Source organism: Eriocheir sinensis, unplaced genomic scaffold (genome assembly GCF_024679095.1).
Source record: "Eriocheir sinensis breed Jianghai 21 unplaced genomic scaffold, ASM2467909v1 Scaffold509, whole genome shotgun sequence".
In the NCBI taxonomy this organism is placed as follows: Eukaryota; Metazoa; Arthropoda; class Malacostraca; order Decapoda; family Varunidae; genus Eriocheir; species Eriocheir sinensis.
Window position 1 is genome coordinate 252,958 of NW_026111842.1, and position 70,084 is coordinate 323,041.

The 70,084-nt window shown below is 42.9% G+C and overlaps 2 protein-coding genes across 2 annotated transcripts; both read left to right on the forward strand.

The window, feature by feature from the left end:
* The first annotated feature begins 43,328 nt into the window (after positions 1 to 43,328).
* Positions 43,329 to 44,074, forward strand: LOC126992845 (uncharacterized). The gene has a single exon (XM_050851671.1). The coding sequence runs from the start codon at positions 43,444 to 43,446 to the stop codon at positions 43,954 to 43,956; it is 513 nt and encodes a 170-aa protein (XP_050707628.1). The 5' UTR covers positions 43,329 to 43,443; the 3' UTR covers positions 43,957 to 44,074.
* Positions 44,075 to 49,874: 5,800 nt separating this feature from the next.
* On the forward strand, positions 49,875 to 53,405 carry LOC126992844 (carbohydrate sulfotransferase 11-like). Its single transcript, XM_050851670.1, has 3 exons — positions 49,875 to 50,002; positions 52,872 to 52,986; positions 53,196 to 53,405. Exons 1-3 carry the CDS (start codon positions 49,875 to 49,877, stop codon positions 53,403 to 53,405), a joined length of 453 nt encoding a protein of 150 aa, XP_050707627.1.
* The last annotated feature ends 16,679 nt before the right edge of the window (positions 53,406 to 70,084 follow it).

The following is a 70,084-nucleotide window of genomic DNA, read 5'->3' on the forward strand; positions in this document are numbered from 1 at the left end:
TGGCCAACCAAACAAACCACTCTCTGTCCCCCTCCCCCCCCCCCTTCAAAAAAACATTATTTTCGCAAGGTTTATGAGGCATTAGTCAAGAATATCAACTGCCATAACATTTTGTCAAAAAAAATCATACCTATGTGATTTTGTATATCATATAAAGCAGAAAAAAATTGCATGCTGTAATACAAACAAGATTACTCCTGGAAGCCACATTAATGATGCCAGACACGTGATGAGAGACACTTAGTGTGATGAAATTACATGCTGTATTTCACATTATGAAACCAAGCCAAGTGTCACTGCAGCATATTATTAGGTAAGGCAGACACCAAAAGCTTGTTACCTGAACAACATTAAATATAACAGGCAAAATCCACAATAAAGTATTGCATACTGTTGGGGAAGGGCAGATAACAAATGCTTCCAAGCATTACACCTGAAATAAACATATGGCAGATATTCAAAGCTTGTGAGCTGAACAATATCTGATTTTCATAACAGTGGCCAAAAACCAACAATGGTGTCATTACATCCTATCAGCGGATCTGGCAAGATTCCAAGCATTACAACTGGACCATCCAAGCCCCCCAAAACGAAAATAAAATAAACCGGCGCAAAATAAAAAATAAATAAAAAAAATGGCAGATATTCAAAGCTTGTGAGCCGAACAATATCTGATTTATAACAGGCAAAACCAACAATGGTGCATTACATGTGATATCTGGCAGGGGAGATTAATGATTCCTTGCATTACAACTGGATAGTGGCAGCCACCCAAAGCTTGTTAATTGAACAAGATCTGATTTATAACAGGCAAGACCAACAATGGTGCATTACTTGCAATATTTGGCAAAGGGTATGTAAAAAATTTCTTGGTGTAACAAGAGTAATACTAAATAATGGCAAATCCCACGAAGTATCTCTTCCTTTGACAAAGCCTGTGCTCTTTGCTGCAGGGCTGTCAGAGTCTGTTTGCTCCAGCCAACATGTACTGAAATACCCCTGAGTCATGAGTGAAGTGCTGAAACTGAAGGAAAGTGAAATACTGTGCTTAGAAATCTATTAGCATTTGGACTTTGATAGTATAAGGCCTGAGCAAACCTCCTCTCTTGTAACCCATATCTCCTACTAGGCATCTTGTAGCATGTTGAACCTGACCTTAGAAAAAATCCATCATTATTGGATCTAAAAAATTGCTGGCTCTGGGCAAAAACTGCCCAGGAGTTGTAACAGCCTGGGCTTTGAGCTGCCTTGCCTCCCGGCGCAGACGACAGACTGTTTTGTGCAGCAATTTTCACTTTTCATGTCTGAAAATACATGCAAAAATATTTAATCACAATTAATCAAAATTCCAAATAATAAAATATGTGCATGTAATTGCATTATTTTCAGTGCTATATGGACAGTGAATCTAAGCATTGACATCATGTCTGCACGCCAACTTCGATGGAAGGCTTCGCTTAGATTGCCTGACAAGAGTAATATTTTCAGGAGAGATGGGGGAGAGGATACAACTGGAGACTCTTGACAGATATAATGTCAAGATCTACAAGCACCCATTTACCATATATATCTTTGATGTTCAGTCCATACTAAAACATTTGTCAATGTGTTGCCACACTAAAAATCTAAAAATTCCTTGTTTCTGCAATGTTAGTCATACCTAAGCCCTGCTAAACCATCCAAGTGAATCAAGAATGAGTTCGGGGGGGGGGCAGCTTGAGCCAATACTAAATGGCGCCACTATAAAAAAAAATTGCCTGCATCATGACGGGCCTGGGCCGACCGCCAGGCCCCTGAAGAAAACCTACCGGCGCTATAGGCGGGTGGGGGAAAACAAAGAATCACATCAGAAGAATGGACAAAGGTTTGTTAGTGGCACTTCAAGGTTATGCTACCTCTTCAAAGATCGGCCAGTCATGGTTTAAAGTGGAACAGGATAAACAAGAAACAGGTAGGTATCTGTGGACACTACTGTTATTATCAATTGCCAGCCTATGGCAAAATTTGAACTTATGCTATCAAAAACATAAGACCCATGTGCTGATCACTCGACTAATCGTAACGGTACTACAGCCATAGAAACATATTAAAGAGTTTAAATATATCATTCAAAATGTCAACCATTTTACATATCTTTTTTTTTAAAGATATGTAGCCTACTGGTGTAACAGTTCAATATTGAACTCAATTTGTATGCAGAGATGTGAGGTATGCTATTAAGCTGTAATGTTTCCAACACATTAATTGTGATTAAAGCAACACGGAATAGTAACTAAAGAGGATAAATCATCACTGAGAACAAGAGGTTCCTTACTATATTGTAGTGAACTTGATGGCCGAGTCGAGTTTCCTCCAACCCCATCAAGTTCACACCCTGTTGAGAAGCAATTTTTTAATCAAAGTGAACAATGGATGCAAATGGTCACTAAAATTAGTTATTATACTTGGTGTCACAAATTCGGGCAAAGAATTTAGGGAAGGACTCCCAGACTTGGCGTCACTGATGAGGTAAATGATCTCGTGCACTCATTGGGCTATAATATATGCATTGTTATAATGTGTATTATTGTCTTGTTACTATATATTACCTACTGATAATGGAAATACATGTCAGGATTAATCATCAAATACAAGGAAAAAAGAATCATGTATGGAAATTGTGAACTTTTAGGTTCATGTAACAAACAAGGTTTATTATACACAAAAAGGTTGGATACTTCAGATGTAAAAGATTTTTGGATATAACATCACCCCCTTCCTCCATATTGGTTCTTTAAAGCAAGGGTTGACTACAGCTGATTATTATTTGCGGCAGGTTTCATGACACTTTTTTTTAGTGCAAAGCATCTGGAAATCAATGATCATTATAAGGAATACTTCTCATGAGTAGCTACTAAAATTTGACAACCTAGAAGGATGCACCATCAGACTGTAAAGGATTGACATATTATAAGACATAGCTACATTGGTGGATCCAAGGGGGGGCCAGCCCAGGCCCCCCCCCCCCCTGGTCCTGAGTGATACAGGAAAACTAGCTCAAAAGCGCACTGCGGCTAAACAGTGCTTTGGCACAAAGTCCAGGCCGTTATACCCATTGATTTAGGTCAGTCCACCAGTTTTTCAAGGCCAGGACTGCCGAGAACGGCTAATCGGTAATACTAATGCTCCTTCCACCCGCAAAAAGTCTGACGTCCCCCCCCCCAAACTCATTTCCTGGATCTGCACCCAAAGACATACCGTAACATGGTTCAGTGATCATGGACAAAAAAAAAATGTTAAGACAATCAATATTCAATCATTTCAGGATACATAAATCAGCATCCATATGAAGGAATTCTACAACTTAAAAGTGATATTGAGCAGGGCATGTGTCAAGTGACTTGCACAGTCTATTTTGTGAAGTCATAATTAGATTAATAACACAACAATCAACAAACACTAGACGAAGTATTCATACTAAAATCAGTACATGGAACTGGTGCACTGCAATGGGGAGCACATTCCTGCAGCTCGGCAAGAGGGTTGGATGCTGCCACGTACTTCAAGGGGTGGCTAAATGTCTTCACCCTTGGCCTCTCTCTTGGACTCTCCCCTTCAGCTGCCACATTCTCTTGGATGATATCGAACGTGTTCGGATCTGTTGGGATGTGGTTGTGTTAGATGTGGAATAACATACGACAGTGGAACATGGAAGGAAAGAGTATGTCCACACGGTAAAATAAAGAGATGAGGATTGCACTGCATTAGTTAAGTGATTACAAGAGGTAAATTGAAATTCTTTGGATACTGAAAGGATGTACGGGGACAACTGGGTGAGAAGGGAGAGAGATGCAGATTTTGATGTTATATAACTAGTTACACCAATGAAGACTTAGGGCATACACATTCAGAAAGACCACAATTTTGGCTGCTAGACGAAAAAGGACTAGATGTCAAAGTGCTAGGACATTGAAGGAATTAATTATAAGAAAAGCAATAATAATTACAGAGTATAAATATATTTCTGATATTTTTGTTTGTCTTAATACTAGCATTAGAATTTTCAAACACTAATAATATAGTAAATAAATATTGATAAATTAATGAAAATAAATACATTAATTGTACTAATACTACCACTAACAATATTAAAAGCACTGCACCTAATAGACTGAGCAATAAACTGAGTCTGAAATATAAACATAATTGAACTGTCTCTGTCTGAGTGTTATGTGAAGCCTGCTCCATGCACCGTGATAGGAATGGCATAGATGCATGCAGGTTGCTGAGATACTTACAGTCACCAGCCACTTGTAGATAGGCACCAAAATGTGTTGGAAGCATTGGAGTCCAACTTCTATTTATTTAATTATTATTTTCTTTAAACAAAGGAGACAGCTCAAGGGCAACAAAGCATACTAGAAAAAAAAGCCCCGCTACTCACCGCTCCCAAACAGACAAAAGTAGAGTCTTGATACACTCTTCTTGAAGGTCAAGTTATAGGCAGGAGAAAATGCAGATGAAGGAAGGCTGTTCCAGAGTTTATCAGTGTAAGGGATGAAAGAGTGAAGATGCTGGTTAACTTTTGCATAAGACGTTTGGCAAGATAGAACATGCAGTAATAGATTTAGGAGGGAAATGGGCAGGCATTGGTTTAGTAATAGGATGGTGGGGGAATGGAATAGACTCAGCAATGACATAGTGAGTAGAGGGACGATACCTTGTTTTAAAAGTAGACTGGATAGCTACGTGGACGAGGCCGACAGGTGGTAGTGGGGGGAATCTGGAGCTGCCGTGTGTAGGCCATTCGGCCTCTTGCAGTCTCCCTGTTCATGTGTTTAAATGAAGTGCAGCGGCCAGCGGGGCCGCGGGAGGAGGGGAGGCATGCAGTTAGCAAGTTCAGAACAGCAGTCAGAGTGAAAATGATTATAATTTCCACATTATCATTATATATATATATATATATATATATATATATATATATATATATATATATATATATATATATATATATATATATATATATCACTTACCCACGGCTGGCATCCTTCCGTAATAAACATAGCTTCATACCAGGCTACGTCCTCTTTTTCACCACAAAGGGACATGATTTGAGGCTCCGGCTGGTAAACATGGCGGCCGCGTCCGTGTTATGATTTTTGAACGAGGCAGCGTTGCAATCTGGATCTGGATCTGGACAATAATGCGCAGGGCACCTGTATGGTGCATAACACGCATATTTGCTGGCTGTTGGGGGGACGGGGGAGCCGAGTGTGCAGGGGAGGGAAGTGAATCAAGTGTAATTGTTAGTGTTGGTGTGTTGTGGTGATAAGTGAGTATGTATTTGTTTTTTGAATGAGTCTATTGTACCGCAGTCTAAAATCTGTTGAGGGAGGCTGTTCCAGTCACGTATGGTGCGTGGAAAGTATGAGTGCTTGTATGCGTCAGTGTTAGTGTGATATGTGTGGTATTTATGGATGTGTGTGTTACGAGTACGTTGACTGTTTGCCTTGTGTAGGTATGTTTGTGGGTCAATGTCAATGTAAGTGTTTGTGATCTTGTACATAAGTGTAAGTCTGTGTGATTGTCTGCGTATGTGAAGAGGGTCCATGTTTATCTGTTGTTTGATCCGTGTCGTGATTCCAGGCGTTCAAGTGTAATCGTTTGTAATGAACCTTACCGCCTTGGTGTTGATTTGTTCTAACCTATCAATGTTTCTGTGTGTGTAAGGATCCCACACCGTGGAGCAGTATTCCAGTGTTGGTCTCACAAGTGTTTCATAAGCTATGTGTTTAATGTCAGGTGTGCAGTTATGTAAATTTCTCCTCAGGAACCCCAGTGTTCTTTTGGCTGTGGCACTGATATGGTATATGGTCAATCGGAGCAGAGAAAGATATTGCTGCGAATAGCGATATAATAAACAGTATAAGTTAGACCGAGATAATTATATTCACCCACTCTTTCCCCCTACAAACCAATGATTCAATGTAAATCATTACTGATGGAAGTCAGCGTGCGTGCTAAAACAATGAGTTTGAAAGAAAAACATGATCACATTGTTTTTAAAGAACGGCAGTAGGGCTACAACCTTGGTTCATTCCAGTATGTATACAGAAAGGTTAAACACATAAAACACATCTAACCACTGGTAGCCTCCCACGAATGCAGAGAAGTAATATAATTACGGTACAATAATAGCATTACTCATGACATGCAGTCAGGCTATATCTACCTGGTATATATATATATATATATATATATATATATATATATATATATATATATATATATATATATATATATATATATATATATATATATATATATATATATATATATATTAATTTTTTTGTTAATTATGTCGTAGTTATTTAACTCATTCTTTATAAACGTTTTCGTTCGGAAATGTGAATTAAAAGTGGATTAAAAAAAGTGTTTTCTACATGCATGTAAAACAAGTATATACTCCTCTAATTGAAAACATTTGATTTACAGAAACCAACCGTCTTCACTTTCGATGAAAACAATCTGAGACTAACAGGATCAACAGGATATAGTGCTGATCTTTTGCGGATCATGCAGGAAAGGCTGAATTTTACGGAAGTGATATTACCCGTTGAAGGTTTTGGTTCAGTTATGAAAGACGGTTCATGGAATGGCATGGTCGGGGAGCTTAGTAGGCATGTAAGTATACTTAGATATTATTTCAATGTATATTGTTCATGAATAAAAATACACAAAATAAATATGAATATAAGGGTAGATTGATAGATAGAGGTCAATATGTACACACACACACACACACACACACACACACATATACATATATATATATATATAGATATATATATATATATATATATATATATATATATATATATATATATATATATATATATAAAACATCTCCTCCAACTTCACTTCTTCATCTTTACTTCCACTCCTCAGTCCTGACGGCAACACTATCGTCTCATCTATCTCTAAGGCTGAACTCTTCTCTCAAACTTTTTCTAAAAACTCCACTCTGGACGAGTCTGGGCATATTCCTCCTACTCATCCCCTTTCTGACTCCTTTATGCCTGTTATAAAGATTCTTCATAATGATGTTTTCTATGCCCTCTCTGGCCTCAATCCTCAGAAGGCTTATGGACCTGATGGAGTGCCTCCTATTGTCCTTAAAAACTGTGCCTCCGTGCTGTCACCCTGCCTGGTCAAACTCTTTCGCCTCTACCTGTCAACATCTACCTTTCCTTCTTGCTGGAAGTATGCCTTCATACAGCCTGTGCCTAAGAAGGGTGACCGCTCCAATCCCTCAAACTACCGTCCTATAGCTTTACTTTCTTGTCTATCTAAAGCTTTTGAATCAATCCTTAACCGGAAGATTCAAAAGCACCTTTCCACTTCTGACCTTCTATCTGATCGCCAGTATGGGTTCCGCAAGGGGCGTTCTACTGGTGATCTTCTAGCCTTCGTAACTGACTCTTGGTCATCCTCTCTTAGCCGTTTCGGTGAAATCTTTGCTATTGCGCTGGACATATCAAAAGCTTTTGATAGGGTCTGGCACAAATCTTTGCTTTCTAAACTAACCTCCTACGGTTTCTATCCTTCTCTCTGTACCTTTATCTCCAGTTTCCTTTCTGACCGTTCTATTTCTGCCGTGGTAGACGGTCACTGTTCTTCCCCTAAATCTATTAACAGTGGTGTCCCACAGGGTTCTGTCCTATCTCCCACTCTTTTTCTGTTGTTCATTGATGATCTTCTTTCCAAAACGAACTGTTCTATCCATTCCTACACCGATGATTCCACGCTGCATGACTCAACTTCTTTTAATAGAAGACCCACCCTACAGGAACTTAACGACTCAAGGCTGGAGGCTGCAGAACGCTTAGCCTCAGACCTTACTATTATTTCCGATTGGGGCAAGAGGAACCTGGTGTCCTTCAACGCCTCAAAAACACAGTTTCTCCACCTATCCACTCGACACAGTCTTCCAAACAACTATCCCCTATTCTTTGACAACACCCAGCTATCACCTTCCTCAACACTAAACGTCCTCGGTCTATCCTTAACTCAAAATCTCAACTGGAAACTTCATATCTCGTCTCTTACTAAATCAGCTTCCTCGAGGCTGGGCGTTCTGTACCGTCTCCGCCAGTTCTTCTCCCCTGCACAGTTGCTGTCCATATACAGGGGCCTCGTCCGCCCTCGTCTGGAGTATGCATCTCATGTGTGGGGGGGCTCCACTCACACAGCTCTTCTGGACTGAGTGGAGGCTAAGGCTCTTCGTCTCATCAGCTCTCCTCCTTATACTGATAGTCTTCAACCTCTTAAATTCCGCCGCAATGTTGCCTCTCTTTCTATCTTCTATCGATATTTTCACGCTGACTGCTCTTCTGAACTTGCTAACTGCATGCCTCCCCCCCTCCCGCAGCCCCGCTGCACTCGACTTTCTACTCATGCTCATCCCTATACTGTCCAAACCCCTTATGCAAGAGTTAACCAGCATCTTCACTCTTTCATCCCTCACGCTGGTAAACTCTGGAACAATCTTCCTTCATCTGTATTTCCTCCTGCCTACGACTTGAACTCTTTCAAGAGGAGGGTATCAGGACACCTCTCCTCCCGTATTTGATCTTGCTTTCGGCCACCTCTTTTGTTTCTTGTTTAGGAGCAGCGAGTAATGGGCTCTTTTTTATTATAGTTTTCTTTTTTTGTGTGTCCTTGAGCTGCCTCCTTTGTTGTAAAAAAAAAAAAATATATATATATATATATAGATATATATATATATATATATATATATATATATATATATATATATACATATATACATATATATATGTATATATATGTATAGATATGTATATATATATATATATATATATATATATATATATATATATATATATATATATATATATATATATATATATATATATATATATATATATATATATATATATACATATATATATATTTATATATTAATATATACATCCAAATATATAACAAGGTGTAGGCAGCCAGACAGCTGTCGAATCGGGCGCATGATACTCCCGGTGAGGTATATATGGGAGGCAAGGGCACGCAAGCCCACGAAAGACCTTTCCCGTGTCCTAACTTGCCGTTTCCCGATTGTCCCGCCAACACCAGAGAGTAGTTCACCTTGCTCTCTAAAGACAATTTGCCATACTTTTCAGACAACACTACATACACGATGCACACACACCATATTTTTTTTACAACTTTAAAATTCATCACGCTTACTTCATATCATGCCTCGGAGTCCACATCATGGAGGAGGGGAACTATAAATGCCTCCAGTCGGACTCCCTTTTTGGTACCAACCACGAGAGGTATCTGGATAACTCCTCTAACTTTCTATTCATTAACTTCGGCAACATTTGTGATCTTTGTTCAAACTTCAAATCTGTGGAACACCATCTCTCTTCATCTAATCTTCAGTCTCTTTCTCACCGGCAGACTGACTTACAGTAATCTCTATTATTTTTCCTCCGACTACGTTTATCCTCAATTTCAATCCCAAGCTGGATGTTGTGTTTGTGCACGCAACGACACCATTAGCTCTCATGCCCACGACCATCACCACTATCTGGCTAAGACTTAATTGTCACTATTACTAAATACGTCTTTGTTGTTTATCTCTCACTTTACTCTACCAGATATTAAATATTCTTTGACTACTTGAACTCTAAAGTGGAGCACATCTTGACTCACTCTCCCTTCGCTGAAATCTCTATTTTTTGAGATTTCGATGTTCACCACCAGCTTTTGCTCTCTTCATCTTTCTTTGACCAGTTTTTTGAACAACTACAACTTTGCTCTTCTCCATGATCAAGAGCAGTTGGTTCAGCACCCAATACTTTTTCCCGACCGCGTTGGAGACACACCGAACATTCTTTACCTTTCCTAATCTTTAACACTTCGGCTTAATCTGTAAACTTTTATCCGTTGGGTTAATCCGGTCACAACCTTATTTCTGTATTCTGTCCTATCATTTCTGTTGATTCTATGTACCCACCAAAGAAACGGTGCTTCTGGCATTTCGGGTCAGCTCGATGTGTCGACATGAAGATATACTTTCCGATTTTCCGTGGTATGATTACTGCTTCAAGGAGAGAGACCCCTCTGTGTGTGCCCAGCGCATCGAGAACATTGTCTCTGGAAGGGAGGCACATATTCCACGTTCTTTCTCTACCCCTCATGTCAAAAAGCCTTGGTTCAATCCCGCTTGTTCTCGTGCTATCAACGATAGAGAGGACGGGTTACAAAAGATACCAGAGCCATCGCACTCCTGCTTATCATGATCTGTACATTTCTGCCCGGAATCGTGCCAAATCTATTCTCCGACTAACTGAAATATCCTTTATCAATTAAAAGTGCTTCAACATTGGTTCATCTAGTTCTTCAAGAGACTTCTGGTACCTAACCAATAATATCTCCTTCATTTTCACTTTATCTTTCCCTCTTCTTCTTAATTCTGACGGCAGCACCGCCGTCACCTCGATCCCTAAGACTGAACTCTTCGCTCAAACTTTCTCTAAAAACGCCACTCTGGACGATCCAGAGCATAGGCGGTGGCCGAACTGGTAGCGTACTGGGCTCACATTCACCGCGTGATGGACGACGCGGGTTCGAATCCCCACGCTACCACTCGGATTTTTCAGTCACCGCCGAGTGGCTTAAAACTACCCACATGCTGTCCTGAAGACCACCCATCAACCCGGACTCTTGAGGAAGCCGTCCAAGCGAATCAAGAACGAGTTTCGGGGGGCAGCATGAGCCAATGCAAGATGGCGCCACTATAAACACTCGCCTGCGCCAGAACGGGCTGGGCCGACCATCAGGCCCCACCTGGAAGAAGTCTTGGGCCGACCATCAGGCCCCACCAGGAAGATGCCTATACCGGCGCAACAGGCAACGATGTAAAAAAAAAAAAAAAAAAAAAAAAAAAAAATCATCCCCCCTCTGACTGTTATTACGATTCTTTATAATGATGTTGTCTATGCTGTCTCTGGCCTCAATCCTGAGAAGGCTAATGAGACCTGATGGAGTGCCTCCTATTGTCCTTAAAAACTGTGCTTCCGTGCTTACAAACTGCCTCGTCAAACTCTTTCGTTTCTGCTTATAAACAGCTACCTTTTCTTCCTGCTGGAAATACACCTACCTACAGCCTTTGCCTAAAAAGGGCAACCGCTCCAATCCCTCAAACTACCGCCCTATAGCCTTACTTTCCTATCTTTCTAAAGCTTTTGAATATAAACTGAAAGATTCATAACCATCTATCCATTTTATTTATCATGTATTTAATTGCCAGTATGGGTTCTCTAACGGACGTCCTATTGGCGATCGATAGAATCTAGCAAAAATATTTGCTCTCTAAACAACCCTCATACGAATTCTATCCCTCTCTCTGTACCTTTATCTTCAGTTTCTTTTCCGACCGTTCTATCTCTTATGTGTAGTCGGTCACAGTTTTTTCCCCTGAACCTACCGACAGTGGTGTCCCTCAGGGCTCTGTCCGTTCTCCTACTCTCTTTCTTCCTGTTATTCATCAATGATCTTCTGTCTATAACAAACTCTCCTATCCACCCGTACGCTGATGACTTACTCTCCATTGTTCAACTTCTTTCAACAGAAGACCCTCCCAACAGGAATTACAAGACTCCAGTCTGGAGGCTGCAGAACGCTTAACCCCAGACCAAGCTATCATTTCTGATTGGGGTACGAACAACCTGGTGTCCTGTAACGCCTTGAAAACCCTATTTCTCCACCTGTCAACTCGACACAATCTTCCAAATATCTATCCCCAATTCTTCAAAAACACTCAGCTGTCACCTTCTTCAACACTAAATATCCTCGGTCTATCCTTAACTTTAAGTGGAGACTTCACATCTCTTCTCTTACTAAATCAGCCTCCTCAGGGTTGGGCGTTCTTTATCGTCTCCGCCAGTTCTACTCCCCCGCACAGTTGCTATCCATATACAGGGGCCTTGTCCGCCCTGGTGTGGAGTATGCATCTCGCGTATGGGGAGGGGGCTCCACTCTCACAACTCTCTTGGACAGAGTCGAGTCTAAGGCTTTTCGTGTCATCAGCTCTCCTCCTCAGACTGATAGTCTTCTACCTCTTAAATTCCGCTGCAGTGTTGCCTCTCCTTCTGTCTTCTATCGACATTTTCACGCTGACTGCTCTTTTGAACTTGGTAACTGCATGCCTCTCCCCCTCCCGCGGCCCCGCTGCACTCGACGTTCTACTGGAGCTCATCCCTATACTGTCCAAACCCCTTATGCAAGTTAACCAGCATCTCCATTCTTTCATCCCTTTTACTAGTAAACTCTGGAACAGCCTTTCTTCGTCTGTACTTCCGCCTGCCAGTGACTTGATCTCTTTCATGCCAAGTATATCAAGACACCTCTTCATCCGAAATTGACCTCTCTTTTGACCACTCTTTCCTTTTTTGCATTTTGGAACAACGATTACTGGGCTTGTTTTTGTACACTTTCTTTTTGTTGCCCTTGATTTGTTTCCTATGCTGTGTGTGTGTGTGTGTGTGTATATATATATATATATATATATATATATATATATATATATATATATATATATATATATATATATATATATATATATATATATATATTTGAGAGAGAGAGAGAGAGAGAGAGAGAGAGAGAGAGAGAGAGATTGTGTATTGAAGCGCGCGATACGGGATTTCATTAGAAACCTACCAGAAGTGTAAGTATAGGAAAATATGTCGCATTCGCTACTTTTATAAAATTTTATGATTTTAACTTCGTTTGGACAAATATATTTGAATTCATTGCGGAATATATCAGACTCTTTTATTCGAACGATTCGGAGTTGGCTAGCCCTGATGTAAGTCTAAGAACAGTCGATCCTTTAAAGCTACGGTATACTGAGTCTGACTCACCTTTGTTAATCGTTTGTTAAGTAGATGATTAACCCTGATAAGGTTTACTATCTGTCTCTCTATACGAGCATTTCACATATAATACGTTTTTTTTTTCTTTTTCAAGAATGCAGATATGTCACCGCTGGACTTTAGCCCAAGTGATGAGAGGGCCAGTGTTGTGGACTTCGGGGTGACCTACAGCTTGGACGGTGTGGTGATTCTAGGCGAGGCTCCCTCCCTCGTCCCAAGGCCTTTTCTCATTCTAAAAATATTTTCTCCACTGGTACGTTTCATATTTTTTCCTTAACATATTACATCACTGTATAAATAATGTAATAAAAATACATGTTACGCTTAATAAACAGTTGAGACAAAACAAACATAAAGCAAATATATATTTCTCCCATTTCTCTCTCAATCTATCTACAAAACTATATATATATATATATATATATATATATATATATATATATAGATATATATATATATATATATATATATATATATATATATATATATATATACCTCTTCCGGGGCAGTAGAGCACTCCTGCCCCGAACTCACCCATTTCCTTTTCTTGGGGACCGCCAGGGTTGCGCAGACGAGAAAAGAGCTCTTCGAACCATACCCGGGGTTAACCAGCTGAGTTTAGGTGACTGAGACTGGACATGTAGTTGGACTCTCTTAGACGAAGAAACATGACAATGTGGAGAGTAGGGGGAATTATACTTAATACTAGTTATTCCAGAACGATGGTGCTCGTTGCATGGGAGTAGCTAAAGTCATTTCTAGCCGACTGCAGTTCTCTGTCGTTGGTGTCACTCAGGTATAAGCGTGTGATGCTGGTGACGTGCCTCATCGCTACACACTTTTGGGCGACTTTAATTCACAGAGAGAGATTGCAACGAGTTATGTTTTGTTGGTCCATATGAGTCTGGAGCAAGAAACGTAATCAATACACTCCTTCTGAACTTTGCAAAGTAAAGAAGGCTGAAGATTGCTGGTTTCTTGTTCCAGAGACGCGAGCCTTACAGCTGGACTTGGTATAGCAATGCTGATAGTGGGACAAAGGAGATCGATCACAGCCTTGTTAGTACTCGTTGGAGGATCCTCCAGAACTGTGGGGCTTTTCAGAGTGCTGAGGTATTTACGAGCGACCACAGACTTAATGCTGAGGATACGCATCAGGTCCAAAAAAATCTGAAGATGCAACCCTCCTGGGTTTCATATTGAGAAGCTGAGGGACCATGCGTGTGCTCAGGAGTACACAGCTGCAGTCTGAAATCGGTTTGAAGTGCTTGATACATTTGAGGACCCTTGAGAGTTGTGGGATACCTTTAAACTTGAAACTCCCTAAGCTGTCGAGGAGTGAATTGGAGAGCGCCCAAGTCTAGGAGTGACGTTTCCTCGAGGGATACACTGGAGAATGTAGAGGAGAGTCGTGCTGCCAGACTAGCTGGGGACTCCGAGCGATAAAGTACTCAGTCACAAAGGACTAGAACCCTTCTGAGAAGGAATAAGAAGAGGTACGTCAGAGGTCTCGCTGAGGATGTCGAGGGTTGTCTGATCGCAAAAGACCTTAAACCTGCCTTTCTGGCTCTGAAGAAGCTCCGCCCTAAATTCACATCTCAGACGCGTAATATTCGAACTGCTGATGAGCATGTATTATCTGGAGCGGATGGGCACCGGGTGCTCGTTGGGCTCGACTACTTAGGGCAGTTGTACATGGCAGAGCCCTCAAGCGGACAGTTTCCTCTGGTTGGGTTGCAGATGGCAGCCGTTCTGTATCGTCTCCGCCAGTTATTTTCCCCCTCCCAGATGTTATCCATATACAGGGGCTTTCCTCTCCCTTGTATGGAGTATGAATCTCGCGTGTCGGAGATATCCACACACACAGCTTCCTTGGACAGAGTGGAGTTAAAGGCTCTTTGTCTCATCAACTCTCCCCTTATTGACAGTCTCCTACCACATAATTTCCGCCGCAGTGTTGTATCTCTTTCTATCTTTTATTGATATTTTCTTGATGACTGCTCCTCTGAACTTGTTAACTGTATGTCTCCCCCCTACCCCAGTCCCGCTTTACTTGACTTTCTGATCTTGCTGACCCCTATACATATCCCTTACACAAGAGTTAACCAGCATCTTCATCTTCATCTTTTTTTCCGTTCCGCTTGCAAACTCTGGAACAGCCTTCCTTTGTCTGCATTTTCATATGCCTTCGACTTGACCTTTTTCAAGAGAGGAGCCTTGCGAAACTACCCTCTCTTTTGGCCTGTTATTGTCTCGTTTTATTTCAGCAGCGTCTAGAAGTTTTTTTTTTTTTTTTTGGCCATTGAGCTGTCTCCCTTGCTGGAAAAAAATAAAAAGGCAATACTCAATCCTCTTTTGCGTAATTGAGATGTTGAAGTGTTGAAAGGCAGCAGAGATTTATAATATCAGAGGAAAGGGGAGCGACAGGACTGTAACAATTAAGCCGGTATTTCACGGGAGCGATTTTGCTCGGGATCCAAACCTTCGGGCGGTGACTTTCGCTAAGCTGCTGTGGGAACATGACATGCACTAATCACACGAGGACGCTACGTTTGATGGGCATTGGGCAATCTTGGTCTTGACCTTGACTTTCAGGGACCGTATACCTTCTTTCAAGTAGAAATGGATGTTGATTAATTTATGTCAGTCATATTATGTTTTAATATAGTTATTCTTACACCGAAAACAAAAATGCATTTACATTAAATTCACACCTCACCCTTCCTCCCTCCCTTCCTCACCTCACCTAGATGAATGAGATGAATTTAAGAGGTGCTCAGTTGATACAAATACGGCTGGAGATTTAAATGTAGTAGCTAACAGTTTTAAAGACAGAAGGCAGAAGGTGAATGAATAACAAGTGCTCACGAGTGGTATTGTGGAGCGACAACATTGGATTGCAAAAGACTTAATCAGAACCCAACTAGGAATAAATACGATATATACAAAGTCCCAACCTACCTATAAATATTTAAAGTAGTATAAAGAGAGAGAGAGAGAGAGAGAGAGAGAGAGAGAGAGAGAGAGAGAGAGAGAGAGAGAGAGAGAGAGAGAGAGAGAGAGAGAGAGAGAGAGAGAGAGAGAAAACAGAAGAGAGAGGAGAGAAAGCAAGATCGAGCGAGAGCTATCTATAAACTACTATAAATAAACTCTCCATGAAGTTACATATAAAAATTCAAAGTAATACAGAAAAGTGGAGAGAGAGAGAGAGAGAGAGAGAGAGAGAGAGAGAGAGAGAGAGAGAGAAGAGAGGAGAGGAGAGGCGAGGCGAGAGCGACGTCATTGAGGTGGGAGGAGCAGCTGAACCAGCCAGCGAATCAGGGTGGAGTGAGACGCCCGGGCAAACAAGAGCGGGCTGTCTGTGAAGCAGAAAAATAGCTCCAGCCTATCCGCTCTAGTACCCCCTCTAGCTCATGAGCAGAGTCCAATCCGTGAGCTTTTGTTCACGGATGGGGCCTGCTCAATCAAAATCGTTCCCGTCAAATATCGGCTTTACTGTGGTATTATGCTGGGGCCACACATTCCCGAATATGGCCCCCGATTGCTTCCGAACGTGAAAATCCGTGATTTATTGTTCATTCGGGAGGTATTGGGCCTATAGGGGCCGATGGTTCCCCGATGCATGTGAATCGTCAACACCTACCGAAAGTCGAACACCTAGCGCCGATAGCGAACCGTGATCGAATCATAATCGTATTGCAATACGATGGCGTCCCAGAAGTTTATAACCGGGTCACGATGTACGCTCGGAATTTCGGGACAACAGGCCACGCCTGAGCTGAGGGCGTACATCGACGGAGTACAGAGGATATACGTCGACCGTGTCCGGATCCTCTTTGCCACACCCCGAATGTCGGAAACATTCGTAGTGACACCCCGTATGTCGCCAATTAAAGTGGGCAACTACAAAAGGCAGGAACCCTCCAAACACCATGCATTCACAGTTCCCCTGCAGCATCAGCAACATCTCCCGGCCATTCACCATGGAGGACTTTGACATGATAATGTCACTAATAACACCCAAAAACATGGCGAACAGGCAGGTAGTGTGCGCCCTCCTGAACTACATCGACGCCATTCAACGAGTGGCAATAACCAAGGCCCTGATCCTGCAAGACGAGCAACAGAAGCAGCAAGCGAAGACGAGGAAGCCTAGATATGTTTGGGTGCGGCCCTATCTGGAACAAAGAATTACGACATTACGACAACCTAATGCAAGAGTTGGCCCGAGTGTCCAGTCCAGTAGTAGGCGTGGGATTGCCTTTGTAACGGCTCCAGAATTGTACAAGAACTTTACCAGGATAGACCGCCAGCTGTTCGATGAGATAGTGGAACGTGTCACGCCCTACATTGAGAAGAAACGTACCTGGTGGCACAAACCCATTCCTACTGGCCTGCGTGTAGCCGTGACCCTACGTTTCCTCGCCACGGGAGACTCCTACAAGAGTCTACAATACTCCTTTCGAGTTGCCCACAGCACCATAAGCTAGATAGTACCAGAGACCTGCCGGGCCATTATAGCTGTGTATGGTGACGAGGGGCTCAGGACACCCCAATTCTCTGATGAGTGGAAATAAGTCGTCCGTGGTTTCGAGGAACGCTGGAACCTTCCACATTGTGTTGGTGCTATAGACGGGAAACACATTCGCCTCCGCAACCCTTCCCTTGGTGGCACATACTACTTCATTTATAAGAAGTTTTTCTCAATTGTCCTCCTGGAGAGAGATGTTGTGATGTGCGATGTTCGGCTCCGGTAAGAGGAATGTCGTCAAGGGTTGGTTGGTTGGTATAGATATCTCCCCTTAAGGGAGACGGGCCTTTGCCGTATGTGGCGGCCCGTAGCGGAGTGTCGAGTCGATGCAAGACTCGGGTGTGGGTCGATGGGTAAAACCCGCCGGCTGGCGTGCCAGGCGGGGAAACGGGTGCTCATGGCAGCCCGTAGCTGAGCCGAGCGAACAACTCAACAGTCTACAGGTGGCCCAAAGACTAGTAGAGTTGCTTGCTCGACGAGTGCTGGCGTTCCACTGTCGTCAAGGGTGGTGGTGGTGAGAGATTCATCCCTTTCGTCAAAGGGGGGGGGGGGGGGGAGATTGCTCCCTCTTCCACGAGGGAGCACGGGCCTTTGTCAAAGGCGGCCCGTAGCAGGGAGCCGACAGACCGACTCTACCGGCGACCGAAATCTAGCCGACCAAGTCGGTCTGTCGACGAGAACGCGCCGTGGTGCCTTATATACCCCCCGACCGCCGTTGCCGGCTTTTACGCACCACACGAGATGCAGCGCTGTTGCCAGATTGCTCGCGAACTTAGGCATTATTTCCGAAGTTCGTCGTGCCGCCCCGAACTTCGGGGATGGTGTTACGATGTTCGGCGTCGATGTTCAGATCATCGTAAATATAGCGCCGAAATTCGGGAAAAACTCACGATGAGTGAGAGTTTGGGCCATGGTAGAAGGAACATCGGGTAGTCTCGATTCCCCCTACCCCACCATTCTCTGTGCATTCTAAGTGACATCACAGGATATACGAGCTTGGAGGAAGAATACATGGAGTGGCTTTCAGCGGACGCCGCTCTTCACTGTGAGATGAAGCATGGGGGGTTGGGGTTGGCGGAGCGAAGCTAAGGCCAAGACTGCTTCACTTCTGTGACGTCACGCCCTCTCCTTATATTCTTTCTCCAAGTATACGAGAGCAAGAGATAGATAGAGAGAAAGAAAGAGAGAGAGAGTGTGAGAATTTAAAGGTATCCTAGTGTAATGTAGGTCTGATCCTGGAATGCACTTGTCTTTCTGCACTGTTTTAGTGCCCTCTGCATTAATTTTCCCTGGAGTGTTGGGGCAATTCACTCATATAATAATAATGACTATAGGGCAAGTGCATTCACATATAATCCAGATTTCCCATTCCTCTTTAAGTATTTGTTCACCGATAAAAAAAATCTTGAGTATAAACCATGGTGCCCAGTGCAGATAAGCTCATTGAGTTCCTTCCCTCTACAGCTTGGAAGCTTCCGTTGTGCTATCTAATGAGGCTACAGACTTATGATTTATTTATGTACAGTATATGCCTAATGAAATTATACACAATCCTAAACTGTATTTGTAACTTCATCTTTTGGGAGACAAAGAGCAGTGTGGTTCCTTTGGGATGCAGGGATCTGCACCCACGAACAATGCAACATGAAGGCGTACTATACAAGAGTTTTCCATGTCACAGAAAACGGACCGCTCAGATGCACCTTCTCTAACCGGTGGCTGGGTCAAGACTGAAGTCCACGCAGCAATCATACCTCTTCCACGTCTAGCCTGTGACGTCACGGTCTGGCTGCGCAGTCCACACCAATTTTGATCCAGCGCCCCCCCACGTGAGAATACCTGGCTTGCCTCCCTTTACCTTGGTTTGGGCCACGCGGGCCGATCGCTTTGTGCAGTTCAAAGCTATCGGGGCTGCCGGCTTCGCGCCAAAATTCCTCCCGGCCCTCGTGGCCTCTCCCGGCCCTCGTGGCAACCCTACCGAACCTACACATTTTTCATTTCGAATTTCGTTACATACCCATTCGATGTACGTAATCGGTTGCCAACTACTATTAAACGTTTCTTCGGGAGCAATCAGGGCCATATTCGGGAATGTGTGAAACCAGCATAACACTGCTCAGCGTGCCGGGCAAGGTGCTGGCTCAGCTGCTGCTGATGTGAATTCGATCTCATCTGGTAAAGTTTCAAAGACCTGAGCAATCCGGGTTCATGCCCGGCAGGTCAACACCTGCCCGGATCCTACCACTTCGTGACCTCGTGGAACGCCTCGTGAGTTTCGACATGGGTTGCTTGCAGTCTATGTCAAGAAGGCATTTGACCCGATGCATCGAGACACTCTGGGATATTCTACGGATTCGTAGGACTCCTGCAATAATTACTGACCTGGTAACTGGCCTTTACTATGGGATTGGGAGTACTGTTTAGTGTGGGGGAGGCGTGTCCGGCTTCTTCCCTGTTAACTGTTAATTCAGGAGTGAGGCAGGGTGCGTCCTTGCTCCTTCGTGTTTCAACACTTGCATGGACTGGGTATTAGACAAAGTTGCTGATCAATGTCGTTGCGGAGCTTCCGTTGGCGACATCGTCACTGATCTTGTTTTTTATGATAATGCTGTAGTTTTCGCGGAATCGCCAAAAGTTTCACATACCTTGGTATCGTAGTACATGACAATGGTGGGTCTTACCAGGGAATCACTCGATGAATGGCCTGACCCACGATGTAATGGACTCGCTCAATACGAGGATATGGCGTTGTCAATATCTACGTATGCAGGCTCACTAAGATTCGAATCTGCAAGTCACGTGTGCTCCCTGTCTTACTGTATAGCTGTAAGCCATGGACACTGAAAAGTGACTTTGAGATGCGTGTTGATGCCTTTGGTGCCAAGTACTTTCGCAGGATCACGGGGTACAGCTGGAATGGCTTCGTGTTGAAGCAGCGACTGCTCCGTGAAGCTGAATCGAGGTTTGTTACCAGTTTAGTTAGTGAAAGCCAACTCCGGCAAGTGGCACGCCTCCCGGCCGTCGATCCTCCTTACAGTGTTGTTTCTTTACGAGACAAACCTGAGAGGAGGAATCATATGGGACATCCACGTAAATAATGGCTGTTGCAAGTCGACGGATCCTTCCGGAAGGAAGGAAGGAAGGTTGATCAGGGCAGCTGCGTGGGAGCTTCCTCGAGAAGACCATAGGGAGTGGAGGTGGTGAATAAATGAAGCAATGCGCCTCCGGATGTATGTAGATCATTAGTTAGTTAGTTAGGAGAGAGTTGGGGTGGGCATGTGAGTGATCGTTCGCTGATTTGTCTCATGTAAGTATTGTACAGGGAGAGTGAGACCCAAAGGCGACGTCGCGAGAGACGCCAGCAACGTCCGGTCTCCAGTCGGTTACTTATTGCGGCGACTGGCTACTTTTTTATCTGACATAATCATTATATCCAAAAATGTTGTGTCGACTTAATTATTGATTCCTCTTGCTTGTCCTGGTGCGCGGCACCACCACTGGGCACATCTTAGACCCCTTGCTTGAGTGTGTGGAGTACCACTCCCTGAATCTTTCCCGTTTCATGTGCGTGCTGACTGGGAAAAAGAATGGAGCCGCATCGCTTCTAGTGCGCCAAAGGCCACCGAACGCACCCAACCCAACCAAAAGTTGCACTGCATCATCCACCAACTTCCCCAGTGATCACTACGACATGCTATGCGGGATGAATTTACTTCCCGCTGAGCAGGACTCAGCCTGCTGGCCGCAGTCTTTAAGCTGTTGGCCGCCCCCTTGGACTTTCCTGTGGACGACGCCCCTGCCCCACGGCAGATGGATAGGTGGAGCTACAGTGTGTAACGATGAACTCAGAGCGAAGTTCCGTCCCTCTTTCGCAACTTTGTCTTCCCTTCCAACTTTTCCAACTTTTTAGGAGCAGCGAGTAGCGGGCTTTTTTTTTTATTAATGTTTACTTTTTTGTGCCCTTGAGCTGTCTCCTTTGCTGTAAAAAAAAAAAAAAAAAAAAAAAAAAATGTTCAACGCATCTTTGCCATGTTTGACAATACCTACTTTTACAAACACCCTTTCTTCAAAATACGCGAAAAGTAACCAAATTCTTGCCTTCACTCCCAGCTCTTGGATCGCCACCGCAGTGATATTTTGTTGTTGTTGTCTACTGAATCCATCGACGAGGGCATTGAAACACGTCTCCCTGGCAAGCAGCACTAATTGTCTTACTTATTAGTGTGCTGTTAATAAAATTGTTGTATAAATGTAGCCTATTTTGGTTTTCGATGTTCACTCCAGCCCGCAGGCTATTGACGAAAACCTCATTTGGGGCTCGCTTTGAAAAAGTTGCCCGCTCCTGCTTTAAAAGGAGCATGCGCTCATGGGCTAAGACGAAGCCAATTTTGGCGTAGAAAATCTTCTCTTTAGTTTCACTGAATGCGGTAGGAACTGTTACGTCCCCAGTGTCGCTACTAGATGATCAGAGTCTTGGAAAAATAAAAAGTGAACGTAAGAAAAAACAAAACAACAAAAAATAACAAGAAAAAACCTGGATGGGTTGGTCTAATAGATCAGGGTCCTTCCCCTGACCGAAAAAGAGGGACAATTTAAATCACAAATGGATGCACGGAAACGCAGCAAATATGACTATAATTATATATTCAATAGAACTCTTAACTTACAATATTTACAAGGCACCCAAGATAACCGGAGTTTGCACTCTCCTTAAAACAAAACTGATAACGTAGAAGGTTATGAGGTTGTCACATTGACGGGCCACGTGGGCGGAGGTATGAGCACAATCCAATCCGGAGTGCCACTCAAGTGACGTCCGCGACCATGGATCTCCATTTCCCTCTATCGTCAGCCAGTCTGATCATGTCCACTACCCCGTCGTCCATCCCCAAGATGCTGAAGAATCGCGTCCATAAAATCTTTGTTTTCCTCTGCCTCTCATCTCCTCTATTCTTCCCGAGAGGCAGTGCTCTTCAAATCCGTCCTCTCTCAGGATGTGACCAACGAATCCTAGTTGCCTCCTCCTCATATTCCTTAACATATATCTCTCCATTCCAGCCCTTCTTAATACCTCCTCGTTTGTAGCTCTAGCCGTCCACGGGATTCTCATCATTCTGCGGTAAAACCACATCTCCACTGGTTCCAGTCTTTTTATCATGTGCTTCTTTAGCGTCCATGCTTCGCTGCCATATGTTAATGTTGACCATACATAACATCTTAATAATCTTATTCTCACATTCATGTTCATAGAAATATTCGATAAAATCTTTCTCATTTTTTCCAAAATTAGCTCTTGCAATGGCAATTCGCGTTTTCATATCCTTCTCACGATTCACTTTTTCAGAAATAATGCTTCCTAAATATTTAAATGCTTCTAGTTGCCCAACAAAAAACTCAGTCATAAAGGATGCCCAAGGAAATGTGATAAAGGACGAGGAAGAAGTTCCATCCAGATGGGAGTGATACATAACATCATTGTATAATGACGTAAGAAGAAACCGACCACATCTACAAGATGAACTGAATGGACCTATTATTCTTTAAGAAGAGTTGGAAAAGGCCATTTAAGGTATGAAGAAGGGCAAAACTGTTGGGGAAGACGAAATTTCGGTGGAAATGATTGAGTCAATTAGAGCTATACCGAAGAAGGAAAGTACCATAGAATGTGAGAAACATCGCATGATAAGTATCATGAGTCAACTCGGAAAGATAATTTTGAGAGTGATTAACAACAGAATAAAACTGAAGATGGATGGTTGTGTAGAGGAAGAGCAGGATGGGTCAGGAAAGGTAGAGGAACGATTAATGCAATATTCTCCCTGAGAATGATCATGGAGAGAGCTATTGAAATACAAAAGGACGTTTTCATATGCTTTATTGATTTTGAAAAGGCTTTTGATACATAAGAACATAAGAACATAAAAACGTAAGGAGTCTGCAAGAGGCCGGTTGGCCTATACAAGGCAGCTCCTGTACACTCAACCCCACCTTACCTCACCATCCATGGCTTTATCTAACCTCTTCTTGAATGTATCTATGGTATTGGCACCCACAACATGGCTCCCAAGCCTGTTCCATTCGTCCACCACTCTATTGGAGAACCAATTCTTGCCTATGTCTTTGTTGAACCTGAATTTGTCTAACTTAAAACCATTTCCACGCGTCCTACCTGGCTCTTTTACTCTCAAGATCTTATTGACATCCCCTTTATTAAAGCCCTTCATCTATTTATTGACTTCGATCAAGTCTCCTCGCAACCTTCGCCTTTCTAGAGAGTGTAGATTTAAATGCTTCAGCCTGTCTTCATAAGGCAAGTTTCTCACCCCCTGAATCATCTTTGTCATCCTCCTCTGTACAGATTCTAACATCTTGATATCCATTCTATAGTAGGGGGACCAGAACTGAACTGCATAATCGAGATGAGGTCTCACTACCTACTGAGCTTGACCCTTATCTTTGCTACCACTGCTACATGATCACATCCATGTCCACAGTCTGCTCCTGGGTATGTTTTGCATTATGTGGTTGTATTTCTGAACCTTTATTTTATTTTATTTTTTTACAACAAAGAAGACGGCTCAAGGACAACAAAAAGTGTTGAAAAAAAAAAGCAGGAGGAAATGTAGACGAAGGAAGGCTGTTCCAGAGTTTACCAGTGTAAGGGATGAAAGTGTGAAGATGCTGGTTAACTCTTGCATTAGGGGTTTGGACAAAATAGGGATGAGCTAGAGTAGAAAGTCGAGTTCAGCGGGGCCGTAGGAGGGGGGGAATCATGCAGTTAGCAAGTTCAGAAGAGCAGTCAGCATGAAAATATTGATAGAAGATATAAAAGAGGCAACATGGCGGCGAGATTTAAGAGGTAGAAGACTGTCAGTATGAGGAGGGGAGTTGATGAGCGAACAGCCTTTGACTCTACTTTGTCCAAGAGAGCTGTGTGAGTGGAGCCTCCACACACATATGATGCATACTCTATACAAGGGCGGACAAGGCCCCTGTATATGGACAGCATCTGTGCGGGGGAGAAAAACTGGCGGAGACGATACAGAACGCCCAACCTTGAGGAAGCTGATTTAGTAAGAGAATAGGTATGTAGTTTTCAGTTGAGATTTTGAGTTAAGGATAGACCGAGGATGTTTAGTGTAGAAGGAGACAGCAGAGTGTTGTCGAAGAATAAAGGATAGGTGTTTGGAAAATTGTGTCGAGTTCATAGGTGAAGAAATTGAGTTTTTGAGACGTTGAAGGACACCAGGTTTTCCTTGCCCCAATCGGAAATGATAGTGAAGTCTGAGGTTAATCATTTTGTAGCCTCCATCCTGGAATCGTATAGTTCCTGTTGGGTTGGACTTCTAAAAAAAAAAGCTGAGAAATGCTGAGTAGAGTCATCGGCGTAAGAAGGGATAGGACAATTCGTTTTGGAAAGAAGATCATCAATAAACAACAGAAAGAGAGTGGGATATAGAAAAGAGCCCTGAGGAACACCACTGTTGATAGGTTTAGGGGAAGAACAATGACCGTCTACTACAGCAGTGATAGATCGGTCATAGAGGAAATTAGAGATAAAGGTACAGAGAGAAGGATAGAAACCGTAGGAGGGTAGTTTGGAGGGCAAAGATTTGTGCCAGACCCTATCAAAGGCTATTGATATGTGTAGCGCAGCTGAAAAAAGTTTTACCCAAATGGCTAAGAAAGGATGACCAAGAGTTAGTTAAAAGAGCAATAAGATTGCCAGTAAAACGTCACTTGGGGAACCAATGCTGGCGATCAGATAGGAGGTCAGAAGTGGAAAGGTGCTTTTGAATCTTCTGGTTTAGGATTGATTCAAAAGCTTTAGATAGACAAGAAAGTAAAGCTATAGGGCGGTAGTTTGAGGGGTTGGAATGGTCACCATTCTTAGGCACAGGCTGTATGAAGGCATACTTCCAACAGGAAGGAGAGGTAGATGTTGATAGGCAGAGGCGAAAGAGTTTGACCAGGCAGGGTGTCGGCACATAAATACAGTTTTTACGGACAATAGGAGGCACTCCATCAGGTCCATAAGCCTTCTGAGAGTTGAGGGGAGAGAAATAGCATAGAAAATATCATTCTTAAGAATCTAATAACAGGCATATAGGAGTCAGATGGGGGATGGGTAGGAGGAATCTGCCCAAAATCGTCCAGAATGGAGTTTTTACAGAAATTGTGAGCGAGAGTTCAGCCTTAGAGATAGATGAAAAGGCGGTGCTGCCGTCAGGGTTAAGAAGAAGAGAAAAGATGAAAAAGTGAAATTGGAGGAGATATTTTTGGCTAAGTGTCAGAAGTCTCTGGAGAAATTAGAAAAAGCAAGGCTTTTACATTTTCTATGAATAAATGACCTTTTTGTAAGATTTGACACGATTCCGCGCAGAAACATAAAGACCATGGTTGCAGGGAGGACTCCCCTTCTGTCTGCCGACTTGAGAGATCTCTTGATAACTCCTCGAACCTATTTCTCATCAATTTCTGCAACATTCGCGTCTTCGTTCTAATGTTCATTCTGTGGAACACCATCTCTCCTCCTCTAAACCTCACCTTCTCTTCCTCACCGAAATACAGGTCTCTGAGGCTACTGACAGCAATCTTTACTCTGTTCCATCCTACTATCTCTATCCTAAATTTCAATCCAAAGCTGGATGTTGCGCCTACGTGCGCAACGACATCACTTGCTCTCGTGCCCACGACCTTGACTCTTCAGAATTTTCCACCATCTGGCTAAGACTTCATTATCATTCTGTTACTAAATACATCTGTGCTGTTTATCTCTCAACTAACTCTACTAAATATGTAAATTTCTTTTACTACTTAAATTCTAAAGTGGAGCACATCTTGACCCACTCTCCCTTCGCTGAAATCTCCATCTTGGGAGATTTCAATGTTCACCACCAGCTTTGGCTTTCATCCTCTTTCACTAACCAGCCTGGTGAACAAGCCTACAACTTTGCACTCCTTAACGATCTAGAGCAGTGGGTTCAGCACCCTACACGTATTCCCGACCGTCTTGGAGACCGGACCAACATATTAGACCTCTTCCTTACCCCTAACCCTTCTGCTTACTCTGTTAAACTGTTCTCTCCGTTGGGCTCCTCCGATCACAACCTTATTTCTGTATCCTGTCCAATCGCTCCTGTACATCCTATGGACCCACGGAAGAGGCGATGTTTCTGGCATTTTGCTTCAGCTCGGTGGGACGACCTGAGGATGTACTTTTCCGATTTCCCGTGGAATGATTACGGCTTCCAGGATAGAGGCCCCTCTGTGTGTGCCCAGCGCATTACAGAGGTGATTTCTCTGGAATGGAGGCATACATTACACGTCTTTTCTCTACTCCTCATGCTAAATAGCCTTGGATTATTCATGATTGATTTCGTGCTGTCAAAGATAGAGAGGCAGCTCACAAAACATACCAGAGCCTTCGCACTCCTACTAACCATGATCTTTATATTTCTGCCCGGAATCGTGCCAAATCTATTCTTCGACTTTCCAAAAATCTTTCATAAATATAAAATGTCAAAACCTTGCTTTTTCTAGTTCTTCCCGTGACTTCTGGCACCTAGCCAAAAATATCTCCTAAATTTTCACTTCTTCATCTTTCCCTCCTCTCCTTAACCCTAATGGCAGCACCGCCGTCTCATCTATCTCTAAGGCAGAACTCTTCTCTCAAACTTTTTGTAACAACTCCACTCTGGACGATTCTTGGCATATTCCTCCTACTCAAAGATTCATCCCCCCAATGACTCCTTTATGCCTGTCATTAAGATTCTTAAGAGTGATGTTTTATATGACCTCTCTGGCCTCATCCTCAACTCTTAGAAGGCTTATGAACCTGACGGAGTGCCTCTTATTGCCCTTAAAAACAGTGCCTCCGGGCTGACACCCTGCCTGGTCAAACTCTTTCGCCTCTGCCTGTCAACATTTACATTTTCTTAATGCTGGAAGTATGCCTTCATACAGCCTGTGCCTAAGAAGGGTGACCGCTCCAACCCCTCAAACTACCATCCTATATCTTTACTTTCCTGCCTATCTAAAGCTTTTGAATCAATCCTTAACCGGAAAATTCAAAAGTATCTGATCGCCAGAATGGGTTCCGCAAGGGGCGTTCTACTGGCGATCTTCTTGCTCTCTTAACTGACTCTTGGTCATCCTCTCTTAGCCGTTTCGGTGAAACTTTTTCAATTGCGCTAGACATATCGAAAGTTTCGATAGAGTACCCCGATTGGGGTAAAATGAACCTTGTGTCCTTCAATGCCTCAGTAACCCAGTTTCTTCACCTATCAACTCGACACAATCTTCCGAACACCTATCCCCTATTCTTCTTCACTAAATATCCTCGGTCTATCCGTAACTCAAAATCTCAACTGGAAACTACATACCTCTTCGTTTACTAAATCAGCTTCCTCGAGGTTGGGCGTTCTGTATCGTCTCCGCCAGTTTTTTCTCCCCCGCACAGATGTTGTCCATATACAGGGGCCTTGTCCGCCATCGTATGGAGTGTGCATCACATGTGTAGGGGAGGCTCCACTCACACAGCTCTTTAGGACAAAGTAGAGTCAAAGGCTCTTCGCCTCATCAACTCCCCTCCTCATACTGACAGTCTTCTACCTCTTAAATCTCTCTTACTAAATCAGCTTTCTCTGTATCGTCTCCGCCAGTTCTTCTCCCCCGCACAGATGCTTTCCATATATAGGGGCCTTGTCTGCCCTCGTATGGAGTATGCATCTCACGTGTGGGGGAGCTCCACTCACACAGTTCTTTTGGACAAAGTGGAGTCTAAGGCTCTTCGTCTCATCAGCTTTCCACTTACTGACAGCTTTCTACCTCTTAAATTCCGCCGCCATATTGCTTCTCTTTCTATCTTCTATCGATATGTTCATGCTGACTGCTCTTCTGAAATTGCTAGCTGCATGCCCACCCCCTCTCACGGCCCCGCTGCTCACGACTTTCTACTTATGCTCATCCCTACGCAAGAGTTAACCAGCATCTCCATTCTTTCATCCCCTTCACTGGTAGATTCTGGAACAGTCTTCCTTCGTCTGTATTTCCTCCTGCATATGACTTGACTTCTTTCAAGAAGAGTGTATCAAGACACCTCTGCACCTGAAATTGACATCTCTTTTGGCTACTCTTTACTCTTTACTTTTGTGGGAGCGGCGAGTAGGGGGCTTTTTTTGTACTATTTTGTTGCCCCTGAGCCGCATCCTTTGATTTAAAAAAAAGGAGTGCTAAGGCTCTGGTACCTTTTGTGAGCTGCCTTTCTATCTTTGATAGCACGAGAACAAGCGTGATTAAACCAAGGCTTTTTAGCGTGAGGAGTAGAGAAATTACGTGGAATGTATGCCTCCATTCCAGAGACAATCACCTATGTGAGGCGCTGGGCGCACACAGAGGGGTCTCTCTCCTGGAAGCAGTAATCATTCCACGGGAAATCGGAGAAGTACATCCTCAGGTCGTCCCACCGACCGGAAGCAAAGTGCCAGAAGCATCGCCTCTTCGATTAGTCCAGAGGCTGTACAGGAGCGATAAGACTGGATACAAAAATAAGGTTGTGATCGGAGGAGCCCAACGGAGAGAACAGTTACACAGACTAAGCAGAATGGTTTGAGGTAAGGAAGAGGTCTAGTATGTTGGGCCTGTCTCCAAGATGGTCGGGAATACGTGTAGGGTGCTGAACCAACTGCTCTAGATCACTGAGGAGAGCAAAGTTGTAGGCTTGTTCACCAGGTTGGTCAGTGAGAGAGGATGAAAGCCAGATCTGGTGGAGAACATTGAAATCTCCTAGAAGGGAGAATTCAGCGAAGGGAGAGTGGGTCAAGATGTGTTCCACTTTAAAGTTCAACTGGTCAAAGAATTTTACATAGTTAGTAGAGTTAGGTGATAGACAGCACAGATGTATTTAGTAATAGAATGACAATGAAGTCTTAGCCAGATGGTGGAAAATTCTGAAGATTCAAGGTCGTGGGCACGAGAGCAAAGGATGTTGCGTACGTAGACGCAACATCCAGCTATAGATTGAAATTTAGGATAGAGACAGTAGGAGGGAACATAGTAGATATTGCTGTCAATAGCCTCAGAAACCTGTGTTTCGGTGAGGAAGAGAAGGTGAGGTTTAGAGGAGAGATGGTGTTCCGTAGAATGAAAATCGAACGAAGACCGCGAATGTTGCAGAAATTGATAAGAAAGAGGTTCGAGAATTTATCAAGACACCTCCCAAGTCGGCAGCCAGAAGGGGAGTTTTCCCTGGGGGAATTTGTGACCCCCCCCCCAGGCGGGGCCTCCGAAGCATTGGAAAGTGAGGACATCGGAAGGGTCTTTGGGGGGCTTCAGCACCCTCCTCACTTCCCATATATACCTCACCGGGAGTGGCTTACTCCCGTTTCGGTAGGTGTCTTCCTACCTACTCCCTTATGGGTAATGTAGTCAATATGATTCCTGTATTGTCCCCTAGGGCCTTTCCAAGTCCATAACCGTCATTGATGGTGCCTAAAGAAAGAGTTGGCTATCACTTGGCCCTTCACTGCACACCACTCCACCAGTCTTTCTCCTTTCTCGTTTCTGGTACCAAGTCCATGGGGTCCCACTACTTCTCCTTGTCTTCCCTCTCCTATTTTTGCGTTAAGATCTCCCATCACCACGGTAATCTCGTGCGGTTTAAGATAAGATAAGATAACTTTATTGTCACATTGAATACGAAATACAACATGAAATTTGTTTTGGCATTGAGCTCATCCATACACTAAAAATACATATTTTGCATTAAAGATACTGAAAACAGAACATTATTCACAATATCATACCAGTCATTACCTTTATACACTTGACTAGGTTGTATTTATTTACACAGTTAAGTCCTTAGATGGTTGTACAGCTTTATACTCTTTGGAACAAAAGAATTTTTAAACCTACTTGTGTGTTGCATAGGGAGTGCTAATCTCCTGCCTGATCTAAGAAAGGTATAGTGACAGTTCAGTGGGTGATTTATATTGCTCATAATCTTATCTACCTGTTTCATTACATTGTTATTGTACAGTTCATCTAGTGGTACAGTTTTTGCTTGGAGTCTACTGGCGGTCTTTACAATCTTCTTCAGTTTATTCTTATCTTTACATGTTATTTTTCCATACCATAATGTAATTGTGAAACACAGGATCGATTCTACTATGGATTTATAGAATAGGGATAATATTGTTTGGTCAATGTGAATGTTTTTCAGTACTCGTAAGAAATGAATACGCTGTTGACATTTCTTGTAGACTTGTTGTGTATTTGAGGACCCTGTTAGTTTGTCATCAATCATTATGCCCAAGTACTTATATTCATGAACTCTTTCAACATGTTCATTAGCTATAACAATTGGGTTAGGTACATAATTATTTACCCTAAAATCTATTATAATTTCTTTCGTTTTCTTAACGTTAAGGGTTAAGAAATTATTGTTACACTAATCAACGAAGTTATTTACTTGATTAAAAAATTCTCCAGAATTATCATTTCTGATTTTACCTATAATTGCAGTATCGTCCGCATACTTTACAATCGAACAGCTGGGGAATTGCTTTTACAGTTGTTTGTATAAAGGGTAAAAAGTAGCGGTGAAGGACACCCTTGTGGAGCCCCCGTATTTGTGTGTACAGTGTCAGATTTAACATTTTATATTTTGGTGTATTGAGGTCTTTGCGAAAGATAACTATAGATCCACAGTATTAGAATATTTTTGACATTCATCTCTAGTAATTTGTTAAGTAAAATATGTGGCTGAATTGTATTGAAAGCGCTGCTAAAATCAATAAATATAATTCTAACCTGTGAATTTCGTGTTTCTAAATGTTCGTAAGTTTGATGAAGTAAGGTTAACCCAGCATCCTGAACACTCATACCTTGACAATAAGCAAATTGCAAAATATCTTTCAAGGGATCTACGCTTGAACAAATGTACCTCTTCACAATGTACTCCAAACATTTCATTATGATTCATGTTAAGGTCGAAGATCATTAAATTCCCTTGGGTGGTTGTTTTTGGGTACTGGAATAATCTCTGACATTTTCCACACATCTGGTACTGTACTCTGGTCAAGTGAAGCTTGGAAAAGTTTACACAGTGGATCAGCAAGTTGCTCGGCACAGGATTTTAGTAGTTTAGAACCAATTTTATCGGGTCCACTTGCTTTTCCACATTGTATACGTTTCATAGAGTTCATCGTATCATCACGAGTTATAATTATTCGCTCTACATTGATACCCCAAACCATTGACAAAATATCTTCACATTCAGTATCAAAATCGTGCACATCAAACCTAGCATAAAAGGAGTTCAAATCATTTACATACTATTGAGTGTTTGGTGGGTCTATTAATGATCTTTTCTTTTTAGAGCCACTCATTAGTTTTACCCCTGTCCACGCATCTTTTGATTTATTTGACTTAAATAAGTTTTCAATTTTAACTTTATATGACTGTTTAGCATCAAGTATTTTCCTATTTAATTGGCTATGTATCATTTTCCTTTGCATGTGGTCACCATTTGCAAAAGTTCTCTTCTTTTCACTCAATAACGCTCTGATATCAGAATTTATCCAGGGTTTGTTATTTGGATAAATACTGAATTCCTAAGTTGGAACAATCATGTTGGTACAAAAGTTAATATATGAATTTAAAACATCTACATTTACATTAATATCGTCGGACTCATTATACAACACATCCCAGTCCGCACAATTAAAACAGCCTTGAAGACTCGCCATGTGCTCACTATTCCAATCTTGCACCTTAATTTTCTCGCATGGTTTACATTTCAGAATTTGCTTATATGTGGGAGCCAAAAACACCATAATGTGGTCAGATTTACCTAATTTAGGCTTTTGATAAGATCGATAACCGTTCCTTACATTACAATACATTTTATCTAAAATATTATTATCTCTGGTGGGGCAAGTTACAGTTTGCTGATACAAAGGTACATTTGGTTGGAAATGACAGTGGTTAAAATCCCCCAACACTCATAATTCCTTCAGGATTTGCATTTTCATATTTATTAACACAATATAGTAACAATTCACTTGCTATTGCCTCAGTGGCATCAGTCGGGATGTATACAGTTATCGTCACATTATTAAATTCACGTGGTAGGTAAAAAGGTCTACATGATATTACTAAATATTCCAGGTCGTCACAACAAAAACGTTCCTTTATATTAATCTGAGTACACCATCTCTCATTTATGTACACCGCCACCCCTCCTCCTTTCTGTTTCACCACGTCCTTCCTGTCTCCCCTGACTATCGAGAAACCATCAATATTTACTGTTCCATCAACATCCTTGTCTTGAAGCCAGGTTTCGGTCAATGCTATGAAGCTACTCTCTCGGTAGTCCCTTATATATTTACAATTTGCTGCTAATTTATCTATTTTATTTCGAATTGACTGTACATTACCGAAAATTACTGTAGGCAGTGGTGTCCTTATACCCCGCCTCCTCAGTCTCGCCCTCACTCCTCCCCTCCTTCCTCGCTTCCTTTGAGACTTCCTCTTCATAAATACGTTGCTTTGTATGGTATCTCGGCTGTTTAGTGCCTCATCCAGCCACTTCAGGTTGTCTAGAAGGGATGTTGGCGGCGGGTTATCTATGGACGGTCGCAGGTCTAGAAGTGTTTGGCGGCCATATTTGTAAACAATGTCGTCTGCTTGGTCGGCGGCACATCTTGATGCAATCACCACTACGGCTATTATAGTCCACAGGAACATAAAATCTTCACTCAGCATCTTCACAGGCGTTCTCCGAGGTGTTAACAACACTTATATGAATGGCCATCTCCACTGTTTCATAAAATTGGTCAAGCACAACTTCTGGATGGTGTCCTGTTGGGGCATATACTTGTATAATATTGATGTCAATGGGTCTCCCAGCAAATATTACCATGATAACTCTATTTGACAATGCCATACAGCCTTTCAAACAGTTTGCCACCTTAGTGGTCATCATCACTCCCACACCACGATGATGTTCTTCTCCACCTCCATACACAAATTCTACTCCTTCCCCCCCCGCACATCGGCCACTACCGATCCATCTCACTTCACGTCATATCATCCTCTTCATTTATTTTTATAAGTTGTCATATTTTCCTGCTTGGTATAAGGTGTTAACATTCCATGCCCCGATTCTTATTTTGTCCTTGTTGTGCACAGTCGCTTGATAACGGACGGGTGTTACCTGCGCCCCCTAACCATTCAGGCCGGACGAAGTAGTGTCTGCAATGGCATGGCTCCTATCCACGTCGTTGATGTTATTCTGTGTTTGACTTAGATCCGTGGTTATTCTTGGGTGATTCGTGGTAAGGTCCCCAATTCTCTTCCACGGTTTTGGTCCACGGTCTCTTATTCATTCTATTCGAGTCAGCCTTGATTCACTTAGGGTTTCCTCCATCCACCACCCGGGGGGCGCACCTGGTAGGAGTTTTCTCACCCCAAGGTATGAGGGCAAAGGAACAAGAAAACACCTGATAAAAACACAAACTTGCACTGAAAACATAACTGTATTGAAACACGTGGACAAAACGGAAAGAAAACTGTACACTAAGTATTAAAATTACTCGTGGGAAAGCAATCAGGCCCGTGGGCGAGGGGCAGCACGGACAAAGGCAAGACAATAAAAAATAAACGAAAAAACACGGAAATACAGGCACGCAAATACACACACACCTGAGCTTACAAAAACTAACGACTACCTCTCTCCCGTAAGGAAAACACACGCCTGCACGCGTGGAAAACAACAGAAGGCGTTGCAGACACACAAAGGGAGAGTGGAGCCGGGCCTTGACCTAGCGCAGCTATGGGCGGCGCGGGAAGTGACCCCGCTGACCCGGGGTCAGCGATTATATTGGCCTGAGGCAGGGCTACCATCTGTCGCTAGCCAGCCCATATACCTTTACAGGCCTTATAATCTTCATACATTGGCTGCTTCCATTATCTTAATATATCCTTAAGCAAAAAACAAGGAAATAAACAAAAGTATTTCACACATCATCTGAAGAGGAGGAGAAAAGTAAACCCCCGAAACAATCATCCCTAACACACTGCAAGCCACACACTGCGGTCCATGTTGTTAGGCTCCGCCCTTTCACGGGCAACCAGAAGACAAAAACCCGATCCACGAGACGGAATGGAATTTCCCCCTGTGAAACAAAGGGTGACGTGGAGAGGCCACAGTTAGCTGACCCCCACATGGTTAGTCAAAGGCGCGGGAAGCGAGCCGTAACAGATCGAAGACTGCAACAGGAGGCATGAAGTGTGCTGTGCATCAGCCTCCTCGCATTAGACGCTAATTAATCGGATTAATATCAACCCAAAATGGCTGCAGTAGGCTGGTGATTCCCAGAGCTACCAACGTATTTAAGATGGCCACAAATGCTCATGTCGGACTAGTATTAGGTTTACCCTCTCCAACTGATTCCAACACTGCCAGGTCTCCTCATCTCAGAGGACTCCACTATGTCCACATTCAGAGCTCATTCGCTTGGTGATCATTCGCGACGTTCCATGGAGCACTAACGCAGGGATTTTTTAAGGTTAACCCCTGACTTATTTATGTGATCGGGCGCTGTTTCTGCGGCTTCCCAGCCAATCCTAAAACAAAAAGAGGGGCTAAGGGACCCTTTCTCCTTCGAGATGAAGGGGTCCCGTAGGCTTGGCCCTGCATCCTTTACTTACGGCAGATTTGCCCGATGCAAATGTCTCGAGGAAGACTGACGGGCGGTCGGGTTCCCTGGCAATGACGGAAAGGGGTCGAGTCTTGCGTCCCGCCGGCGACTTCTACTCCTTGAACTGTTTTGAGCGAGGGGAGTTTTTTTGTGGGAAAGAGTTCCAGACTGACAACTTGATAACATAAATACCTGCGTCACTAACGCGATGGGTCCATCCAATAGAGTCCATTATGAAAGACTACTTTTTTTTGTGGTGGCCATAGCACTGGTAAGCTCTCTTGAGCTGCCTTTTTGAAGGCCCATGCCGGATATTAGCACCACCTGCGGTATATTAGTAAAATAAGCAGTTGTATTGTGAAACCAGATTTTCGAGATCGTTTTTGCGTTGGCTCCCGCGGGTTTTTCCTTTTCCGCCGCTCTGCCACACAGCCCCAACACCTCTCCTCTCCTCTCATATGTTACCTATAGCTGACATATTAGAGGAAAAGATAGGTGTTGGGACTGTGTAGCAGAGCGACGAGGAGGAAAAGACCTGCGGGAGCCAACAGAAAAACGATCCAGTCATTCTTGTTTCACAATAGTAGTAGTAATACTACTATATAATTGTAATAGTAGTAATACTACTATAGTAGTGGGAGGTGGCTACCCCTTCCTCAACATACGCCAATAATAATACTATCACTAAAACTGATGCTACATATTGACCATAAAAATAAAATGTATTTTTAGAAAGCATTTATATTCCAGATGTGGGGATGCATGGTAGGAATGGCGTGGATTGCAGGATTGGCAGTGGTAATTTTGGAGAAAATTGAAGGAAAGTTCTCAGACATTCGTCAGCCAAATAATTCCTTCACTTCTGTACTAAAAATCTTCGTCTACCAAAGTAAGTTCACTCTATATATATATATATATATATATATATATATATATATATATATATATATATATATATAGATATATATATATATATATATTTTTTTTTACAACAAAGGAGACAGCTCAAGGGCACAAAAAGAGGAAACGATAATAAAAAAAAAACTCCTAAGAGGAAGCCGAAAGAGGGGTCAACTTCGGGAGGAGAGGTGCCCTGATATCTTCCTCTTGAAAGAGTTCAAGTCGTAGGCAGGAGGAAATACAGATGGAGGAAGGTTGTTCCAGAGTTTACCAGCGTGAGGGATGAAAGAGTGAAGATGCTGGTTAACCCGTGCGTAAGGGATATGGATAGTATAGGGATGAGCATGAGTAGAAAGTCGTGTGCAGCGAGGCCGCGGGAGGGGGGGAGGCATGCAGTTAGCAAGTTCAGAATTAGATAGATAGATTAATTAGAATTAGATAGATAGAAGATAGATAGGCAACATGGCGGCGGAATTTGAGAGGTGGAAGACTATCAGTAAGAGGAGGAGAGCTGATGAGACGAAGAGCCTTAGACTCCACTCTGTCCAGGAGACATCGTTGCCAGATTGTCTTACTCAGCCTCTTATATTTACCGACTTCCGACCCAAAAACTGTCTCGTGGACCCCAATAAGGAGATTCACTTATAATTATCGTTAAAATAGTTAATTCCTGATGTTTCTAGGCCATGGTTCGGCGTCAGAAACCGGTAAATACTATGCTCTGAGTACGATAATCTGGCAACTGTGCCAGGAGAGCTGTGTGAGTTGGGCCCCGCACACGTGAGAGGCATACTCCATACAAGGGCGGAAAAGACCCCTGTATATGGATAGCAACTGTGCGGGGAAGAAGAACTGGCGGAGACGATACAGAACGCCCAACCTCGAGGAAGCTGATTTAGTGAGAGAGGAGATGTGAAGTTTCCAGTTAAGATTTTGAGTTAAGGATATACCGAGGATGTTTAGTGTTGAAGACAGTGACAGCTGAGTGTTGTCGAAGAATAGGTGATAGGTGTTTGGCAGATTGTGTCGAGTTGATAGGTGGAGAAATTGGGTTTTTGAGGCATTGAAGGACACAAAGTTCCTTTTACCCCAATCGGAAATGATAGTAAGGTTTGAGGTTAAGCGTTCTGCAGCCTCCAGTCTGGAGTCATGTAATTCCTGTTGAGAGGGTCTTCTGTTGAAAGAAGTTGAATAATGCAGAGTGGAGTCATCAGCGTATGAGTGGATAGGACAGTTTATTATGGAAAGAAGATCATTGATGAATAACAGGAAGAGATTGGGTGATAGAACAGAGCCCTGTGGAACACCATTGTTGATAGGTTTAGGGGAAGAACAGTGACCGTCTACCACAGCAGAGATAGAACGGCCGGAAAGGAAGTTGGAGATAAAGGAATAGAGAGAAGGATAGAATCCGAAAGAGGGCAGTTTAGAAAGCAGAGTGTGCCAAACTCTATCGAAGGCTTCCGACATGTCTAGCGCAACTGAGAAAGATTCACCGAAACGGCTAAGAGAGGATGACCAAGAATCAGTTAAGAGAGCAAGAAGATAGCCAGTAGAACGCCCTTTGCGGAACCCATACTGGCGATCAGATAGAAGGGTAGAACAGGAAAGGTGCTTTTGAATCTTCCGGTTAAGGATTGATTCAAAAGCTTTAGATAGACAGGAAAGTAGAGCTATAAGGCTATACTTTGAGGGATTTGAACGGTCACCCTTCTTAGGCACAGGCTGTACGAAGGCGTACTTCCAGCAGGAAGGAAAGGTAGATGTTGATAGGCAGAGACGAAAGAGTTTGCCCAGGCAGGATGTCAGCACGGAAGCACAGTTTTTAAGGACAATAGGAGGCACTCCATCAGGTCCATAAGCCTTCCGAGTGTTGAGGCCAGAGAGGGCATAGAAAACCTCATTCTTAAGAATCTTAATAACAGGCATGAAGGAGTCAGAGGGGGGATGAGTAGGAGGAATATGCCCAGAATCGTCCAGAGTGGAGTTGTTACAGAAAGTTTTAGAGAAGAGTTCAGCCTTAGAGATAGATGAGACGGCAGTGCTGCCGTGTGAGTTAAAAAGAGGCGGGAAAGAGGAAGAAGTGAAATTGGAGGATATATTTTTGGCTAAGTGCCAGAAGTCTCTGGAAGAATTAGAGAAAGCAAGGTGTTAACATTTGCTATGGATAAAGGAGTTTTTGGTAAATCGAAGAATAGATTTGGCACGATTCCGGACGGAAATGTAAAAATCATGGTTAGCGGGAGTTCGAAGGCTATAGTACCTTTTGTGAGCTGCCCCTCTATTTATGACAACACGAGAACAAGCGTGATTAAACCAAGGCTTTTTAGCATGGGGAGTAGAGAAAGTACGTGGAATGTATGCCTCCATTCCAGAGACAATCACCTCTGTGATGCGCTGGGCACACACAGAGGGATTTCTATCCTGGAAGCAGTAATCATTCCACGTGAAATCGGAAAAGTACATCCTCAGGTCGTCCCACCGAGCTGAAGCAAAATGCCACAAGCATCGCCTCTTCGGTGGGTTCAAAGGATGTACAGGAGCGACAGGACAAGATAAATAAATAAGGTTGTGAACGGAGGAGCCCAACGGAGAGAACAGTTTGACAGAGTAAGCAGAAGGGTTAGAGGTAAGGAAGAGGTTTAGTATGTTGGGCCGGTCTCCAAGACGGTCGGGCTGAAGCAACTGCTCGTTGAGGAGAGCAAAATTGTAGGCTTCTTTACCAGGCTGGTCAGTGAAAGAGGATGACAGCCAAAGCTGGTGGTGAACATTGAAATCTCCCAAGATGGAGATTTCAGCGAAGGGAGAGAGGGTCAAGATGTGCTCCACTTTAGAGTTCAAATAGTCAAAGAATTGTACATAGTTAGTAGAGTTAGGTGAGAGATAAACAGCACAGATGTATTTAGTAATAGAGTGACAATGAAGTCTTAGCCGGATGGTGGAAATTTCAGAAGAGTCAAGGTCATGGGCACGATAACAAGTGATGTCGTTGCGCACGTAGGCGCAACATCCAGCTTTGGATTGGTATTTAGGATAGAGATAGTAGGAGGGAACAGATTAGAGATTGCTATCAGTAGCCTCAGAATCCTGTGTTTCGGTGAGGTAAAGAAGGTGAGGTTTAGAAGAGGAGAGATGGTGTTCTGCAGAATGAAAATTAGAACGAAGACCGCGAATGTTCCAAAAATTGATAAGAAAGAGGTTCGAAGAGTTATGAGGACATCTCTCAAGGCGGCAGCCAAAAGAGGAGTTTTTGAATTTTGAATTTTTGGGAAAAGGTGTGTATGTTGTGTGAATGTAGACAGCATTGGCAACCTTCAGGCCCAGAAGATAGCAGCACATCAGAGAGCATATGAGAGCGTATAGAATAATGTTCTTACTCATGTTATCGGATGTAATGAGGTCATCCAACTGATATTCCTCCGTAACTTATATATTGAAAAGCTTGATAAATGTGACATCTCGCAAGCAATTGCCTTCTCCAAAGTACCGATCCGTGGTTGCGTGGAGCTATACCTCATCTACAGTTCAAGAAGGCGAAGGCGTACTTCCAGCAGGAAGGAAAGGTAGATGTTGAAAAACAGAGGATAAAGAGTTTGATCAGGCAGGGTGTCAGCACGGAAGCACAGTTATAAGGACAATAGGAGGCACTGTGTCAGGTCCATAAAACTTCTGAAGATTGAGGCCAGAGAGGGGATAGAAAATATCGCTTTTAAGAACTTTAATATCAGGCATAGTGAAGTCATAGGGGGGGATGAATAAGATCAATATGTCGTCAGACATGCAGTGGACGGATTATTTTGAGAAAGTCTGAGCGAAGAGCTCAGCCCTAGAGACATATGTTGCATATGTGCTACACAGCACTAAAAAAGAGAGAGAGAGAGAGAGAGAAAGAGAGAGCGTGAGAGAGAGAGAGAGAGAGAATATATATATATATATATATATATATATATATATATATATATATATATATATATATATATATATATATATATATATATATATATATATATATAGTCGGTGAGCCAGTAGGGTTGATAGGTACCATCTGAGGGGAATAATGCTCATAGTGATTTTTGGCAAGGAAAATATCTCTTAGAGTTTGATAGCATTGTACAAGTGGTAGCTTTATGTGTGCTATCATGCATTTTATAACACTACCCTAAATTAACGTTTCTGAAAGGTGGCCGATATAAAATACAACACATATGTTCAACCTAGTAGCATTTTGTCATCACTGATCCTTCAACATTAACATTTGTCACAATGATTGCTGATTTTAAGCACTTTCCAAAAATTGTTCTTTTAAAATTCTACTTTGAAAGCTGTGTCATTTATGGCACTTGCAGTACAAGGCTTACTTTCAGTAAAGCGAATCATTTCATTTTTAGAGAAATGTTTGTCTTGTTTGTTTTGGAAAAGGCAATGATAATCCTGGAACACATTTAATCACATGGATTCATAGAGAATGTATTCAAGAATTCAGATAACTAATTAGTTTTTGTATAAATTTCATATTAACATTAATACATGCAGTAAATCGGGTGAAAAATGATTTTTTTAATGAATTAATGAAGTAAAAAGTTATTTTATTTGCTATGGACATTCAAAGTTTGGAAACACTTGTAAATTGAATTGTGTCATTTCCAGGCATAAACCTCAACATATAGTGATACTCCTCACCAAAATACAAATGTGGTGTTCCACAAGGCTCTAACTTAACCCCATTTGGTTTACAATGAATATTTTGTATTATGAATTACGACTGCCTTCCATACTTTCTTACATACATCTTTCATAACCTAATAACCATAATAATTTTCCAAGTCTTCCACATCTTCATCTGAACTTTCCTCACTGTCTGAGGACAGTGCCTGGTTCTCACAGTCTGCCAGTCTACACATATAAGTACATCTGAGGCCATTTGCAACACACACCCACATCTTGGGAGTGAACATTTTTTGGGACAGTTGCAGGCCAGTAGATCCAGGACAGCATCAGATGCTGGCCGGCTTTCCATCCAGTGCACCGCCAACTGTTCATATTCCTTTTCTCTCTCCATCTTCCATCCTCTGCCAACAGGGCTTGGGATTTGTGGGTAATTTTCCAAACATCTCCATATACCAGCCTGGTAGTTGGCTCGCTGTGCATGTTTTGTTAAGCAGTCCTTGCATGGTGGGAGTTGATGACTTTAGATTTCACCTTTTTTGGCACAGAAAAGGTGGTACCTGAGTTCATTGACCTTGGTGGTTGATACTTTGGGGGCATACAAGAGACACGTAAATGCCTCTAGTTTGTCCATCAGTTCTTGGGAGAGGTCCCAATCCTGACCCAACTCTTAAGAATGAGTCCTGAGCTTCCCTGTTGCTGGTCAAAAGTTTTAGGGCACTTGTCTTTCCTTTGCCTGCAAGCACTTACAGTGTCACAACCTGTATATGCGTGCAACCCAATGAGAGTCCCACAAACCTCCATGCCAAGAGTGGCAGCAACCTTCCTGATGTCTACTATCCTTGTACGGGTTATAGTGCCACACATCTGGAACGATCGGTCTTCAATCTTGTCACAGAATGCTACAGACATGACAAAAACATCTGTGTCTCCTGAGCAAATCACTATAGATTGGTATCCCTCTCTCGTAGCATGGGCAGCATGGAGAAGTAGACGGCCATCTGCTTATTTTTGTTAACACTGAAGAGCTGACACCTCCTCACTGTCTTGAGATGTGACTCTAGCATTTGTCATTCACAGTTGCATACAGAAACTTCTCCTGTAGCTTTGCTCTCGACTCTGCCTTCCTCCTTGCATTGACCAGGAAGCTGATGTGACTAGTTTTGTTGCCAACTTTGGTCAGGAAACTCCTCCACTGCCTTACCATCTGTTTGCCTGTGATACCTTGCAACTGTTGACCAGTCTCTTCCCCCCGTAGAGATCTTTCACTTTTCTTGATAAGAGTTCTTGTATGTGTCAAACAAAACATTTATTCTGCGACTCTGACTGCCTTCCCGAAAAGCCATACTCAGAACTGTTGTGGCAACATCTCTGACAGTAACTTGATCACCTTTCACTCTTTGGACCAAGTTCATTCCACTACCCACTGTAGCAGCGTTTCCTGGGAGTTGCTCTACTACAGCTACATTTTTCTGCAAGGTTGTAGCCAGAGTAGCTTTATTTGTCTTTCTCTGCAATCCTTCTGATGTGGACAGGGCCCAGGACAATGGTCCAAAGGGGTGAGAAAGGATTTTTTTTTTTTTTTATTTTTATTTTTTACGTCGCGGCCTATGGCGCCGGTAGGCTTCTTCCCGGTGGGGCCTGATGGTCGACCCAAGGCTTCTTCCCGGTGGGTCCTGATGGTCGGCCCAGCCCGTTACGGCGCAGGCGAGTGTTTATAGTGGCGCCATCTTGCATTGGCTCATGCTGCCCTCCCGGAGCTCATCTTTAATCCTAGAATCTAGAGTCCGGGTTGCATATTTCTGGACTGTACCACAGTACTGCGCGCTGCAGTGAGAACGGATGGAAGACACCGTTTGAGGAGAGACTTAACTAGACCTCGCCGACGCTCACCTTACCTCTCTCTCTCTCTCATTATGCACATGATGAATGTGTGTGTGTGGGTGTGTGTGTGTGTGTGTGTGTGTGTGTGTGTGGGTGTTTGTGTGTGTGTTTTCTCTCTCTATCTCTCTCTCTCTCTCTATCTCTCTCTCTCATTATGCACATGTGTGTGTGTGTGTGTGTGTGTGTGTGTGTGTGTGTGTGTGTGTTCTCTCTCTCTCATTATGCACATGATGTCTGTGTGTGTGTGTCTGTCTCTCTCTCTCATTATGCACATGATGTGTGTGTGTGTTTGTGTGTGTGTGTGTGTGTGTGTGTGTGTGTGTGTGTGTTCTCTCTCTCTCTCTCTCTCTCTCTCTCTCTCTCTCTCTCTCTCTCTCTCTCTCTCTCTCTCTCTCTCTCTCTCTCTCTCTCTCTCTCTCTCTCTCTCTCTCTCTCTCTCTCTCTCTCTCTCTCTCTCTCTCTCTCTCTCTCTCTGTAGTTTTGTGATAACTGTATCCGGACATTTCCACAAAACTTCCATCTCAATAACTGACAAAATAAGAAAAATAATCCGGGCAAACACGGATGTATATCAACCCTATTATTTTATTCAATTAATTATTTATGTTACCGACATTTAATTTTGTTCATGCCTTGAAAGTTATTACTCCAAACACTCCTCAAATTTTTCCCCGTTTTCAGAGACAAGATCATGGACGGGAAAGCACTCTTTGAATATGACGATGACTGGCTGCCTGCACTCATCTCCCATCATCTGCATCGAAATCGAGAGTTCAACCAATCGTTAAGCAGGATCAAGAAAGCATACCAAGTGTATATGGATAACTATGTAAGCCCGTCGGGTGCTCTCTTGGCCAAGCCATCACAAGAGGAAATTAAGTTTTACGGTGTAGAAGAAATGGAAAATGCCTACCTCATGATAAATAAGGTTGATGTTTTCAAGAAATTTGGTAATGCCTACAACTTAATCAACCCGGTACAACAGTTCTGGAACACTTCGTTCACTTTCAACCAATTCCTGCGTCACGTGGGCTGGACCCATGACATGGCCATGCTCGATGAACACACAGAGATGTGTTATCATTGCCGGATGAGGTCCGACTACATCCTCAAGCTGGAGACGATCCAAAAAGAGATACAACACTTGTTCTGCGGGATGCTGGGCTTCCCGGATGAGGTCAGCTTCCCGGTGAAGCACCAGAGCTACGCCCACCGCCTTAGCCGTTCTGACTGGGAGTACTACGCGAACGTGAGCAGCGAGATGATGCACCGACTCTTCGATGTTTACAAGCACGACTTCGCGATTTTCGAGAACAGTCGTGACTTGTAGTATAAGATACTGAGATGGAAAGGAGTTTGCTTTGTTTACGAAATAGTTTTATTAGTAATATTGCTATATTTGCTACTATATATTAGATTTTCTGTATAGCTTACTAGCAAAATAAATATACCGGTATGACAATTATTTGTGTTCAACTCCGTTTAGGATACAAATTAGATTAAGGAGGGCTCGATATACATGACTTTGGAATATTAGATTCAAAGATTAGTAAATGTATAGTCCCAATAGAAGTAATAACACTGGCTTGCGAAAGTTTTGCTCAGTCTATGAATTACGACAGCTTTTCAACTAAAATAGCCACATATTTTATTTGAGTATGATTATTTTCGATGATTAACAGAACGGATGCACTATATGAAATTATAAAGACAAAACTATATATTCTGCGATGGAAAATAATCCTTTATTTACGATTTAACAATTTCAGTCAAAACATGACACACTAAATATCCGTTTATGGTAACATCCATCATGGCAAGTTTAAAATCAGATGCTGAAGTATATCCAAAACAGTTCGGTCAATATTATGTTAAATGATTAATTGTAATCTGAACTGTCCTTATACCAGAGCCTTGTCCGCCTTCTTATGGTGTATTCTTCTCATGTTTAGGGAGGGGGCTCCACACACAGCCCTTTTGAACAGAAGAATTAAGGAGTAATTATGTGAGGGGTTATTCATACCTACACTCAGAATGCTACACTTCCCGACATTGAATTCCATCTGCCATTTCCCCGCCCAATCATATAGTCTGTCAAGCTCATCCTGGAGAACGCAAGCGTCCTGGTCTGATCGGATTACTCTACCGTTTTTCTCATCATCTGCGAATTTACTGACATCACTACTAACTCCGGTGTCAAAGTCATTGATGTATATGATAAAAAGCAGCGGACCCAGCACCGACCCCTGTGGGACTACACTCGTAACACTGCCCCATTCAGATTTTTTACCATTGATTTGCACTCTCTGCTTCAGAGTCGTTTTTTGCGAATTTATTCGATTTTGTACCCTTTCGAGTCGGTTTTTGAGCCCGGTCGCTAATTACAAAATATAGCTCTTTCATTTTGCCGTCGATTGATACCAAAAACATTTCTGTAACCCCAGAAATAAGGGAGTTATGGCGATTCGCACCAAAGCGGTTGATTTTCCAAAAATCGCGGCTCAATGACAAGGGCGCCGCAAAATCAAAAGAGTCCGCCGTCCATTATTTGAGATGTCACTGCCATAGGTCATATTGTTGGTCCTGCACCGTCCACAATATCCGCTAAAATACATGTAATATGTGGCATGTAAGGTGGACGTGAGCCAGGCGACAGCATGCCACGTTGTCGACCTCCGCAGTCATCATAGCTCAAATACCTCAAATACAACACTCCGCCATGCAGGGTACTCACCGTTGCTGCCTGTATGGTGGATGTGAGCCAGGTGAACAAGTGGGCGTGACGAAGGGATGAAGAGGGAGGCTAACCCATGATGCGTTTGTTGGTCTCGTTGCTCCAAACACAAGTTCAGGGAAAATGGTTGAGAGGCAGCGGCAGGCAAGGGACATTCAACACTCAAGCTGCAAGGAAAAAATATTGCCAATCAATGGGAATAATTAATTTAAGGAAGCATATAATATAATCCTAACCAGTGTAAATCTAAATTTCAAAATCACAAAATCAGAATGTTTTAGGGCAGTGTTTCCCAAACTTTTTCAGTACGTGACCCCTTTCAGTAGTACCAAACCTACCATGACCCCCACTTTTATAAGCCTTCTGAAAACGTACTGATTTTCGATGACGCAGATACATTTAAAAGATTAATCGCAGCAGAGAGGGCAATAATAAAAAATGTGTATTAATGTTTATTAATGTTTATTAACATGAATCAATTTAATTGATTTAATCATGCATTGTAGTGAGAATATATTTGCTTTTTTTATACAAGTGTGGCTCAAGGCACATCGCATGTCTGCTTCAGCATCCAACCTATTTAGGGCCTTTGATTTGATTACCAAAAGAGTCGAGAAACCACTTTCACAGAGTAAGTCGATGAGAAAGGAATGAGAACCTTCAGGGCGAATTCACTGATCTTGGGGAAAGCGGAAAGCCTTTTGGCCCAGCAATTAAAACTGCTAAACTGTTGATGTTCTTGGAACTCCTCTTTGGCTGCGGTGATGTTGATGAGCTCCAAGAATTCCTCTTGTATGTCATCAGGAAGATCGTCCACAGTGCATCGGAAAGGATTGCAGGCAAGTTTCAGCTGTACATTCTCATTTGCATCAATATCATGAAACTAATGTCTGAACTCTTCTTGAGGCTTGACAAGTGTTCCTTGTTCTCTTGTTACCGCTCCTCTGCAAGTGGTTCTTCACCGACGACTTCATTCAGACGTTGCATGGAAGCGACATTTCCCCTCTCGACTTTCCTCTCCCACAGAGCTAGCTTGTCAAGGAAAGCCTTGATGGCATCGGCGTGCATTATGATGGTGGCATCTGAGCCCTGTAGTTGCCGGTTAAGTCCATTCAAGGCTTCGAACATGTTTGCCAAGTAGCCAAGACTACACTTAAACTTAAGCGGCTCTCGAATGTCCTTTCACAACTGCTCTGTCTTCTTTCCTTGTGCTGCCAGAAATACCTGCAATTAATCAAAGAGCTCAAATACAAGAGCGAGAACATTGCCCTTTGACAACCAACAAACAGATGTGTAGAAGAAGAGGTCTTGGTGGGCAGAATCAATGTCTTGGCACAACTGACGAAAAAGCCTGGTGTTGAGTGTCCCACATTTGATATGGTTGACGGTGCGGATCACAGTTTCCAAGGTGACTTTGAGAGCAGCAGGGAGCGTCTTGGAGGCAAGAGCCTCATGGTGGATCAGGCAGTGTGTTGTAATGGCATCAGAGTTCTTCTTCTTGACCAAAGTCACAAATCCTGACTGCAAATATTTTGTTCACCATACGAAACACTACATTCGGGAACACTTCTCTCCATTGCCATCTTTCCCTTTCTTCCTCTTCCTAAAATTGCTTCTCCCTCTCTCTCTCTCTCTCTCTCTCTCTCTCTCTCTCTCTCTCTCTCTCTCTCTAGGGACGCTGTTATCGTAATAAAGGCAGCGTCACCAGTGTGTGTGTGTGTGTGTGTGTGTGTGTGCAATTCACCACGGCCTGATCACGAGTTGGACTCGCTTTCGCCAGCAGGTACCCTCACGACGTGAGCATCTGCTCATTATTGTCGATCTCTGGGTACTGCCAGGACCTCACGCACCACACCCCCCATCCTCCTTGTTCAAGGAGGGACAGTAACCACTCCTAGTCAACGGAAAGAATCCGGCCTAAGCGGGGCTCGAACCGCCGCCTGTTTGGCCATGAAGCCTTGAAGCCCGGCGCTCTAACCAATTAAGCTACCAGAGCGGGGTGTGTGTGTGTGTGGGGGGTATGTATTGTGTAGTTGAAGGATGGGGTGGACATCGGAGGAAAAGTGATGATAAACACGGGTCTATTTCTAAAACTATTAATTCTCAGTCCTCTTAAAATATCACGCAGAGTAACATATTGAGGAAGGAACTGAGAAACGTTTTGTAAGAAAAATGACCAGAAGTCGTCTGTATGTTGAAAGTGCCGTACACTATCAAAACGCATTCTAGGATAATAACTCGTGTGACTTCTGAAAAATATTTAGTAATTACCATATATAAGATAAACGGGTCAAACTTAAAAAGCACTGCCTCTCACTTGCAGATAAATCAAACTGCTAAAAGCGAGAAGAACATAGGACTCGTGGCCATGAGAGGCGGTGAGCTGATCCTTGAAGTTGCCGTTACGGCTGTACTTCTGCATAGTGGGGTGAGTGACGTTCTATGCTTCCTTTAAGTACATAAAACATTGTGTGAAACTTTTTTTCTTAAGCTTAAAGCTTATGCTGTTGTTTATAATGAGTGTAATTCACCACGGTCAGGCCACGCGATAGTTTCGCGATTGCCAGTCAGTACCCTCCCCGATTGAGATCAGAGCTCAGAAGTGGCGGATCTTTGCACCCACATCCTTGCATCCACACACATCCGGGTGCTGGGACACAACCCCCGACTAACACCCGGTACCCATTCACTGCTGGGCGGAGAGGGCCCGGATTAAACGACTGCCCATAGGTCTCCACACCGCTCGGGATTCGAGCCCGAGCCCTGTCGGCTGGGAGGCAAGCACGCTAACCATTGAACTACGGAGATCCGTGTGGGGGTGGGAGTGGGGTGGGGGGAGCAATATGTAAACACGAGTCTGTTTTTTTTTTATTAATCATAAACAAACAGAAAACAGCTATCCAAAACCAGAAGAGAAACATATGTGACTGAGATTGAAGAAGAAGTAGTATCACAAGAATGGGCATTTAGTCTCTTGAAAACAAAAATTGCCAGCGTTGGTTATGTTGCACATTGGGAACCTGTTATCAGTGGTGTCCATTACTTATTAATTTCCGACACGCGAAACTTTAATAACAGTGAATTCTGTATGAACATGCTCATGGAATCAAACTGGTAACGTCGATTATATATACACATGAATACTATATAGGGATTTGGCTAGATGAAAATATTTATTATATTTTTTTATTGTAGTGCATGTGATGCATATAGCTTACTAAAACGACATAAATAAGCGTCTGATATTTCTGTGTCAGCTGAGCGTGTGGCGACCTGGCGCCGACAAGAAAATGCAGCCGCCATGGTCTTGGCTGAAGAGCACCGAGGACCCGCCACTAGAAGCCTGCACAAGCCACACCGACGACCACGCACGCACTGCGTCGCACTGCATCTGCTTTGGCAATCCTTCTAAAAAAAAATCAAACAGGCTCTAGATTCTAGAAGAAGAGTTTGAGTGTCGGCACCGTGTCCTCCAGCAGGGGTCTAACAAATATGACCCACGGATCGCCAATCCCCTCCTGTTCTGGCGGACAGCAATCAAACATGTGCTGCCGGGCCCTTTCTCGCTGTTTGTGTTCCCTAAGATATAGAACAACATTTTAATTTAGGAAACTATTGGATGAATTAGGTCTCCGAACTTTTATTAGTATATTCTTAAAGTTCCCGACTTGTTTACAAAAGTAAATTTAAAAATATCTTGAGTTCTTCTGTTCATAGTTCTATGCATCATAGATAACTAGGGGTCTTATGGTATATATAAAAATAAAAAAAAACAGCAACATCTACACGGCGGACAAGAGCACCAAACTTTTTTAGTGTGTGAACAGTGCAGGTCATGGTAACTTATTTCAGAAGGGCTGCCCAATGCTACCAACTTTCAATGTCCACCATACTGGATTTTTTCAATATAGACGGCATCGAAATTGACTTCCGCAATAACATTAAAATTTGGATTATAACTGAGCCAGTTTCATGATTCTGGTGTTTAATATTGTTTCCAGGATCGAGGAGTACAATTTTGTAGCCATTTAGACTCTTCTGTGGTGATTTAGTCCTAAATTATGAAAACTTTGCTCAGATTTGAGCAAAATTTTTAATCGTAGGAGCCATGTTTTTTGGAATGATAGCACCTTTATCTAACACACAAGGCATGAATAATAAGCTATCGGTTTTTTTTTCACAATTTTCACAATTTAGGACTAAATCACCCCAGAAGAGTCTCAACGGCCATAAAATTGTACTCCTTGACCCTGGAAACAATATTAGACACCAAAATCATGAAAATGGCTCAATCTTTTAAAATACTGCACAGGTAATTTTCGATGGCAGCAATATTGAATAATTCAATATGGCAGCCAATGGTAGTTGATAGCATTGGGCAGCCCTTCTGAAATAGGTTACTATGACCTATACTGTTCACAAAAAAATTGTTTGGTTGTTTTGTCCGCCGTAAATATTTTGACCCTAAGGCCCCTAGCTAAGATGTAAAAGGTTCCTGGTTTAAAACATAGTCCATGCAGGCTGGGTCTTCGGCGATAAGGAAATTCATCGGTCGCGTGGAGAACAAGACTGTATCGGCTCCCCGGCCTCTCAGCGCAGTGGTGGTGAGACACCCGCTGGCAAGACTCGCCTCCGCCTACAGGTTACCTTACTTAGTTTTTTTGTGCAAATTTATTCTCAATTAAATGACCGTATAGCACCCCAGGCACAACAGCCCCAAACCAGAGACGATCAGACGTCAAGGTGGTAACGAGAACTTTTCGAAAGCATGGAATATATGGGGCGATTTAATATAGACTGGTGATCCTTTGTGTAAAAGTACATTGATAAATATAATAATTCTCATGTTGTACATTTATTTTGAATTGCTAACTTGTCACGATTAAGGAATACTCTGATCATGGGCCTGTCATCTCTCTACTCATTACTTGTTTGAGAAGCCGACGCTGGAGCCTTGCTGCCTGAATGGGCTGGTTTTGGGCATGTTTTGGTTTGGGACGGTGTCACTCTTGATGAGCCATACGGTCATTTTACTGCAAGTTAGTTGACGCTACAAACATCACTTTAAACACGACTTATCGCTTGGCATACTTTTGGTGTACATCAAATGCTTTAAGGTCAAATTTTGGAACTTTTAAGGGAGAACGATACAAAGGGAATACTGACATATATATTACTTTAGAGTGAAGATTAGCACTGCAAGGCACTTGCTCTTTTGCTATACAACAAAACACTTATAACTCGGTGTTTGACATAACTTGTAAAGGCAAAGAAATATTCTAACAAAAAATTAGTTTCGATTTCCAAGTAATAGGAAAATTCGGAAATAAAATGAGCTTTCTGGGCATTGTGCCGAGACGTAACGAAATATCGTGATATTTACTCGGCATGGCGAGTTTGCACTAAGTTTCTTTCAACATGTACTGTATACATGCCTACGGCCACAGAGTTACATACATGAGTGCGCGTCAAGGCCCTACAAATGTTGCCTTTGGAACTCCGCCGAGGGTCGTGAGTGTCTCCAGTTCATCCTAACTGATGATTTCACACATCTTACTCCCACCCGGTTTCCTGACCCCACCGTTCATTATAAAAAAAAAAAAAAAAACTCCACCATCGTCTTCCTGAGAAAATTCTGCATCACATTACCATAATTTTGTAACAATAATGTAAAAAAGAAATAAACGAAAATCAGTGGTAAATGTAGTAGCGCCTAAACATTTTCTTGCACTTATCTCACTTCAAATCGTTAGTCATCAGCTATTTTCATCGCATTATTTTTTTAAGCCCGAATGTATATTTCTCCCGACAAGGCTTTGTCCCTATTCGGGCGACAAATGTAAGGGTACAATGTTGAAAAGAGGGCCTACAGGTAAGATAATATTAAATAGATAAATATGATTCATAATTTAGTGAGTGGTTAATAAACGTGTGCTACAGTGGAGTACCTAAAGGTTAACACGTTGGGACAGGCTCCACTCCGCACTGCACACACAGCTCGCCTCGTCCTCCGTCCACGTGGTCCGTCCTCACTATAGTTTAGCATGAAATCCAAGTCTCAAGTGATGTCAGAAGTGTAGCTTGAAGACAACATGGATGATATCATAACTTTTAATTTTAACTCGAGTTGTGCAATCCACTTCTGGTCACGCCTAAGTTTGTAATTATCTCCATAACACAACTTTTGTTACTTGTACATATGGTAATAATATCACGTCATTACTTTTATGTTATCATGAAATAAGTGTTGGAAACGATAGCAGACTCACCGGTAACAAAACAAAGGTCTTTTGCTATTAACCGCATTTCTGCATTCCACTTTGGGTTATGCCTTACTTCCTGTTATAACTACTATAGCACGACATGCAATATAATAATTATTCAACTTATTTTTATAGTAAATATGGACTTTATTAATTTTGAGTTAACATGAAATATGTGTTGAAAATGATGGCAGATAATGAAAAAAGGTTTCTGCCTTACGTTACTGATTGATTTCATACAGTGAATAGCCCAGGCGTGTTTGAAATAAATAAATGGGAGACACCTAGCACTCATATCATCCTCTGACTTACTAATTACACATAAGTAGTAACAGGGATATACAATAGTCAAACCGAGTCAGAATTACGATGATTTTGACTTGCAGAACACTGTGGTGCTAAACCGCTAAACATTATATGAATTTCAAATGTTTTGTTGCTGTATTTTGCTGCAAACAAGTTTTACTTAAGCTAAAATACAAATTTCAACGAGTGAGTTTGTTCTTATAAAAATATAGGAGACTTTGTTATGTGAATACAATAGAAAAACACCGAAAAATCGTGCATTTTCAATGTTACCTCCTCTGAAGCAATATCCATATTTGTACCTAGAAAATGAACGGAAACTACTTCACCTGATGTAACAATTGATTTTAAACAAATTTTGATTTCTTCAAAACTTGTGTAGGATCAACCGTTAGTGCCATATAACCCGAAATTTGATATATTCAAAATCCGCCTAAAAGGGAGAGGCGCTTTGAAATATGGTGCCAAAAACACGCATTTACCTGTACATCTGGATTGTCCATCATATCAATCCATATAGTTGAAGGTCTGAACTACCTGAAAATCACTGTCATTTAGTCCCTGGTACTAAAATTTGGTCTGGCACATGGACTATATGGATGTGCTGTATAAATGATAATGAAAATAAATAAAAAAAAACACAACTAAACAGTAAAAAAACTATAAAAAAATATGTAAATATGGCCTAAAAGCCCAGTCAGGGGTAATGACCACCCCCCAAAAAATTCTCTCTCTCTCTCTCTCTCTCTCTCTCTCTCTCTCTCTCTCTCTCTCTCTCTCTCTCTCTCTCTCTCTCTCTCTCTCTCTCTCTCTCTCTCTCTCTCTCTCTCTCTCTCTCTCTCTCTCTCTCTCTCGTAATTCTGTGAAATATGGTACATTTAATTTTGTTCATGCCTTGAAAATCATTACTCCCAACACTCCTCGACTTTTCCCCGTTTTCAGAGACAAGTTCTTGAATGGGAAAGCACGCTTCGAGTATGACGATGAATGGCAAAACGTCACACAGAGCACCGAAAGCTGGTACACACGCTTCAATAAATACTGGCTGCCTGCACTCGTCTGGGATTTTTGCATCGAGATCGAGAGTTCAACGAAATGTTAAGCAAGATCAGAAAAGCATACCAGGTATATATGAACAACTATGTAAGTCAGTCTGGTGCTCTCTTGGCCTACCCATCAGAAGAGGAAAATATGTTTTACGGTGTAGAAGAAATGGAAACTGCCTACCTCATGATACATAAGGGGTCTAATATTGGTTTCTTAAAGATATTTGGTAATGCCTACAATTTAAGCGACCTTGTACAACGGTTCAGGAACACATCTTTCACTTTCAACCAATTCCTGCGTCACGTGGTCTGGACCCATGAAATGGCCATGCCTGATGAACACTGGATGACCTACACAGAGATGTGTGATCCTTGCCGGATGAAGTTCGATTACATCCTTAAGTTGGAGACGATACAGGAGGAGATATAACACTTGTTTTGCGGGGTGTTGGGCTTCTCGGATAAGGTCAGCTTACCGGTGAAGCGCCGCAGCTACGGCCACGTTCTCGATCACTCTGACAGGGGGTACTGCGCGAACGGGAGCAGGGAGCTGATGGATCGACTGCTCCATATTTACAAGCACGATTTCGCTATTTTCGGGTACAGTCAAGGCCTGTAGTGCACGATACGGAGAAACAAAGCAGTTTGTTTTGAGAAAGCAGTTTGTTTTACTTCCAAAATGGTTGTTTGTCAATACCTGTTACATTTGCTACTCAATACAATTATTTTTATATATACCTGCCTTGCAAAATAAATAACATTTTTTCGTGTTCCATTCGGTTCAGAATACGAATTAGAGTAAGCATACTGAGGGTGAGGGAAGGGAAAGCTCGATAAAAATAGATTTTGAATATTAGATTCAAAGATTATTTGATGTTAAGTCCCGATAGGAAGTGATAGCACTGACTTTGGAAAGGTTCGCTCTGTCCATGAATTATGGAAGCTTTTCAAATAATTTCTCCACATGTTTTATTTGAGTGTGGTTGTTCTCGAAAATTAACCAAATATATGTACAATATATATGAATTTAGAGACAAAACTGAATATTTTGCGAAGGAAAATAAACACATGTTTGAGGTGTAATAAATAATTTGTCAAGACCTTTTCACACATTAATTATCCATTGATGGTAACATCCGTCAAGGACACTGTAAAGATTTATCAGATGAATAAATATAGCAAAATAGTTTAGTCAATATTATGATAAATATTGATAAACAATGATATAAATTAATCATGCTCATCATTTCTAGCCACTGTTAGTGAACTGGTACACAAAAGCCTTTCCTTTTGTGATCTACTTCTGTCGGATTGTCACGGTACACCACCCTGCTTCGGCAAATCCTATAATTTTATCTCTGCACTTGGTACTCTGTCCTAACCTCGAAAACTTATGGGTTGCCACTCTTTTACTTTCGTTGTTTATCTTTTATCATTTATAAGCGATTCCAATCACTGTTTTGGGTGACTTTTTAAACTGAGTATGGTAGAACGCAGTACTGCAAACTGTCCTTTATCGAAAAGGATGCGAAAATACAATACCTAATTTTTTTTTATTTAAAAGAGCACCGAGGCAAAGTATTATGAGGTTCCGTTCAATAATTCAAATAAATTCGTATGAAAATATAGCGGAGAAGAAAGTATTTATTATCTTCCTTTAATTCTTGCAAAGCAAAGCCTCTCAGGTGAGCGCTATCCGAACCATGAAGGTAGAATGGGAGGAGAGGCCCTGCTCGCCCCGCGCACTTCACCAGTGAGTGAGGCCTGACTGTCCGGCCGATGCCCCACCCATGACTGGCAAAGACCTGCTTGTCCCACTGCGCTGTGTGGTCTTTCCATGGAGTTTGAATGGGTATTATACACATGTATTATCTTATTTTAACTTCAATGAAGACAAATAAGTAATACATTAAAGGTAAAATATATACTAAAATTATTATGCTAATATGACTATAAAAAGATTATGTTCATGGAGTTAGGGAGAGCGAGAGAGCATGTGTATGCTACTGGCCAGTGAAGTGAATTAGTTTTGTATATGTTTAGCGACTCCTTACTCTAACTCTGTCCGGCAACATGGCAATGATCTTTTTCCCATTATAGTGACACCTCACCTGCAAATATTTTTCGGCAACTGACTTAGTTAACAAATGAAAGTGATTTACATGGGGCTCTGTGTTATACACATGTTCACATAGATTAGATAATATGTCTTTACTGATGTAAGTCTGTAATACTGCACTTCTAACGTTATGGAAGTACACTCTCCCCAGTGTGAAATGTGGAGCTTTACTACTTGTCGTAATTTATCTAAAAAGCTTTTCACTTCTTGCGCAAAGCAGTTGTGTGACTTCCGGTGTTTGTTTAATGTTTTGAGTTTGATGTGTTTACGTGTTTAGATTTTATTTCATCGTTTGTTTCTGATTCTGGACCATATGTTGTATTACTGTTATATAATAACTTATTGCATGTTATGGTCAATAAACTGATCTATTTATCTATGTGTGTGTGTGTGTGTGTGTGTGTGTGTGTGTGTGTGTGTGTGTGTGTGTGTGTGTGTGTGTGTGTGTGTAATTCACTTCTTGGTCTGCTGCGGGTCTCTCTCGAGACAGCTAGCCGTTCCCCTACGGAAGGAGCTCAGAGCTCAGTGACCGATCTTTGGGGAGGACTGAGACCACTCACACATAACACAGTGTGTGTGTGTGTGTGTGTGTGTGTGTGTGTGTGTGTGTGTGTGTGTGTGTGTGTGTGTGTGTGTGTGTGTGCTTGCCTGCATTTTACCTCTTCACTCATCACGGTAACACTAACTCACGGGAGCGCTCAACTTTACACACTGCAAGAAAAAATTTAAACAGCCCCAATGGATGGTGAGTGAAACGAACCTGGGCGGAGTAAATATGATCAGACATTGCAATATGTTTTTTCATAAAAAAGCAATAATATAAATTTGGACATTGCTGATTCATACTGCTGTCACTTCTGTGATGAGCATTTTCTGATTTCGTTTTTAATGCACTTGGGAATATTAGCTCCGATACCTCAACAACCCTCCACGCTTTTCACCCACTCCTGTTTTTTTACCGGGCCATCCATAATAGAGACTATTCACCAGCCTCTCCACTAACAAACCAAGGTTGACTAATTCTTTCCATCGGAGTTTAAGTTTTCAATATTCTACAAAAAAGTATAAAGGTCTGTCTCTCGCTTTTGGGCGTTGTGTCAATATTTTCTTTTGTTTACTATTATTTGTGGATTCTTTCATCCCGCTGATTTAGTGTTGCGGGTATATTCATGCAGGGGGCCTCAGTTCCCGAGGCGCAGGGGCGGTGTATGATAAATTAATTTATGTTAATTAACCCTGCTCAGATATCCTACTCATTTATTAAACACTTATTTGGGAATTTCTTTTTACAAAGCTCCTCATATATTCGTGTGGTGAAGATGTCACAACACACAAATGGGGAACTCATGTGCTACACATCACCGAACCGCCATTACAGATAATGGGTCAATGCCTGTACATAAGCAGCACTAACGGGCTGGGGCCGACCAACAGGCCCCATTATGAAAGCCTATTGGTGCTACAAGCCATAATATATATATATATATATATATATATATATATATATATATATATATATATATATATATATATATATATATATATATATATATATATATATATATATATATATATATATACAAATGTCATGCAATGTCTTACACATTTTTCTCTTTTTCTTTTTTTTTCTTTCTGCCTATGGCGCCTTTAGGCTTTCTTGGTTGGGCCTGATGCTCGGCCCCTGCCCGTTATGGCGCAGGCAAGTGTTTTATAGTGGCGCCATCTTGCTTTGCTCATGCTGTCCCCCGGTGCTCATCATTGATCCGCTATTTAGAGAGAGAATTTAGAGCCAGGTTGATAGGTGGTCTGTAAGGCAGCATGTGGGTGGTCAGCAGGACAGCATGTGGGTCGTCTTAGGCCACTTGGTGGTGACAAAAAAAAAAAAAAAAAAAAAAAAATCGGCTTGTGGAGGCTTGTGGCGTCCTCCTGGACGCCACACCCGCACGCTAACCTCTCAGCCACCGCCTCCCACAAATATGAAGTACACACCTGCAAATGACTGACGAGGGACGAGATAGTCATTACTTACACTTATACAGCCCCTTAAAAGCGTGTAACGATAAACCAGGTGAATAAGTACATGCACCTATGTAGAAAGTCCTAGATTAACAGAATCAAAGACATGAAAAAAGAAATTCATCTCAGGATATAATGACTGCTACTGACGCTTCCCTCGCCTAATTTCCCCAACCATTAGCCCGCGTCGCCTCGCCTCGTCTGACGGGCGTTGGTGTCTAATTATCGCGTTGCCGTCGGGGCCTTTAATCACCCGTGACCTCCATTATGTTAATTTACACGAACCAAAAAAAATTATGTATACATACAACTAACTATTCAATCAACACAAATGACAACGTCCAAAAGCTTTTTCTTGTTTTATTTCCAACCTGTGAATATTTAATCTTTCAGGTGCCTTTTTAACTAATATAAATTACACTAGAATTATTAAGATTATATTTTATCACTATTACTGTTGTTACTTATTATTATTATTATTATTATTATTATTATTATTATTATTATTATTATTATTATTATTATTATTATTATTATTATCATCATTATTCTTATTGTTATTAATAATATAGTTGCTGTTGCTGTTTATTATTATTAATATTATACTATTATTATTATTATTATCATTATTATTATTATTAATAGTAGTAGTAGTAGTAGTAGTAGTAGTAGTAGTAGTAGTAGTAGTAGTAGTAGTAGTAATACTATTATTACTATCATTATCATTATCATTATTATTATCATTATCATTATTACCTTTATTATTACCATCATCATTTTAGTTCCCTTTTTTCTCGGTGTAATCAGCCCGGATGAGTCGCCTTGCAGCTCTGATGCACACACAAGTCATGGCAATGCGGGTCACTGCTAAGGTCTCCAATAAAGGAGTTGAGAACTGGACCAGGCACATTACTCCCTCCTACTCCGGGACCTGATTAAGTGAAAGGTACAGAGCCCTGGATACGGACTTTTGTGTGTGTGTGTGTGTGTGTGTGTGTGTGTGTGTGTGTGTGTGTGTGTGTGTGTGTGTGTGTGTGTGTGTGTGTGTGTGTGTGTGTGTTGTGTGTGTGTGTGTGTGTGTGTGTGTGTGTGTGTGTTTGCAGGTATCTAGGAAACTAAAACACGTGGCAGTTTAGAGTATCAGCCTTAAACGAAAAGAAAATCAAATAACAACTAAAAGAAGCTGTTAGGGGGAAAATACGAAGCATGAATGATGAATAAAAAGGGGTAACTCTGTTGAACGGCAAAAAAAGTGAACCAAACTTGATGGACCGTTTGAGATCAGCGGAGATGTGTTGATTACTGCCCATGTCGGAATCCAAGCAATGACGTGTTTGAATATGTATGGCAGTTCATTTCCCTGGTCGAGTGTTCCCTCCAAGTTAACACGGTCTGCCACTCAAGAGACCTAAGCCTCTCTCCCAGTACCTTACTTCTCGCCTTTATTGATCCTGCTTACTCTTCCGAGGCGTGAAGGTGAGCATGGGAATGAACATCAGGTAACTGACGCTCATACTCACTCCGTCACCCCACAGGAACGAGACAACTCTGCCAGCACTCAAGAAGACTTCAATAAACCCTAACAAAGATTATCTTCATTATCTTGTTTCTCAGTGGAACTTACCTATCCGCAAGACAGGCATTCAGGAGTCTAGGTAAAACTAATATGTAGTAAGTAGTGGCAGTACGTGTAAGGGGAAAATAGTTGATTCTCTTCAAATTCACAGATTAAATCACACAAGTAATTCAATCTCAGTACGACATTTTTAACTAGAGATTAAAACGTTCATAATAGAATTACTAATCAGCTGGAGGGAGGCGTGGCAGACACTCATTACTGAGTGTGATGCCTCGCATAAAAACATAACACGTACTTTACAAAGCTAACGACGCCGCGACGCAGCGAGCGAGCCTCGTGTCGGGCAGGGAGCGCCGTGCTGCAGCGGGTCATTCATGCGCCGGCAGTGCCCTGCGTCCGCCTGTGTGACGAGCAGTTAGGCAAAACACCTCATGAAGCAGCGATGCTTGTCACTAACGGCCCGTCCTGAGCGGCACTAATGGCGGGGAGAGGGACCGACCCAACAGGTGTCGCTGGGAAGAGTTCATAAGGGTTCGGTCTCTCTCCCTCTCACGTTGTCTATGCATGTCTGTCTGTCCTCATATATTTTTATACTTAACCAAGCTGTCGCAGTATGTGGTTTACGTATTACTTTTGGCAGATAATACAATTAATACTTTTACTGGCAATGTACTCCTAAACTACCACCGGCATTATTATTCCCTTCTTTGAATAGGAATGACGTCAACCGCAGCATTTAAACTAACTGATAAGGTTTCGGAGCGGAATGGGTTACATACTAATTTTATCCACACCACAGTCTCATAATAATTGTCAATAATTTTTGTAATGAATTGACGACATAATGTCAATGACTCGGTGCTAAATTAGTTAGCACAGAATGACATCATCCTACCGACGAAAAACACCCTTGTGACAAGAAATCACAAAACATAACCAATAATTATACTGCGATTACATAACCGATATATTCACTTCACACCACAGCACATGAGTAATGCGTTATCGAGATCAAGCGGCAAGGCTTATCAGTGCGAATGCAACATTGAGCCATTGGCACCTCACTCATTTGCCCAGGGCTACGACCCGCTCTACACAAGGAGAAGTGTCTCCAAATTTTTCGTCCGTGTATCTCAAAAAGCATGATTCTTACAGAGTTTGATAAGTTTTTGGTGATTGTACCTACGTAGTTATGAATCAGTTTTTATTACTGTTTGATATTTTCAATCATTAATTTCGTTTATTTGTTGATATATGCTTAATATAAATAATGAAAGCCTAATGTAATATATATCTCCAAATTAATTTTAATTCTTTTAATTTTATATTTAACTTCTTCCATGGAGGGACTACTGTGCACAAAATAATGACAGATAGTTAGTCAAAACCCAGACCATATAAAAGAAAATTGGAAAGAGAAGAAAAAATGTATGGAGCACCCGCACCTCACCCGCAGTGTCTGTGCCCACACCTGCCCCACACCTGTGAACTTTTTATTGAGAACACACACCCACACCACTCCCACAGTGTCTGTGTCCACACCTGCCCCACACCTGTGAACTTTTTATTGAGAACACACACCCACACCACTCCCACAGTGTCTGTGCCCACACCTGTAAACTTTATGAGAATTCTCACCCGCACCACACCCACAATTTTGGCCCAACTGTAAGCTATGAATAAATGTTCAGATCTCTCTCTCTCTCTCTCTCTCTCTCTCTCTCTCTCTCTCTCTCTCTCTCTCTCTCTCTCTCTCTCTCTCTCTCTCTCTCTCTCTCTCTCTCTCTCTCTCTCTCTCTCTCTCTCTCTCTCTCTCTCTCTCTCTCTCTCTCTCTCTCTCTCTCTCTCTCTCTCTCTCTCTCTCTCTCTCTCTCTCTCTCTCTCGTTCTCTGGATGTAAGTGTTAATTTCGAGTTTCACTGAGCCGCGATGTGTCGACATTACTTGGCGTGACTTTACCGCGAGCCCGAAGCAGCAGACCCAACCAGCGGGCGTCCTTTAGCTACTCGTGCTGGCACGAGTAGTTGAAGAAATCGAGAAGGTTAGTCAAACATGAATGTTTGTTTCTAAAACCATGTTGCGAATCCTTAATTAGTCTGTAATCTTAAAAAAAACTTTTCCATTTTTCCACGAATGGTCGTCTTCAAAATTTTGCACACGATTGACGTTCGACTGATCGGTCGATAATTACCTGGTTGTGACTTGGCGCCTTTTTTTTTAAGATAGGAGTTACATTAGCGAGTTTCCATTCTAGTGGTACTTTTCCTGTGTTTAGCGACTTTGGAAATATGCTCAAGAGGGTCTTGCTGATCTGATGTTTTGCCTTTTTAAGAATACGCGGGGATATTTTATCTGGGCCGGGCGTTTTGTTTACTTTAATGTTATCGATAATTTGTACAATATCACTTTCTACAATGTCGCTAATACAACTCAGGGATGTGTCATCAATATATCTAGGGGCTTCCGGTTGCCTTTCGGATAAGTTTTCTTCTATAAAAACGGAGGCAAAAAAATCATTCAATATGTTAGCGATTTCTTTATCATCATTCGTGGATTCGCCATTTACAGTTCCTATTGGGCCAATACCGGGGGTGAAATTTTTTTTATTTCTTACGTAGGCAAAAAATTCTTTAGGATTTGTTTTGCTGGCGCTTGCAATATGAAGCTCTAGGTTTCTTTTATTGAGACGTATGAGGAGGAAGAGGAACACAAAGAACACAAAGGAAGAACAAACAACAGAAGACCTGATGGTCCTTACGAGGCTGTTTGTGACAAGCTACACTAACTATCTAATCAAAGGTGGAAGATGAAGGACAGCAAAGGCTCCTCCAGCCAAAGCTGGCAGGAAAGGGAAAAAGAACCATGCAGCATGGAAAAACTGCATGGAAATTATGTAGGAAAGAGGAAAGAACTACCATTAATGCTACCACTAACCGGGCGATAAAAACGGACAAGGACACCAGTATTCGAAAGAACTTAACTTTATTACGACAATGAGTAATATCTTAGTTGCTGGTTGGATTTAAAATACTTGTCTAATCTATTCTTGAAGGCAGTAACTGTTGTACTATCAACGACATCACAGGGAAGAGAATTCCAACCATTAACGACTCGATTGAAAAAGTGTTTGGCTTCCTGCGACGATAATCTTTACCACTTATCTTGAAATTGTGATTTCTTCTTGTTCTATTTGATCGATCAATTGTAAAGAAATCTTCCGCATTAATATTACTGTATCCTTTAAACATTTTAAACACTTATACTAGATCGCCTCGCATTCTTCGCTTTGATAGGCTGAATAAATTTACTTCTTTAAGCCTTTGTTCATAAGATAAATTTCTCAACCTGGGAATCATTTTTGTTACTCTCCGTTGTACTTGTTCCAACTTTTCTATGTCTTTTCTGTAATAGGGAGACCAAAACTGTACACAGTACTCTAGATGGGGCTGAACCAGCGAATTATACAGTTTTAATATTACCTTTTCCGATTTATTATTAAAGACTCGTCCGATGAAGCCAACCAATTTGTTTGCGGTTTTAACTACCTCTGAACAATGCGGACCGGGGTTTAAGTCGTTTGATATAGTGATTCCAAGATCCTTTTCTTTACTTACTGCAGAAAGTGGTTGGCCATTCATTACGTACTGAACGCGATTGTTATTGTTTACAACGTGTAACACTTTACATTTGTCAACGTTAAATTTCATTTGCCATTGACTGGCCCAACGTGCAAGACGTTCTAGATCTGATTGTAATGCTTCATCGTCGAGTGTCGTAGTTACTTTACTAGCGATTTTTGTGTCATCAGCAAATTGATACTTTGAAAGTGAGCCCATCATCGATATCATTAAGATAAATTAAGAAGAGCACGGGACCAAGCACTGATCCTTGAGGTACGCCGCTTCTGACATCGAGCCAGGTAGATGAAACACCGTTTAGAACTACTCTGTTTCCGCTCAGAGAGCCAGTCCACAAGCCAATTGTGAATGTTACCCGAGATACCGTGCGGCAATAGTTTACTGAGAAACCGTTTGTGGGGGACCTTATAAAATGCCGTTTGAAAATCCAGATATATGCTATCCACTGATCTGTTTTCATCGAACACCTCAAAAATATATTGAAAAAAAATCAAGTAAGTCAGTTAAACACGAACGTTTACTACGGAAGCCATGTTGCGAATTATTTATTATATCATTTTTTTCGAAGAATTTCACAATATTGTCGCGAATGATTGTCTTCATTAACTTACAAACAATCGATGTCAAGCTAATTGGTCGATAGTTTCCTGGTGAGACTTGTCCCCATTTTTGAAAATTGGTGTGACATTTGCTAGTTTCCAATCCGACGGAACTTTTCCAGCTGTAAAAGATTTATTGAATATGATGGAGAGCGATTTACAAATTTGATATTTTATTTCTTTTAAGATCCTAGGGGTAATTTTGTCTGGACCAGGAGCTTTTCTTACTTTAATCTTTTCAATTGTGCGTAAAATGTCACTTTCTACGATGAGCACGCCATTTAAAATCTTTTCGGTCCTTTTAACCTCCGGCGGTTGAGGTGATAAACAATCTTCGTGAGTAAATACGGATGCAACAAAAGTTATTTAGGATTGTAGCCATTTCATTTTCATAGTTACCATTATCATTTGCAAGCGGGCCGATACTACAAGTGAGTGACTTTTTATTATTTACATAGCTAAAAAAAATCTTTAGGATTAGATTTACTTGTTTCCGTTATATATTCTTCAAGATTTGTCTTGCTTCGTTTTATTAATTTCTTGGTTTCGCGGCGAATTCTGTCCAACTCTAATTTGTCAGTTTCACTCTGAGTTGATATGTATCTACTGTATACGCGTTTTTTTTTTTTTTTTTTGTTTTGTTTAAGAGTCTAGTTTTTATTTCGTTATTCCACCATTTCGGTTTCTTCTTAAAAGGTGAACGTCTGTCGCGATAGAGTACGCATATGCTTATGGCATTGTTCAATATTGTGGTGAAGGCCCCCCAAGATTTATCAATATCTGTTTCCGTCGAAATTACAGTCCAGTCAGAATTACTTAGAATTTATCGAAGTCTTACGACATTTACTCTCTGATAATCAGGCACCTTTTCTTTACTAGGAGTTACTTTACTTTCTTTCCTCCTGATGCTGAATGTGATTGTTCGGTGATCACTAGAACTAAAAATTGGACCAACATTTACTTCGTTAACTAGATCAGCTATCGTTGAAAAGATAAGGTCAAGTATATTATTTTCCCGAGTCGGTTCTTGAACGTGTTGATGCAAATCACTTTCTACTAAATTTGTGTACAGGTCAAGCCCTGTATGAGAGTTCCATCTTTTCACTGGCAAGTTAAAGTCTCCCACAATTACTGCCTCGCAACTGCTACTTGTTTCTAATATTAAATCACTTAAAGCGTGGTCGACATCAAGAGTGTGCTTTGGCGGTCTGTAGATAAGTCCAACTACTATTTTATAAGATTTTTTTTAATTTCAATGAAGACCGTGTCCACATTGGTTATAATATCTGTTTTCACGGATACTGGATGGAGAGAGTTGTGGATATAAAAGATAACGCCTCCACCCTGTCTGTTCTCTCTTTCATGACTAAAAATGGTATAACCCGGTAATCTATATTCCGCAATAAAATCTCTATTTAAAGTGTTTGTACAAGATTCTGTGACTCCGATGATGTGATAATGATTTGTAGCTGCGAGGACTTCTAAGTCTTCAAATTTGTTACGTAGGCTACGAGCGTTTATATAGCAAGCTTTAATGTGATTCGAGTCGGGGGTTGCGCGGGTTGAGTGCTCCCTCACGGTGGAGCTGCTGGTGTTCTCGCCTTCGCGTTTTTTGGCTTTCGAAGAGCCACTTGGTCACAGAGCAGCCTCCCGAAACGGGCTGCTCCAACAGGGTTTAAGTGGATGCCATCGGCAAGGAACAAGTCCGAATCGTAGTAAAAACTGTTCCACAAGTTAGCGAACTGGACGTTTTCTTGTGAGCAAAGGGACTGAAGTCTGTTATTTGTGCTTTAGGCCTTACTGTAAAAGCTAGATTAGGCACCGACCCTAGGGAGGATTCCTGAGATTATGATTTTACTGGCATCCGTTTTTCGTTTATACTGCTTGATCATGCAGTTCCTCGGAACGAGTAGTCTTTACGTCATTTGGACCCGCGTGAATGACAGAGGGTGTTTCTGACGGCATTACTCCTGACATCATCGCACGCTACAGTGATGTCGTCCAGTCTGGCACCTTGATAGCAGTAGCGTTTTCTGTGGCCGTTTGTTGAACGACCACAAAATTCAACCAGCTGACCACGTACCATGGAGTCCCCAGATAGGAGAAGAAGAAGAAAAAGGAAAAGAAGAGGAGAAAAAATGGAAAAGAAGGAAGAGAAGAAGGAGGAAGAGAAGAAAACAAGAAAAAGAAAAAGAAGGAGTAAAAGAAAAAGGAGAAGAAAGAACAGAAAAAAATGACCAAGAATATCAACAACAAAGAAGAAAGAAAGAGACGGAGAAGTTAGAAGAGGGATGATGAGCACTGAAGAAGACAAAGGAAAACTGTGGTGGAATGAGAATTGCGCGAGTAGGAAGAATAGAGAAAAGATTGGAGAAAAGTAAAGAAGGTTGAGAAGGAGGTGGAGAAGTAGGGAGAAGGAAAGCAGGAGGAGGCGGAGGAGGAGGACGAGGAGGAGCATGAAGGTCGGCTCACGTAGAGGAAAAGAAGGGAGGGAAACCACATCACTCACATGAAAGATGAAGCTGGCGTGAAAATGAACAGCCAGACGCATGGCCCACTAAACCTTAAATCAGGCAGGCGCGCGCGAGAGAGAGAGAGAAGAGAGAGAGAGAGAGACATCCCCCCCTCCCACACCCGCTCTCCCTCTCCCGCTCTCTCTCTCTCTCTCTCTCTCTCTCTCTCTCTCTCTCTCTCTCTCTCTCTCTCTCTCTCTCTCTCTCTCTCTCTCTCTCTCTCTCTGCCTAGCCACCAGCCTGACGTAAATAATGACAATGATGATGACGCTCACAGTTCTTAACACGAAGCTCACACGCCGAGGCCACGGATGCCGAGACGGGAGCGCTCGGTAAGAACATTCATCTCGTCTTTTGTCTGCATGCACACACGCCTATGCATTCAACACGCAGTCTCATTTCTTTCGAGAATGTTTGAAAGCGAGGAAAAGCGAGGACTGGGATGAGGAGGACGAGTAGGAAAAGGAGGAAGAGAAGGAGGAGGAGGAGGAGGAGGAGGAGGAGGAGGAGGAGAAAGCGAAGGAACAATACTTTTTTTCATCATTCTTTTACGTATTCAGTTTCTTCTTCCGGTGTAAGTAGGCGTGGGCGAACAGGTAAAGGAGGCGCCGGTGACAATATAGAGAAATATTACAACTTGAAAGGAGCCGAGAAGGAGAGGATGAAATAAATGTAAAATTGAGAATTACGTCTTGCGAGAATTAATAATCCGGGTAAAAAACGCAGCGAAGGGGAGGAGGAGGAGGAGGAGGAGGAGGACAGGAAGGAATATGGAAAGAAATGCAATGGATGGGAGGAGGAAAATGGAATAGGAGGAAGAGGGAGGGCAGATGATAGGCTGAATTAAGATGAAGATGCAGAGGAGGAGGAAGAGGGATTGAAGCAGCACGATAAAGGGAATGACGATGGAAAGGAAAATTACAAAGAAGAGAGGAAGGAATAGAAAAGAAGAAAGGGAGGGGGCATGGGAATGGACGCTGGAGGATAGGAAAGTGGGGGGTAGAAGAGGAGAGGAGAGGTAGAGAAGGGGAACGGGAGTGGGGAGACAGGAGAAGGAGGCCTGATACAGTTAATGAGTTGCCGCTGCTTGATGCACTAGTTCGCCGTATTTCAAGAGTGTGGTGCAGCGGCGTGACTCTTGCAAATCGCGGCCCGTCGAGACTCTTGCAATTCTCTACACGGGCCAAGACTCCGCGACTCCCACGGGGCACGCGGCAGACGGGGGTTCCACGCCACGCCTCTGCTAGCCGTGCAGCAGACAGGGGAGAAGCCGCGCCTCTGTCAGCCGTGCAGCAAACAGGGGAGCCACACGCCGCACCTTTGCCAGCCGTGCAGCCGGGCAGACAGGGGAGGGCCACGCCGCTCTTCTGTCAGCCGTGCAGCGGGACAGACAGGGGAGGACCACGCCGCTCTTCTGTCAGCCGTGCAGCGGAACAGACAGGGGAGGGCCACGCCGCTCGTCTGCCATCCGCGCAGCGGGACAGACAGGGGCGGGTCCCGCCGCTCGTCTGCCATCCGCATAGCAGGACAGACAGGAGGACCACGCCGCTCGTCTGCCATCCGCGCAGCGGGACAGACAGGGGAGGACCACGCCGCTCGTCTGCCATCCGCGCAGCGGGACAGACAGGGGAGGACCACGCCGCTCGTCTGCCATCCGCGCAGCGGGACAGACAGGGGAGGACCACGCCGCTCGTCTGCCATCCGCGCAGCGGGACAGACAGGGGGGGGGCCACGCCGCTCGTCTGAAATCCGCGCAGCGGGACAGACAGGGGAGGACCACGCCGCTCGTCTGCCATCCGCGCAGCGGGACAGACAGGGGAGGACCACGCCGCTCGTCTGCCATCCGCGCAGCGGGACAGACAGGGGAGGACCACGCCGCTCGTCTGCCATCCGCGCCTGGGACAGAAAGGGGAGTACCACCCCGCTCTTCTGTCACCCGTGCAGCGCGACAGACAGGGGAGGACCACGCCGCTCGTCTGCCATCCGCGCAGCGGGACAGACAGGGGAGGACCACGCCGCTCCTCTGCCAGCCGTGTAGCGGGACAGACAGGGGAGGACAACGCCACGCCTCTGCCAGCCGCGCAGCGGGACAGACAGGGGAGGACCACGCCGCGCCTCTGCCAGCCGCGCAGCGGACAGACAGGGAGGGCCACGCCGCTCCTCTGCAAGCCGTGCAGGAAAGACCACGCCGCTCTTCTGTAAGCCGTGCAGCGGGACAGACAGGGGAGGACCACGCCGCGCCTCTGCCAGCCGCGCAGCGGGACCGACAGTGGAGGACCACGCCGCTCCTCTGCCAGCCGTGCAGCGGGACAGATAGGGGAGGACCACGCCGCGCCTCTGCCAGCCGCGCAGCGGAACAGACAGGGGAGGGCCACGCCGCTCGTCTGCCATCCGCGCGCGGGACATACAGGGGAGGACCACGCCGCGCCTCTGCCAGCCGCGCAGCGGGACAGACAGGGGAGGGCCACGCCGCTCCTCTGCAACCCGTGCAGCGGGACAGACAGGGAGGGCCACGCAGCGCCTCTGCCATCCGAGCAGCAGACGGGGAGAACCATGCCGCTCATCTGGCCGCCGTGCAGCGGGACAGACAGGGGAGGGCCACGCCGCGCCTTTGCCATCCGAGCAGCAGACAGGGGAGACCCACCCCGCTCCTCTGCCAGCCGTGCAGCGGGACAGACAGGGGAGGGACTCGCCGCGCCTCTGCCATCCGAGCAACAGGCAGGGGAGGACCACGCCGTGCCTCTGTCAGCCGTGCTGCCGGGCAGACGGGGGGGAGGGCCATTTCTGTCACCCGAATGAAAACCTTCCCCGTCTAGTGCTTGCCTTATTCTACATTACTCGAGCTTCCCTTCGTTAAGAGACAGCGTTTATTTGACCTGGTGAGCAACAGGTCACCTCTGAGAAAGTTGTTTTTCTCCTCTAGGGTCTGGCTATTATTTTGTAGCGGAGGGGCGCCTCGGGGGGCGCATGATGTGAGTATCCAAGGAAGGAAGGGAACACGCGGCTAAGGGCGCACGGCTGTCACAGGAGCTTCCTTCACTGACATCGTTTTAACCCGGCTGTCTCTCACATGCTACTAAATATGAACCACTAAAAAAATCAAAAAAAAACAAAGTTAAAATGGAATGTTGAAAACAAAACTGATGGAAAAGGGGAACGTTTCGAGCACAGGCACCAACGACTTTTAAATTTCATCAACTGCAGACAAAAATACCTTCGTATTTCGCTGTGTCACTATTGCACAAATATTTCTAAAACTGATGCACTGCTCTCCCCTCCTCTCCGTGTTTCGCAAAAATAAACATCTAAAACAATTCCAGTTATTAACAGCAAAGGTATGAATTGTAGAACTAAAGAGAGGTCCGCTTTGAAAAGATGACTTAAATTTCTCTTACTCTGCAAATAAGTCATGGTCACTTTTGGCACTTTTCCCTGACTGAACAAGGCGTTAAAAAAAGCAAGGAAAGTAGAAACAAAAGAAGCAAACCAACGCGGCGTCAGTATCAAAAAGGAACGTGAGTCAGAGACGATCACAACGAGGTTATATAATAAGCACAAAACAACAACACTACACGAGGACAACAACGACAAGAGGATGAGGGAAGTAAAGGAGGAGGACAAGGAGCACGAAGGCATGAGAGGCATCGAACACGAGTAGGTCAAAGCTAGAGAAGAAAACAAGACGTACAAAGCCAGGAGAAGGAGAAGTACAGGAGAAGACTAGAAATAGACCAAGCAAAGAGGTACAAGGAGACTAGGAAAAATTATGTGCGTGTAAACGAAAAACTACAGAAGGCAAAATACGCCAGACAAAAAACAGCTGGAAGGAGATGAGTACTGGAGAGACTCAATTCCTCCTCCTAGCAGCAAGCAAACTACTTCCTCTGACGTGGCCTGTTTTAATGAGTTTAATGAAGGCAGTTTTCGTGTTTGCGTGTTTTTATTTTTATTTTTATTTATTTATTATTTTTTTTTTACGTCTACTGGTAGTCGGCCCCAGCCCGTCATTGCGCAGGAAAGTGTTTATAGTGGCTCCATCTTCTCTTGTGTGTGCGTGTGTGTGTGTGTGTGTGTGTGTGTGTGTGTGTGTGTGTGTGTGTGTGTGTGTGTGTGTGTGTGTGTGTATTCCTGCCTGCCTGCCTGCGTGCGTGCGTACTTGCGTTTGTGTCATACCGGAGGAGTAAACTTGAAAGAAAGAAGAAAATTAAGGTCAGAGTGGAAAAAGTTCTTGAAGAATGTAACAAAAGAACATATAACTATGAAACAAAGAGGAAACTTGGAGAAAGAAAGGCACAACGACCACTACATTCACTAATGTAAACACGTTCATCATCACCACTATCCCAACCATCACCACCACCACGACCACACCACCAAAAACAACCACCAGCCCCATCACCACTAATATCACAACCACCACCACCCACCGCCAACTCCACCAATAACATAAGTAACACGCTACAAAAAAAAAAAAAAAAACAGCTACACCAGAAGGAAAAAAGGAACATTCACAGCCAACGTTCACTGAAAAATAAAACTTGAGACAACGGTAAACAACACACTCTTTTAAGCCCCAGACTAACGAAACATAAAAAGAGTAAAGAAAATAAAGAAAGAACAGAGAGAAGAGTTTTATCACCATGAGC

Bases quoted from the DNA above. Each gene is read 5' to 3' on its own strand.
- LOC126992845 (XM_050851671.1), top strand. From the start codon at position 43,444: ATGGATAACTATGTAAGCCCGTCGGGTGCTCTCTTGGCCAAGCCATCA.
- LOC126992844 (XM_050851670.1), top strand. From the start codon at position 49,875: ATGCAGGCTGGGTCTTCGGCGATAAGGAAATTCATCGGTCGCGTGGAG. The intron at 50,003-52,871 runs GTTACCTTACTT...CCCCGTTTTCAG, and splicing joins AGACTCGCCTCCGCCTACAG to AGACAAGTTCTTGAATGGGA. The intron at 52,987-53,195 runs GTCTGGGATTTT...GGTTTCTTAAAG, and splicing joins AATACTGGCTGCCTGCACTC to ATATTTGGTAATGCCTACAA.